Here is a 72,089-nt window from a genome sequence, read left to right as displayed (position 1 = left end):
TCATATATATATATATATATATATATATATATATATATATATATATATATACATGTATCTCCAAATTTCAGTAGTCCAAATGTGTTGCAAATTTCAAATTAATTTATTCCAAATAATTCCAAATTGAGGATGTTTTTTAAGAGGAGCATTATGTTTTATAGCGTTATATATGTCGTGTTTACTGCTTCCATATGCAACTTACCCCACTGTGGCTGTCATTTAGTAGCCACTGTTCCATTGTCCAGTGTCTAGGCAACCAAGCAAGGATTCCTGAAGCAACAATTTCTCCCTAGCTTTCCTCGTAATATTTCGTGCAAATAATTATAAACACATTATATGTTAATTTTATTTATATTGTACTTCATATCATTATATTAATGGATTCCTTTGGTTGCATATGTACAGTTTCTTCATAACACTACATGTGTCAATTATAGATATATCTAGTATTATCACCGTGTCATTATCTATTTACGCAGAATTGTCTGTTCCTGTCCATCCTCTGCTTCATACAGCTGAATTTCTGTTCTTGCATTGTGCTATAGCCTCACGACAATAAACTATTTTATCCAGTCTTCTTCCTGAATTTTGTGCCTGGCATTCTACACATCGTGGCGGCAGTCTTATATAGGTTATGCCAGTCACGTGAAATGAAGGAGAAAAGTGCAGTGTAAAAAACATAGACAGCACGTACTCATCGTGCGATTGTGCCAACACAATTATTTTTGTATTCGGTTGTACGGCCTCGTTAGAATGGTCACTTATACGCATATCGGAATCTCTTAAGACAGCGTGTAGGAAATAAATAAGAGCCGTCGACTGAAGAAATATATTGAACTAACCAGTAGATCCAGCAGGTCCTGCAAACAGCATAACACAGGTGCCGATCTTCAAGACGCATCCGTCTTTCATGATCGAGAGTACGCTAGAAAGCACAGCACACAAAATACTAAGAAAAATCAACGTTTGAGAATGCGAGATTAGTTCGCTACAGCTCAGGCATCTTTTAGTAGCTGCTTTCGCCACACACAACCAAAGATGAAAATTTTTAAGTACGGAATTTGCAAAAATCAAATCACTCTCCTCGATTACTCATTTTCAATTTTTTTTATATTGCTGACGTTGTATTGGAAAAAAAGTTTCCACTGGACGTTGCAGTTTATGGGCACATGCAGTGACAACAACAATGTATGAGTGCCCTCATGGCGAAACAGTCACAAAGACTTAGTCACCTTCATCTGCCGATGTGCCGATAGGCATAGAAATATTTGAGGACGGAGCTGAGGGAGAGTGAATGGGGCGTAATGACATAACACGAAGAATTAGAAATTTACATCGCAGAAGTTGCGAAGATGATGTGTTACCCGGTAGTCGCTTTACCCTGATCGTACGCATCATGACACCGAGTGCACTGTCAGCTTCTCGTCCTGCTCTATTAAAGAAAATTTAGCCTTAACACCTGCGCCTGAGCATAAATACTACCGGCAAGCATTCCATGTATTGAACAACCAGCATATGTGAAGTTTTCTTTTGTGCTCCCAGAATCATTACATGTTTGTCGTACTATTGGCACGGGAATTAGAGAAGCGCATACTGACACGTGTACTTCTCTTCATCGGGCGACACGTTTCACCGCCTAACAAATGTTATCGCATAGCCCAGGACGCGCTTGCATGTGTCGGAAGTTTCTCGAATGTTATCGATGGTTCCGTCCACTGTCTGTGACCGAACCTTGTGTAATCTGATTGCATGTGTGCGCGACGCGAATAATGTAGAACTTTGTGGAAGGCACGCGGGTCCCAGCGATTAGTCTGGGACATTCGACGATTGATGTATTAAAGTCGACGCGCTTGACCCGTTGATCAGATTTTCGACAATCACCGATCAATCTCTGCCGTCACTACCACGTGGCAATATTCAGTAAGTCAGGGTTCAGAATGTATTCAAATTTATGGGTATTTCAAACAACAAATTGTCATAAGGGTAATTATGCGATATTCAAGATAATTTACACAAATATGACCTGTCACCAAACAACAATCGCCGCTTTCGTGAATATATAGCGATTATATTTACGATAATACCAAGGGAACTAGTTGCGCAATGGAAGCGTTTCGTTGCGATTATAATTTACGTATATTGATGTGGCAAACGGTCACAGCGCATTTGAACAAATACTAACATGAGAACTTTATTTGTAAAACTTTCTCTCACGTGGGTCAAGAAACAACAAAAGAAGGGGTAATGGGAAACAAGGAAGTAATCGGATATATTGAAATATTTCTCCGCAGTTAAAAAGCAAAAGAAATATTCTTGTTTTGTGAAGCCCAGCGCGGACATTATGTGTTCCGTCTACATGACTGAAATCTTCACGTTTACCAGGAGATCCACGGCGTTTAGCTAACAAATAGTTGTTTATGCATGACTACTCAAAGCAGTATACTATTATTTCATGCGCACGTTTCCACTCCCTACGTAATTTAACGTCGCAGTGGTGAATTCTAAAACATATATGCAGTCCAACGCAGATATAACGATGTGCGTGAGGCCTAGAAATATTTCCTTATGCAGATCATTGTCTTGTAATCATTGTCTGGTCACGTCCAGCGCCGCTCACAATAAATCCAGTGCATAATTATTTCTTCGTTACAGAGGTCATTTCACTGTAGAGGCGTTCGACTGTATGTGGATTGAGTGCGACAAATACGCTTCATGAGGCATTCAGCGTTAAAGGACAAGGAAACGACAAGCTATCGTGCCAACGACTTACCCATAATATGTGGGATTTTCATAAAAAATTTAGCATATTAGGCGTAATAATGTTGCACATTATTGCCTAGTTAAAATTAAAGGACTTCGTATTTCTCGGGTGTATTTTACAATGCAAGGAGTCTTTACATTTACTAGATATACGTGCAACATATGGCAATATGGAGCCGCATGCAATGCGAGGTACTAATCTAAAGTAGCGCTGTTTACCAGTTCGCTTACGAATAGGCCTGTCGTGCCGCCAAGAGGGGCGACTACCTCTCAACATGTTTACTCGGTACCTGCTGCTCTCGTGTGGGCTTTTAAGTGCACCTCTCCAAGGGCGCATGTTATACCTATATTCAAAAGTGCGAAAACAATGAGAAATTCACTTATATACAAAGTTGCCAAACAAATGCCACTGGCACTTGTTGACACGTGACAAGACATAAGCACGCGTATGCCGGAAAGCAACAAAAGGAGGCAGGAAACACACTCCTGGTATGCGTATTTTGTATGTTAGAAAGCCACTTTGTTGTTGTAGAACTAAAAAAATAATGTGTGCTTTATCGTACTAGGTTCTTTTTTTCCACAGCATCCACCGTATAAAAACGGAGCGAAGGTGTCATGAATAGTTTAAGATAAAGCAGAAACAAGTGCGCATTTTAAAAGATTGCAGCAGCGTTGTTGTTAGTAGCCTATGATGACATTTTTGTGATAAAGACAACTGGTATTCATAAAACCTGACAGGAAAATAAACCCGACAGGTAACTACGTCTTACGCTTTTTGACCTTCTATAAAAAATAAACGTTTTGCCTATTTGTGAAAGTTTGTTGATGTCCTTGTTAACCATGGGCTCGCAACGATGGAACACCGCTGGTACAATTCGCCAGAGCTCCTCACTTGAACGGCTTCTGTTCTGCACTTTTTAGATATCCAAAAACGTCAACTTCTCCAAAAATTCCATATACGCAGCTTTCTGAGGGCAGCGCAGAATAATTCCGGCAGTATTTTGGAGAGCCACGCACTTTTCTTGCGGACAGATCCAACAGTGCCATTTCACCGCTGCACTGCCGAACCTGGTATATCTCGTCAGCAATTCAACAGTCGTTTTCTACTTGAACCATGAGGACAGGTTCGCCACAATGGATGTTTTTCGAAAGCGTATCTCGCGGTCACTGTCGGCGTTCAGGCGATTAGCATTCAAGTAACGTAGCGACGCACCCTATTGCGACCACCAAAAGGGGGTTGTATTAGTCGTGTGCTGCAGCCGAACTGTTCTGTCGCGCTCCCCTCTTAGCAAGCTGTGCCATGTAGCGAAGAACGTGCGAAGCGAAATTCGTGTGAAGCCACCCTCGTTTTAGTGGCCCCGAGATTACGGTGGTGGCGCGCCTATGCGTATGAGCGGTATATTGCAACCGGTTTCCTATCTCGCGCTTCCTAGCGAACACGCTACTTCATCGCCTGGGACACCCACCTTCGTTGCCCGCGCCTCTTGGTGGCGCAGCGCTAAAGCTGGGATGCTAACACTTGAGGAACCTGTACTACATGTGTTCGATAAAACTTAGCGCCAGCAGTCGCGTAAATGTATATTTTAAAATTCAATACCGGCATCTGGATTCAGACTGGTATCTTATCTCTGGTATCAGGAATTCCAGATCAGAATCCATGATGTAGGACAACATTCGATTGAAAAGACCGTAGTGAACCCAAGCTTACAGGCCATCAAAGCGAGTTCGTTATTTGTAATTGAGTAGAAGGCGCGTTTTTCGAATGTATTCTGCGTCAGCGCACTTCCAAGGCAGATCTACCGCAATGACCGTTCCTTGACGGCTGTTGCACTTTAGGTAGCCTCTTATCCTTCAAATTCCTGAGAACGCTGAAGACAACATTGGTCAATGTTTGGTGCAAGTAGGACATTAATGGAGGGTTGCCGTAAGATCACCTCCTCCTTCCCATGATGCAGGGTCGTAAAATGAAGGGAGATGGTCGAAGTATTGCGCTCTTCGCGTCTTCCTCATCAAGGCGTAACTTGCAGATAAAAATGTGGGACCAGTTTAGTTCTTGCTTTCATCTTGTGGCAGTACTGCTCCCTTTCATGTCTGCGCAGTAGCAAGCGCATGTGCGCTTTGATTTGCAGTCATTCCTATCTGCGCTGTCACCCATTCTACGTTAAAGTACAGTCAGTGTTTTGCAACTTCTTCAAAGAGCCTGGCTAAGAATATTGCGTTACGCACAATTTTCTGTTATGTACCTTTTGGAGTACCTTTGAGGAGTCTGTGTAAATGCATACGTCGATTAGCTTGTCAGTTTGTATTTTCTTTAGCGCCTCGAGTGGCATCCAGGAATGATAGCATAAAGTTCTACTTTGGTCTCATTGTCATCTAAGCGTAGAGTATGGTTTCTTGTTGTATTTCTCTGTTCGCATGAATGGCACCAAGTGGTGGCGACGGTTTGCACTGTGCCTGTCGCATCTGTATAATGGCTCGGTAAGCGATCTGGGTGCACTGCATTTCTTATTGTGGTGTTGGACAAGTGTAACGTTAGTGTGATTCTGTTTGGTCTTTGCGGGACCATATTGCTTTGTCGTTCACTATGTCCACAAGAAGGCGGTCCCAAGGAGGGAGCTCATCGCAGGAGCTCGTCCCATGGAACAGTCTCATTGGGCGTAGGTTGCGTTCTGCTTATGGGATGCCTTAGTAGACGGCCTTGCCTGGTGGACGAGCTCGTGATACTGAAGAAATTTTAAAGGAATTTTAGTTTTCATACAAGATAGGCTTGAATATGTTGTATAGGTAGACTCAAAGTGGATGAATAAGGCTAAGATATTTATTCTTATTAATAAGTAGTTTGAAACTTAGTACTTCAAAAGGCAAACACTAAGCCTTACAAATTTCAGAGAGCCCATCCGCCATCGAGACTTCGCACCACATATATCGTGGGAGTTTTTGTGTTCTACTGTATTGTCAGCGCTGGAAAGCTTTAGTTAGAAATTCGGGCACGTGTTGTCACAGAGGTGTATAGTCATGACGTGTCTTCGGAAAGTCAAATTTTCGCGAAGTGAATTGCAACAATTTCACGATCGAAATGTTCTTCGGGTTTTCGACTTCTTTCAGCTGTGAGGCGCAACTGTCTACTATACTGCCGAACCGCAAAGTGTAGGTTGGGTTAGCGTTTTCTCAAACCCTTGAAACTATATGCATCAGGCACATTATGTTTATGGTTTTTGTTTCACACAGCCCTGTGTCGGTCTCCTCTTAGAGCGCTGGGTAAACTGATCGGCTGGACCATAAGATCTTTCAGATAGCGTTAACCTCGTCCACTTCAGACAAAGCATATTTTCGTCAGTTTACCGCACGTTGAAGCACGTTTTGGTCGCCGCCCTTCGCAGAGAACGCTATTGTTTGTGACAATTAAATCACTCACGAACAGTGAGCACGTTACGCTGGTGCATGGGCTTTCCTAAGATACCTCAGCATTCGAGAGACACTCTTTATCTGCCTGGAGAACTCGCTACATTATTAGCCTGCGAAAGCTGTACACAATAAACCAATAGCTGCATCCCCTCGTTTTATTTTCAGTAAAAAATGTTGTTATTAGGCAACTGCATCTCATCACTCAAGCGGGAGTGACTGAAAATTTGGTCATCAATTCTTTAGTAGCCACGGTCACACTCTTAAGAAATATAAAACGACACTAGAAGTATTTGCGTCGTCTGTAAATGACTGACCTGCAGAACATGCCAGACATGTTTACAAAACTCTAGAGTATACTACGACTATAAGATCAGTTATCTTACTTTTCTTGCGGGAACGTACGGCACGGCTGTTGACAGTTTGCATTGTATGTAGCAGACAAGAAGAAAATAGCTTTCAATTGCACTCGTACGCACCTTGAATTCAACATGATGCCATGGGGACTGAGAAATGCAACTCAAATTTCTGAAACATTCATGAAGGCCAATCTGCACGGCTTGAATTCACTGTGCTATCGCGGCGCCATAATTATATCTCTAGATATCTAAAGTGAGTAGGACTCACGCCTAGATGCAGTCCTTGATCTTAATAGATCACCAGCTTAGCTTTAAATGCACTAGCATTCCTGTGGCTACCCAACGAGCAAAGCCGTCCGCCCGTGCATCAGGTAAAACGAGCGCCTTTAACACAGGGCCCGCAGCAGCGGGCCAATTGACCTTCTTTCTGCCTCTCGCTCGAACGCAAACTGCGTGGCGATAACACTGCGCACATGAAGCTATCAGCTCTCGGGGCACTCTGTCCCCATTGCAGATCGCTTACGAGATAGCGCCTGAGCGGCCTTGGCATACGCAGCCGCCGCCAGAATGCGGTTTATGCAATGCTTAGACAGGGATGGATAAGGCCTAAACAGTCATAATGGCTTATAACGATTACAAAGTCATCAGCACGCCCTTGGCGTCGCCACTTGCAGTTATTTGGGTGTGTCACTGATTCATCTTGTGCCGCCATCAGCAGCAGTTTGTGTCACGACAACGTTGTCATTTTTTCTGGTTAGATCAATTTTCATAACATTCATAATAACACTGCGGCGCGTCGAGATAAAGGAAGTGACACAACGCTTGCGCAAAGTCCTATAGGAGTTTCTGTGTTAATATTGTCACGTGGTAGTGACGGTGAAGAAAGAAGCAATACGGTGGAATACAAAACTAGCTTTTATTGGGCGAACCTGTGCCCACAAAAACAGGCTACACTTATAGCACAACGATAGCGGCGAACACGGTCGGCGATCGTCGGAAAACTGATTAGCGGGTCAAGCGCGTCGGCTTTTATAGATCAGTCGTCGAATACTCCAGATTAACTGATGGGACCCGCGTGTCTTCCACAAAGTTCTACACCATTCGTGTCACGCGATGAAATCTGATAACACAAGGTTCGGCGACAACAGACACGCGGATAGAAGCGTCGATAACTTTCTAGAAACGTCGGATACATGCAGGCGCGTCCCTCGCTGTGCGATTACAGTTAAGCGGCGAAACGTGGTTGCCCGATAAAGATAAGTACACGTGTCATTACCCCCCTCTTAAAAAGCATCGACCCGATGCTGCTAACAAACGAAAGTAACAAAGAAAAGCACTCGTAGCAAAGAAAACAACAAACTAAGGAAGTTCATTAGCGTCCGTAAAATGGTTTAAGGCGCACCACGTGGACCACTTCAGATCGTGCGCGGCGCCGCTGTGAGTGCGAAATGCCGTCTGGCACGACCTCATAGTCTAGTGCGCCAATACGTCGGATGACCTTGTAGGGTCCGAAATAGCGTCGCAGCAGCTTCTCACTGAGTCCTCGCCGGCGTATCGGGGTCCATACCCAAACACGGTCGCCGGGCTGGTACTCGACGAAGCGTCGTCGGAGGTTGTAGTGTCGGCTGTCGGTACGCTGCTGGGTCTTGATCCGTAGGCGGGCGAGCTGTCGGGCTTCTTCGGCGCGCTGGAGATAGGTAGCGACGTCAAGATTCTCCTCGTCAGTGACGTGCGGCAGCATGGCGTCGAGCGTCGTCGTCGGGTTCCTGCCGTAAACCAACTTGAATGGCGTGATCTGTGTTGTTTCTTGCACCGCCGTGTTGTAGGCGAAGGTGACATACGGCAGGACCGCGTCCCACGTCTTGTGCTCGACGTCGACGTACATTGCTAGCATGTCGGCGAGGGTCTTGTTCAGGCGCTCCGTGAGACCATTCGTCTGCGGATGGTAGGCAGTTGTCCTCCTGTGGCTCGTCTGGCTGTACTGCAGAATGGCTTCGGTGAGCTCTGCTGTAAAAGCCGTTCCTCTGTCGGTGATGAGGACTTCTGGGGCACCATGTCGCAGCAGGATGTTCTCGACGAAAAATTTCGCCACTTCGGCTGCGCTGCCTTTTGGTAGAGCTTTGGTTTCAGCAAAGCGGGTGAGATAGTCCGTCGCCACGATGATCCACTTATTCCTGGATGTTGACATCGGAAACGGCCCCAACAAATCCATCCTAATCTGCTGGAATGGTCGACGAGGAGGTTCGATCGGCTGTAGTAATCCTGCTGGCCTTGTCGGTGGTGTCTTGCGTCGTTGACAGTCTCTGCATGTCTTGACGTAACGGGCGACGTCGGCGGTCAGACGCGGCCAGTAATACTTTTCCTGTATCCTCGACAGCGTCCGGGAGAATCCGAGGTGCCCAGCGGTTGGATCGTCGTGTAGGGCGTGCAGTATTTCTGGACGGAGCGCTGACGGCACCACAAGAAGGTAGCTGGCGTGGACTGGTGAGAAGTTCTTCTTCACGAGCAGGTTGTTTCGTAGCGTGAACGAAGACAACACGCGCTTAAATGCCCTAGGGACAACGTCGGTGTTCCCTTTCAAATACTCGACGAGGTCTTTTAGCTCCGGGTCTGCTCGTTGCTGTTTAGTGAAGTCTTCCGCGCTTATTATCCCAAGGAAGGAGTCGTCGTCCACGTCGTCTTGCGGCGGGGGATCGATTGGGGCGCGTGATAAGCAGTCGGCGTCGGAGTGTTTTCTTCCGGACTTGTATATTACAGTGATGTCGTATTCTTGTAGTCTGAGGCTCCACCGCGCCAGCCGTCCTGAAGGGTCCTTTAAGTTAGCTAGCCAACACAACGCGTGGTGGTCGCTGACGACTTTGAATGGCCTGCCATAAAGGTAAGGGCGGAATTTAGCTGTAGCCCAAATGATGGCGAGGCATTCCTTTTCAGTCGTAGAATAATTGCTTTCCGCTTTTGACAGCGACCGGCTAGCATACGATATCACCCGTTCAAGTCCTTCTTTCCTCTGGACTAGGACGGCACCGAGGCCTAGGCTACTGGCATCAGTGTGGATTTCAGTATCGGCGTCCTCGTCGAAGTGTGCAAGTACCGGCGGCGACTGCATGCGTCGTTTGAGTTCTTGAAATGCGCCTGCGGCGTTTCCCAATCGAACTCGACATCAGATTTCGTTAGATGTGTTAGCGGCTCCGCAATGCGCGAAAAGTCCTTGACAAAGCGCCTATAGTAGGCACACATGCCAAGGAATCTGCGCACTGCCTTCTTGTCGATTGGCTGCGGGAACTTTGCGATGGCAGCTGTCTTCTGCGGGTCGGGGCGCACTCCAGATTTGCTGATGACATGGCCTAGGAATAGAAGCTCATCGTAAGCGAAGCGACACTTTTCCGGCTTCAGGGTGAGCCCTGATGACTTGATGGCCTCTAATACTGTCGCAAGCCGCTTAAGGTGATCGTCGAAATTTCCGGCGAAGACGACGACGTCATCCAAGTAAACAAGACAGGTCTGCCACTTCAATCCTGCTAAAACCGTGTCCATCACGCGCTGGAACGTTGCAGGCGCCGAGCACAGTCCAAATGGCATAACCTTGAATTCATAGAGGCCGTCTGGCGTGATGAAGGCGGTCTTTTCACGATCCCTTTCGTCGACTTCGATTTGCCAGTAGCCAGACTTGAGGTCCATCGATGAGAAGTATTTAGCATTGCAGAGCCGATCTAATGCGTCGTCTATCCGTGGGAGGGGGTATACGTCTTTCTTCGTGATTTTGTTTAGTCGACGATAATCGACGCAGAAACGTAGGGTTCCGTCCTTTTTCTTCACTAAAACAACTGGAGACGCCCACGGGCTTTTCGACGGCTGGATGATGTCGTCGCGCAGCATTTCGTCGACTTGTTGTCTTATAGCTTCGCGTTCTCGCGTCGAAACTCGGTAAGGGCTCTGGCGTAGAGGTCGAGCGCTCTCTTCGGTGATTATGCGATGCTTTGCGACTGGTGTTTGTCGGATCCTCGATGACGTCGAAAAGCAGTCTTTGTATCGTCGAAGCAGACTTCTGAGCTGTTGCTGCTTAATCACGGGGAGACTTGGATTTATGTTGAAGTCTGGCTCGGGAACTGCAGTCGTCGGGGTAGATGCAACAGAATCCGAGAGGACAAAGGCATCGCTGGTTTCCTGTATTTCCTCGATGAATGCGATCGTCGTGCCCTTGTTGATGTGCTTGAACTCCTGGCTGAAGTTTGTCAGCAACACTGTCGTGTTTCCCCCATGCAGTCGAGCGATCCCTCTTGCGACGCAAATTTCACGGTCGAGTAGTAGACGTTGGTCGCCTTCGATGACGCCTTCTACGTCAGCGGGTGCTTCGGTGCCGACCGAAATAACGATGCTGGAGCGAGGCGGGATGCTCACTTGATCTTCGAGCACACTCATGGCGTAGTGACTACGAGGGCTCTCCGACGGTATCGCTTGATCTTCCGACAGTGTTACTGACTGCGACTTCAGGTCGATGATTGCGCCGTGTTGGTTCAGGAAGTCCATGCCGAGAATGACGTCTCGTGAACACTGTTGCAGGATAACGAAGGTGGCAGGGTAAGTCCGGTCATGAATGGTAATTCTTGCCGTGCAGATTCCAGTCGGCGTAATGAGGTGTCCTCCAGCGGTCCGAATTTGGGGGCCCTCCCATGCAGTCTTAACCTTCCTCAACTGGGCGGCGATGTGTCCACTCATTACGGAGTAATCGGCCCCTGTGTCGACTAAGGCAGTGACTGCGTGGCCGTCGAGAAGCACGTCGAGGTCGGTGGTTCTTTGTCTGGCGTTGCAGTTAGGTCGTGGCGTCGGATCACGGCTGCGTCGTGTTGAACTGAAGCTGGAACGTCGCTTCGTCAAGTCGTCTTTCGTCGGTGTAGTCTTGGCTTCCTGATTTCGTCGGGACGGCGGCGTGTCGTCATTAGGTCGTCGCGATGGTTTCTTCGTCGTCTTCGTCGGCGGCGGAGGATCTTCGTCAGTTCGACGAACAGCAACCGCACCTCCATCGGTTGCTGCTTTTAGTTTTCCGGATATGGGCTCGCAGAGCGGCCCCGGGCTGGGCCGGTGTATGGTCGGTGCTGCGGCGACAGGTAGCGGCCTGGTGACGGCGAACGGGACGGTCGTCGAGGGCTCCACTGAGTAGCGGCGAGGTAGTCGGCGATGTCACGAGGGCGTTCACCTTCCCTCGGGCGCTGTGCGTTCACGGCGAAGCCTCGCAATCCCAGGTCGCGGTATGGGCATCGGCGGTACACGTGGCCGGCTTCGCCGCAGTGGTAGCAGAGCGGGCGGTGGTCGGGGGCGCGCTAAATGTCCGTCTTCCTCGCGTAAGTGCGTTGGGCGACGGGTGGGCGCGCTGGCGGCGGCGGCGGTGGACGACGGAATTGTGGCGTTACAGGGCCCTGGCGCGGTCGTGGAGGGGGACCTTGGCGGCGTGCGACGGCGGCGTAGGTCATCGCTTGCGGCTCAGGCTGGGGCGATTCAGGGGCTACTCCAAGTTGTTGTTGGAGTTCCTCACGCACGGCGTCGGCAATCGTAGCCACTTGAGGCTGTGATGATGGGAACAGCTTTTGTAGCTCCTCCCTCACGACAGCTCGGATAGTCTCGCGTAGGTCGTCGGTGGCCAGTGACTGAACTCCGGCGTAGTTTGTCGAGTTCGTGCGGCGGTCGAATTGCCGGTTTCGTATCTCGAGTGTCTTCTCGATGCTGGTGGCCTCGCGAAGAAACTCGTCGACAGACTTCGGTGGGCTTCGTACCATCCCGGCAAAAAGTTCCTCCTTTACACCACGCATGAGTAGGCGGACTTTCTTTTCCTCGGACATTTCCGGGTCGGCGTGGCGGAATAGGCGGCTCATTTCTTCTGTAAAAATCGCGGTGGTCTCATTTGGTAGTTGCGCCCGGGTTTCTAATAGCGCTTGGGCTCGTTCTCGGCGTACAACGCTTGCGAATGTCTGCAGGAAGCCGCTTCGGAATAGCTCCCAGGTCGTCAAGGTGGCTTCTCGGTTCTCGAACCACGTCCTGGCAGCGTCTTCCAATGCGAAGAAGACATGTCGCAGTTTGTCGTCGCTGTTCCACTTGTTAAAAGCAGCGACCCTCTCGTATGTCTCAAGCCAGCTTTCCGGGTCCTCGAACGTTGAACCGCGGAACGTTGGTGGTTCCCTGGGCTGCTGCAGCACGATGGGGGACGCTGGGGCTGCCATTGCGGTTGCCTTGGCCACAATCTTCTTGGTCTTCTCAGGTAGAAGTCCGTGCTCCGGGGGCAGCTGTTCAAGACGGCGGCTTGCTCGGTGGTCCGGGACTACGTTGGTGTTCTGTTTGTGGTCTGGGCTGGGATCACGGCTTGTCGGGGGCGTCCTGTACATGGACGAAAAGCACCTCCACCAGATGTCACGTGGTAGTGACGGTGAAGAAAGAAGCAATACGGTGGAATACAAAACTAGCTTTTATTGGGCGAACCTGTGCCCACAAAAACAGGCTACACTTATAGCACAACGATAGCGGCGAACACGGTCGGCGATCGTCGGAAAACTGATTAGCGGGTCAAGCGCGTCGGCTTTTATAGATCAGTCGTCGAATACTCCAGATTAACTGATGGGACCCGCGTGTCTTCCACAAAGTTCTACACCATTCGTGTCACGCGATGAAATCTGATAACACAAGGTTCGGCGACAACAGACACGCGGATAGAAGCGTCGATAACTTTCTAGAAACGTCGGATACATGCAGGCGCGTCCCTCGCTGTGCGATTACAGTTAAGCGGCGAAACGTGGTTGCCCGATAAAGATAAGTACACGTGTCAATATTTAATTTCATTGGAGTCCGTTGGGTGGTTATTCTGGACAGTCTTATAATAATGATGTTATTTGCGAGGACGAATGGGAGTCTTAGCGCCTGTTTTTTATTAGCGAAAATAGGGTAGGCACAGGTAATTACAGTTATACATAGTATTCTACGTACCTAGCGCAATTGTGCCACATAATCCCCACACCAGTTCAGACATTTGTACCATCGTGAAACTAAATTTGAGTCTTCAGTAAGCGACGCATGTGCCTTCGCCGAACAGACATTGTCGTGCAGGCGTTCACGGCCTTTCGCGAACTCACAACACCATCACCTAACACTTCTCAAACCTAGACACCTTTCGCCTTGAGTGGGCTGCATTTCCATGTGGATCTCGATTGGCGTGCACCTCTTACTCCATAGAAAATGAAGTACACTTCATTGCCTGTACACTGTGGGCGTGCAAAGCACAACCGCCATCTTCAGCAACTGACAGTAGCGCCGTGCCAGTCCAAGAAAGGTTCACCGCTGGAAATGGATATGATGACTCCGCAATTAGAGCACTAATTTGGCTATAACAAATAGACGCAAAGACTTTATCATTCACCCTCGTATTTTGTTTTCATACGAGGTAGGTAAAAACTATGGACTTTTCTTTTTTTAGAGGAACATTAAAAAAAAAAAACAGCAGGACATAATGTTGAAACTGTTATGCTGCTGACAAAAATTGCATTCATCGTTGTTCCAAGAAAAAGCGCAGCCACTACAGCTGTTTTAGAACACGTCAACAATTGAAAGAACTTAATTTTGAGCATTTGTTCACATTGTAACGTTTTGTTTATGTGTCCGCTAAGAGGAAGTAACTCACGCAACGCTTTCTAAGCCCCAACGTTCCTTTTTGGTAGCCTCCATTGTGCGACTCTATACGTAAAATGAACTTCTGGCCGACGTCATACTTTATGTACACAGCATCATCCAGAAGCTGCAATACGGAACTTCATATTGTATTGGTTCACTGCTTGATTACTCCGAATGCCTGAAGGCGTATGCGAGACGTTGGTTAAGTACGCCATATGGTAAATGCATGGTGTCGGTTATGACTACTGCAGTGGTTCAAACTATCTGCGCAACAATACGGGGCTAAGAAAGAACAAACGACCAAATCGCAAGCTCTCAAATTGTTTATTTCAGGAAAAATTTGACGCTTAAGTACTCCATGGTCGGACGACAACCCTCCTTTTACAACTGAAAACTACAAAAAAAAAACTTTACCGATTATAATCGCTATCAACGATTGGATAGGCCGAAGTTACACCAAAGTAAACAAACTTCAATGTAAATCCCGACACGTGCTGTGCGAGGAGGGAAATTCTTGATCCGACAATGTGATGGACGGCTGACTCACACATGCGGCATAAGACATATGAAACGCCTCTATGACTTTCCTGTTAGATTTCTGTTGGTCAATAGAAAGTATGAGCGTGTTCGTTAGCGAAAAATTACAGTCGCAACAACTACTACGATCAGCTAAATAAGTGCGGGATAATTTTAGGGAGTGAACGCATGCTCCGTAAATCTGGTGTGAATGCAGCGACAACTCTTGCTGATGTGTGACTGGCGCAACTTGAAGGCGTTTCGTAGACCACACAAGTCTTGCACGAACCTGTACCAATCTTTATCTTTGATCTGGCAACCGTTATCAATATGCATACTGAGAGCGCCTACTTTTTTCGAACCCGCCGGTACAACTACGACAACTTGTTGGGTGTTGTGTAAACTGTCGTAACACCGTACCTTTGCCGCCCATGGAAAATTTTGTGAATATACGTGCAAACTGAAAGTTTTCAAGGACCATCGTCAGACGTACCGCTGCTCTTGGGGGTGCCCATTATATCCGGCGTCAGATGGCTGCAGGCCATGCTTATAACTTGTCTGGGATAAATGGCTGCTTCTAGCCATGCTACTTGATCAGCAAAACTGACTTCCACTTCGTGTGAACAGGATTAGAGCAGCGATGAGCATAAACAGGAAAAATTGTTCCGTTTTTATAACTTTAGAATGACTGAAGAAGTAAATAAATCGGAGCTTTTTGGCTGATGGTTTGTAACGCCAACACATGTGGTCAGGAAGAAACCGCATACTAGCGTCCAAGAACTGGAGCACATGGTCCTGTGCCAACTCCAAAGTGTCCTTAAGGCCAAGTGCACTCTCTCTAAAGACCTTTACCATGTTAATGTGCCTCTCGTTGTAATTGTCTTTACACACGAAAGAAAGATAATCGTCAATGTGGCAGAAAATGAGTTCTACTACCCCTGCCATATGCTCTGAAATTATCCCTTCACGCGGCCACGAAAGAAAGATAATCGTCAATGTGGCAGAAAATGAGTTCTACTACCCCTGCCATATGCTCTGAAATTATCCCTTCACGCGGCTTATAAAAATTTCGCTAAGGACGCACGATACAGGGCATCCGAAGCACACACCATCCTTTTGCTCAATCGAAGTGTTGCCTACACCTACAACCACTGACTGCAGATAAACCGTCAGTAATTATAGAAAAATATAAAGTGCTAAACAACACCGCGATCGGAATTTGATTTTATGATTGTAGTAAAACATAGGCACTTTCAAACTTTCTACTAACTCATTATGAAACAGCGAGAAAGAAAGCTCTTCAACATCGAAGTTCTCTACAGCAAGGACACTTGGGATGTCGCCGCGAAGATGGTGCGCCAACAATTGGAAGTTTGATATTCGAAACGCGTCTTAGACTTTTATGCTGGAAAGCTGGCGCTGAAGAAACCAGGAGGTTTCTTGTCCTGACTGTCCTGACTGTAAACGTGTCCTGACTAGGGAAGCATTAATATGCCGAACAAAAGTATTACAGCGCAGCTGTATATGGCCAAGGTTCTGTGCATTTCTTTCTGCGTTGAAAAAACTATCCTCAATGGCTCATAGTCCCGTAAGCAAGCACAATTGCAATGGCTTATAACCCCGTAAAGCAGAGGCTACAAGCACTCAGCAAAGGGAACCGAGAAGTGTTTATATTCTTTCTAATCATGCATACAACTTACAGAACAGCATGTCGAAAGCTGTAATCATCAATTGCTCATAACCCCGCGAGGAATGGCTTATACCCCGTAAGCCCCCGTAAGCCATGACTCAGTCCCGTAAGGTTCATGGCTACTCACTTTGCGTAAATTAGCTGCCATAAGGCTATCCGTGTTGTCGTTGTCGGTGATTTCAATGTGGATGTCGAACCGCCGTAAACTATCTGTTAAGAAAGGAATAAAATATGGCGGCCCGCCGATTGCTCTAGCAGTGACTTCTCGAAACTGCCACGGAGAATGAAGTTGTGCGCCTATAAAAGATATTTTGCATGGCAGTAGAACTTTGGCGAGCTATTTAGGAAGGTATGCGACATCGCTAACTCAACTTTTCTTCGCGGAGCTGGAGTGCTAGCGGAATGTTTACCCTCGTTTTGCACATCGCCGCGATTTCCCTCATCCGTCACAGGCTGAAGCAAGGGCAAAAGACGCTGCTGACCCTGGCGCCGCGCTGTTCATTCGTTTATATACTTTGGCTGCACTAAGTTGGACCTACTAAAACCCTTTCACTTATACGCGATCCTCTTCTCTTCTGTGTCACGTAGAGAAGAAAGGCCTGCGAAGTCAGGAATGATAGTTCCTATCAAAGAAAGCAACATTTACCCCCTATAGACCTTCTTGGCGGCGTAGTTTGCTTTAGAGGTACTAGATGGTTCTGGCGGCTGTGCACTGTACGTTGCCTTCAAGCGAATGTGAAACCATTACCGCTTCGACACTGCTACTGAGTGATCAGAAATGCAACCGAGTGATCGCTTCTGCAATGCGTTCCACACATGCCATAAAATGTGGAACGGTAGAGGAAAAAATTTACCGCCCCTTCACTACTGTGAAAAGGGGTGCAGGCGAAGCTCGCGATCCGTGGCTCTTCGTTGCCGTAACGCCTTGGCTTCGCGTTTCTTCACGGTGAGGTGGGCACGTCAACGGCGCGCCCTTTCTCGGGCGCCATCCTGTGGTCACTGCAGCGCACCTTGCCGAGCACGTCCACATCTTGTATGATGCCAGGGTTAGCGCAGAGTATGAGGTCTAGTTCATTTCTAGTGTCCCCATTCGGGCTCCTCCACGTCCACTTTCGGCTATCCCGCTTGCGGATGAAGGTATTCATTATCCGCATATTATTCTGTTCTGCAAGCTCTACTAATAACTCTCCCCTGCTTTTCGTAGAGCCTATGCCATATTTCCCCATTGACTTCTCTCCAGCCTATTTCTTGCCTACCCTGGCATTGAAGTCGCCCATCAATATAGTGCATTTTGTTTTGACTTTACCCATCGTCGATTCCACGTCTTCATACAAGCTTTAGACTTCCTGGTCATCATGACTGAATGTAGGGGCGTAGACCTGTACGACCTTCAATTTGTACCTCTTATTAAGTTTTACAACAAGACCTGCCACCCTCTCGTTATTTATATAGAATTCTTGTATGTTACAAGCTATACCCTTATTAATCAGGAATCCGACTCCTAGTTCTCGTCTCTCCGCTAAGCCCCGGTAGCACAGGACGTGCCCGCTTTTTAGCTGTCATTGTCTTTCTTGTGTCTGTTGTTTTGCGCTAAACAAAGTATTCATGGAACCGCACATAATATCCGTCGAAACAAAGGTCGAAACAAACAACTATTACTAACATTTTTCAATTGTTTTCCAAGAAAGATGACACACGTAGATGTCACATACACAGCAATATTTTGAGAATTAATGTACGACGCACTTTTTTTTCCAAAGAAACTACGTTTATTTCCCAAATCACATTGTTTCCACACGATTTCAACTTTATTGAACTAGGCATAGATATGAGGTCCGGTATTTTATCGTACACCAATCCGCTGCTATGGCTTGTACATTTCGAAGTTGCGAATGGCCTTGTAATATGGAGACAAACGTGGTAGCCAAGAAGCTCATCTTGCGCACCAACGAAACGCTGCTATTCCAGAAACTTAGAATTCTTCAGGTCGCAGTTAATTGAGCCAGCCAGTCCTGAAGTTCTGTAGGCAAGAATAAACAAATAAATGCATCGACGGAAAAAATTTTAAAAATGTTTTGAAATGTGCAATCTGTAGGTCAATCACTGCCCCGCATAAATGGTTAAATTTGGTAATCATTTGAAATAGTTTATGCATCTTAGTTTATGTCAAGCTCAAGGCACATAAAAAGAGTTATTGCACTTTTGGCTGGTATTTTCTTGTCCGGTACCACAATGTAAGCTTCCCATGCAACCTGAATAAGGAGCAGATTGGTAGATTGAAGTCTACACAAGTTACAGAAAGAAATAAATGGTAGTGCAGTTTCCTCCAGTGTGAAAATGTGATAGGCTAAAAGACATAGGTAACAGGCGCTGCTGCTGTCTCATTGAAAGTATTGCAGTCATCCATTTGTTTTGTGTTACAGTCGGATAAAGCCCATTATACAAAGCAGTATACGCTGAAGCGCTTCGCTTTATGTATTAGATCTTTTGCAATAACTCTTAAGTTTCAAGGCTGACACGCTCAAGTAAATTTTGACAATAGTGCTGCTATTAAAAAAGTATCAGATGCATCCAGACGCCCAGGCATATCCCAGATTCTGCTTTTGTAAAGAAGCACATGTTACTTATGGAACTACCATTCTTGAAATGTCTGCAGTACACTGGTGCAACAAATATTGATGAACATTAGCTAAATAAACGGAATCTTCTAGAGAGTTTGAATACTTAGATTGTTCACTCACACCCTACTCCAGATTCTGGCGCTAATATAAATTATAAGTAATAGTAATATACTGCTGGCCTTTCGGGTAGAATATAGTTATATCGTAACTACAAAAAAATGCTTTAGGACTGTAGTTACATTGTTGGAATCTATAAGCGGATTACAGAGGCCATATAAATAATTTGGTAGCTAAGAAGAAACTTCGCTACATATCAATGTTTCTTATTGGTATTGTCTTCCTGTAGGTGACGTAGTGGCATTATTCGCACCGATATTTTTGCCCGCAATGTTGCTTCGACAGCTTCATTGGAATGCAGTAATGCGTAGGAAACTCAGCTCAAACCACGTCTTGGAATTTACCCCCTATATACAGCACACCTTGTTCTTTAGGCTAGGACTACATGGCGCTGTAATCATGCACCAGATATATGTCTTAAGTCAAGCACAAAAAACACTGCATATAACCTATGCGTCAAGCCACTTAAAATAACTTCTTGTTTAACTAGTTTGTACTAAACATTCCAGCCCCCTCGAGGCAAATAGCGCAAATAATCCAAATAGAAAGAAGCGTTGACTGCGCTTTACGGGCGCTTCTACTCACAACAGTCTTATTGCAGTACCTCCTAGAAAGCCTGAAAATATATATAGAGAATAATGCGCATGCGTACAGATTCATCTTTGCCCGAAGTATCCAATATTCTGTTCTACATTTGTTTAATTTGCACAAGACAGGTTTCAAGAAGTTAAGTAACTTTTGACCATCTAGAAAATTCTTCGGAATAAGCATAAATAAGGATATAATAAAAAAGTTGTTTAATGGCACTTACGTCATGTAGCCTTGGCCGGGAAAACGATTGTCCTTGTTAGCGACTGCCGCCGAATCCAGCTGAAGCAGCTCTACGGCGCTGCCCAAATTGGCGCCCCTCATCTATGCCTGCATCACCGCCACTGTGGCTGGGGTACTGGCGACGTTCTCTCCGCCTAGGCCTTTCCTCCTCGCTGCTACTACTGTCTTCATCACTTCTAACCCGTGGCCGATAATGCCTCCCATATTCTGTACTTTCTTTGCTGCTACGACGTTCATCATCGCCTCTAACCCGTGGACGATACCGTCTTCCATATCCTGGTCCATCCTCTTCGCTGCTACGACTGTCTTCACCACGTGGAAAACGAGGGCGATAGCCACTTCGATAGCCACGCCTTAGATCTCCGAGGGGACCGTCGTCCCCAGAGAAAGCGCCTGGCTGTCCAACGTTAGGTGCAGGTTCCTCGCCTTTGTTATTGCTTCCATTTCCGAATGGAGGTGGCTGGCCTATGGTGCCACGTCTCCTGCTTTCAACGATGTCGTCATTGTTAGGATTACCAGTACCTCCGTAACCATGTCGACCCTCTCGGCCTTTCCGCACTGCCTGCGGTACTCCAAAACGGCGTCTTTCATCCTGGCTACCATTGTCATCATTCGGTAAACGCCTTGACGCTCTCTGGTCATCCCGTGATTCGATTACTCCGCTGTTCTGCTGCCCAGGCCGGGCTTCATTTTCAGGATTGCCTTGTACGTTTCTGCCATGAACAATATGGTGTTTACTCGGTGTACCTTTAAAGAAAAAAAATATATACATTACTGCATGCATCATCTCTGTAGTTTAACCTTGTGACTAAGAAACTTAGCCACTTTAGCATTCGTCAAACGGAGAAAGGCAAAAAGCCTTCGCGCTCATAAGAAATTCCTTCAAATATTTGTCTTCATTCGAATACGTTGTTACGTCTTATTACATCCTTCTGACCAAAGCTCGCGGGTTCGACTCCACCCGGATGTCATAGGTGTGACTCGTACTAAAGGTAGTGCGTTCGGGTGCCTTAAAGAACTTCATATTAATTAACTAGGTCTTACTTCCCCTTAACACTAAAAGTCGTGGGTTTGACATTCAGAGAAGGTTCAATTTTTTTTTCAATTCAAAAACAGTTTATTCAAACGACTAATAAGAAGTACATGTGAATCATCTGGGCCCTTAGCCTTCTCGGCTAGACTTGGGCCCATGCAGGAAGTGCGAAAAAATAATTATAGCGAGACAACTCAATATTTTACACAGGATTCATGTAACAGCAGTTATGCGACAGTTATACACAAAGGAAGGCGAAATGCTCAAGAAATTATACAATAGTTCGGAGGACAAAATGAAAGGAAGAATGCATCAAAGAAAAACACAGACTTATAGTGGAGTCGAATATTGCGGGCTCCGGAAAAAATTTTTTTTATATCGGCGATTGAGAATTGACCTACTTTTAAGTTAGCAGGCAGTTGGTTCCAAGAGAGAGAGAGAGCAAATGATAAATGAAAGGTAGGGAGGTTAACCAGGACTGAGCCCGGTTGGCTACCCTACACTGGGGAAAGGGAAACGGGGACGGAAAGATTAAAGAAAGAAGAGAAAGTCCACCGGGGATATCGTTCGATCACTCAGTCCGGATCACAGACGCTGACTCAATCCTGTATCTTTCAAATATCGCAGCAGCGCTTTTGTGGCCTTTTGTAGCTGCGATATGCGAGGCCATGGTCCCAAGATCTTGTTCAAGGTGAACGGTTTTCTATCTAACTGGTTGAGAGCTGTGCAAAGTTCTTGTCTTTCATTTTCAAATGATGGGCAGTAGCACAGTAGATGGTCTATAGTTTCTTCGACACCGCAGGCATTGCACTCGGCGCTATCAGCCATTCCAATTAAAAACGTATATGCATTCGTGAATGCGACGCCCAAGCGTAAGCGGCACAGCATTGTTTCCTCATTACGCGGAAGCCCTGGTAACAGCCGCAGTTGCATAGATGGATCGAGGGAATGCAATCGATGTTGAGTGAAATCAGGTGTGTGCCACTTCTCCAATGTCATACGGTGCGCTAGCTTGCCTAAGTGTTGGGCTGCGTCAGTCCGCGATAAAGGTATAGAAACAAGGGTTGCTCCTTCATGTGCTTTCTTAGCAGCTTCGTCAGCGACGTCGTTGCCGGAGATACCGCAATGGCCAGGCAGCCACTGAAACACGACGTCGTGCCCTTTCGCAATCATGTGATGGTGCATTTCTCATATCTCCGATACGAGTTGTTCACAGGACCCGCGACGAAGAGATGACAGAAGACATTGTAAGGCCGCCTTTGAATCACAGAATATTGCCCACCGATTAGCCGGTTGGTTGTTAATATAATCTACGGCACCTCGGAGGGCAACAAGCTCCGAACCGGTCGATGTTGTCAAGTGAGAAATCTTGTATCGGATGCTTAGTGATCGTGATGGTATAAGTTGGTTCCAAATTTTAGCAGTGGCATAGGCGATAACTCAAGAAATTTCTAGTTGGACGAGATGGATATACAAAAACAGATGATGATAGTGAGATGTTATGGTTTAGTATATGTATAACCACACAAGCTAGTTTGAAGTTCCGCATAGCAAAGAAAGGTGTAATGTCTAAGTGACGAAAGAGCGGTGCGGATCTACCTGTGTGTTTACTATGTGTTATTATTCGAAGTGCTCTTTTTTGTAAAATAGCTATTTCATTTAAGTACGTGTTATACGTAAGTCCCCAGGACTCCACACAGTAAGTCATATTGTTTTGAAAACTGCAATAATACAAAATTTTTAATGTGGGAAGCGAGAAGAACTTTCTAGCTTTTATTAGGACAAAGCAAGCCCGTCTCAATTTGCTGCTTGCTCTAATTATGTGAGGCATAAAATTGAAAGCTGAATCTAGAGTTATACCAAGATATACCTGTTGATCGACTCGTTCGAAAAGGTCTGCGCCTATTCGTAACTCATTTAAGCTATATGAATTTTTATATGGGCTAGAGAACACAATGTATTTAGTCTTTGAGGTATGTATTGTTAATTTGGTTGTGAGTTCGAGTGCCTGAAATAACACTGTATCTATAAACTATGCCTGGATTAACTTCGCCTTAACGCCAAAGGTCGCGTGTTCAACTCTTACACAAGTTCGAGGGTACCACTTCCACCAAAAGCCGTGGTTTTCAGTGCCTGTCTTAATTAACTAAGTCTTAATTAGGTTCTCCTTAAGGTCAAAAATCGTGGCTTCGACTCCCACCGCAGGTTGCCGACTCTAGTGCGTGAATTAACGCTACCTCAACACGATGACGACGGTGACCCGCACATCATAAGTATTGTTGCGTGAGTTAAATCTCGAAATCAATATTTGGATAGATCATTAAATCACAGATTGTGTCTTCGAAATGATTTTAATACAACCCAAGAAAGAGCACAAAATTTGCGGTTTACGCATAGTTACAAATATTTATGGCTCTATATCTGCCACGTAAATCTTTTTCATTATTAACATGAACGTTATACTTCAGCCTGATTTACTTTTACGTTTCGCTTTTTCTCTCTACCCTGCCTTTTAACCTTTAACAGCCGGCTTCTTGACTAGTACCCCGGTGCGAATAAGCGTCACAAGGGGTGAGCAACCCCTCAAGCAAGCAAGCGGTAAGGCACCATGCCGGGTTGGTGTAGTAAGTAAATTTCTACATGTAGTCGGCGTCGAGTACCATTTCGCGTCGACGACACGCTATTCCACCAAGGACGTTGAAGGTTGACTAAACGATGAGACATGTAAGGTTTTCAGTTTAATATTCAAGAATTTAATCTCAAATGCGATTAGGAAACTTAGGTTACTCGACACACTTTGCGGGCGCTGTCATCCATCTACCTATGCCCATAACCACATTCCCTCAAACTTGGCTGTCTAGGTGGTCCGTGGTCGAATTGGTAGCGTGCCGGGCCGCTGTGCTCAGTGAGCACTGTTCAAAATCAACCACCCGACCAACTTGGGTGACTAGCAACATCTTTCGAACATAGGTCATTTGCAAGGCTGAGCAACATTGCTAGGTGCCACAGTCATCAGCGACGTTTCATGGCGCTGCTATCGCAGCGCGCTCCAACCGCTTCCCTTCCTCGCTAGTCAGTTGGATAGAAATGTCGCCACGTACGGGTTCAGCAGTCTGTAAAAAGTTGCCGCGTTTACTGTACGCCAGCGTAGTAGAAGTAAACCTAGTGTGCTTGGCTACACGAATGGTCACAGGACGTGCAAAACCCTATCCTACTTCTTTTGGACTACATGCGACCCGGACCTTCATGGGCCTTGGGATTGTATGATTTCTCCAATCGACAAATAAGTGTGGGAGAAATCACGAGTTTGTGATGTGACGCCCACCTTCACAATGATGACAGTCTAAAGACATAGTTGTAAATAACGTAATAGGCTTTCATTCTGAACAATGCGTAGGACCCAAATAAGCTGCGACTTACGTACACCTCTAAGTACGTGAGAATAACTGTACCAGAGGGAAAAGTCACGTAACGTAACTACAATATCTATATATATATATATATCATAAGAAGCCAACAAACACTGACACCAAGGACAACACAGGGGAAATTACTTGTGCTTAATAAATGAAATATAGAAGCGATAAGTGAAAGATAATTAAAGTGGATGAAAAAACAACTTGCCGCAGATAGGAACCGAACCCACACCCTTCGCATGGTTTCTTTATTTCATTTATTAAGCACAAGTAATTGCCCCTATGTTGTCCTTGGTGTCAGTGTTTGTTGGCTTCTTATGATATGACTAATAAAAATCGAGCCCACGGTTAACCCCCTTTCTTCTCGTTTATATATATATATATATATATATATATATATACGTTGAAGTAAACATCTGTTGGAGTAAGGTTTCTTCCGTGCTTAAATTGTTTGTCTGTCAGCAGGTTTTGTGCGATGGCTGCCGATGCTGGATCAAAATTCGGCCAAGAAGTGTGCGCTCTATGATCTATTTAATTATCTGATCATTAAAAGTTCCGAGAGGTACGTTTTCCATTAGCATGGCTTCATGGTCAATGCAGGGTGAAATTTTAGAATATACGCCTGCTGTGAAGTTCGATAATATTGCTGCATCACGTTCGTCCTCTCCAAATCCTCCGTTGACGCCCCTCACCAACACGAACCTAATTGAAGTAGACGAAGATGGTGTTCCGTTGACGGCATTAATTTATACGGGAGCCCAAGTGCCCATAATGATTGCTAGCCTATGCCATCGCCTCAAAATTCTTACCCCTGCCATCACTCGAGCCGTACGCGTCGCCAATGGCGCCACTGTTGCCGTCAGGAGTATGTGCACTGCCCGCATAGGAATTGCTGGCCGCCAAGTCCCAGTCCTCTTCACCGTGTTGACCAGTTGCCCTCATGACCTAATCTTCGGGCTCGACTTTTTGACAACGCCTTCTGCCCTCATCGACTGTTTCACCGGTTCGCTGTGCCTCGAGCTTCCTCTTATTTCATACGTTCGCCCCGAAACACCGAAGATCCTCTGCACTACAGCGTTTGTTCGCTTGCCTCCAAAAGCCTTAACCTTCGTCGAATTGACGTCAACGGCAACCGTGCCTGATGGCGACTATGTCGTCGCACCTGTTCGTGACGTCCTCCCGGCGCGCGACATCTCTGTGCTATACTCCGTCGTAACCCTTGCGGCTAATCGGATATGTATCCCAGTTATCAATTTTGGCTTGACGAAGCGTAGCGGTGGCCATGGTCCGGTCAGTGAAACATGACCACGTCACTGCTTTTTCAGACGACGCGTCTCCAGAACCTCCTGATTTCGCGCAGAATGCATTGAACCTCGATGGGCCATTACGCCCCATAGTCGCCCCGGACTTCGCACCTGACCAAGCAGCCGCTCTATATCGCTTTTTGCTTTCCTACCTCGACATATTTGACACTGACAATCGACCACTGGTCATACGTTCCTCGTTAAGCATCGGATAAACACTGGTGATGCTGTTCGCAATAACCGCCGACCGTATCGCGTGTCCACGGCAGAACGGCAAGTTATTCAGCAAGAAGAAAACAAGATGCTCGCCAGAGGCATTGTTGAGCCCTCGTCGAGTTCTTTAGCGTCGCCGGTCGTGCTCGCCAAAAGAGATAGACGGCACGTGGCGTTTCTGCGTTGATTACCACCACTTAAACCAAATTACTAAAAAGGACGTTTACCTTTTACCACGAATTGACGACGCTCTTGACTGTTTTCATGGTGTCCAATACTTTTCGTCCCTCGACCTTGGATCTGGTTATTTGCAGATTTTCGTCGATGAGCAGAGCCAAGAAAAGACCACTCTCGTCACTCAAGATGGCCTCTGGCTTCTGGTTTATGACGTCCTTGTGTTTTCTCCTAGATTTGAGACGCACCTTGAGCGCGTCGCAGCTATCCTTGACGTCTTTCGCTAGGCTCGGCTACAATTAAGCTCATCGAAGTGCCACTTCGCGCACCGACAGATTACATTGCTAGGCCGTCTCGTCGATGCTTCCGGAGTGCAACCCGCCCCGGAGAAGGTTCGAGCAGTAACGGCTTTTCCGGTACCTGTATCTGTCAAAGACGTCCGGAGAATTGTGGGGCTTTGTTCTTATTTCCGACGGTTCGTGAAAGATTTCGCAGCAATCGCTCGACCTCTCACGGATCTTCTCAAGAAAGACGTGCCTTTTACGTGGGGTTCCCCTCTGGCTGCCGCATTTTGACGCATTATCATGATTCTCACCAATCCACCGGTCTTGGCCCACTTTGGTCCGTCCGCACCTACAGAGGTCCGAACTGATGCCAGTGGTTATCGGATCAGCGCCGTCTTATGGCAATCTCAACACGGACACGACCGGGTTATAGCCTACGCTAGCCGGCTCCTGACAACTGCAGAGCGCAACTATTCGATTACGAAGCGCGAATGTCTTGCTCTCGTCTGGGCTGTTTCAACGTTCCGCCCATATTTATATGACAAGCCCTTCTCGGTGATCACAGACCACCATGCGCTCTGTTGGCTTTCGTCGCCCAAGGATCCTACTGGCCGGCTCGGTCTTGGGCCCTTCGACTACAAGAATATCCCTGCACAGTGACTTACAAGTCAAGACGCGAACACCAGGATGCAGCTTGCCTCTCTCGCTACCCAGTTGAAGACGCGACCTCTGCGTCATATACTGACACCGACGCCTTTGTTCTCACTGTTTTTCTACTGCTCCATGTCGCCGACGAGCAGCGCCATGACCCGTCCTTGCATATCATCATAGACCGCCTGGAATCGTCGCTTGCCGACAGTTCCCTTCGCATATTCACACTTCAAGATGGATTAATCTACCGCCACACCGTTCACCCCGACCGCCCTGCATTACTCCTTGTGATCCCTAAACACCTTCACTCGGCTGTTCTCCACGAACTTCACAACCTCGCCACTGCCGGTCACCTGTTTGCGTCACGTACCTACGACCGGATCCGCCGAGGCTCCTTTTGACCAGGGCTTGCTCGCTCCGTTCGAAGATACGTAGCTGCGTGTGAGAAATGCCAGCGACGCAAGACACCATCGCTCCCTGCTAGGTACCTTCAACCACTCGACATTCCCGCGGAACAATTCTTTCGGATTGGTTAGGAATTACTTGGCCGTTTTCCTCTTGCTACCTCTGGGAACAGGTGGATTGCTGTGGCCACGGATTACACCACACGCTTCGTCATCACCAGAGCGCTTCTTACAAGCTGCGCCACAGATGTCGGCGATTTTCTTCTACGCGACGTAATTTTATTACATGGAGCTCCACGATAACTTCTCACAGACCATGGCCCGACATTCCTATCAAAAGTTATAGTGGAGATCCTGCAGTCCTGTGCCTCGACGCACAAGTTATCCTACTTCATACCATCCGAAAAATGGCCTCACGGAGCGTCTCAATCGCACTCTTACAGACATGCTCACGAAATATATCTCTTCAGACCACACTGACTGGAACCTTGCTCTGCCGTTTGTCACATTTGCTTATAATTCTTCGCGCCACGTCACAGCCGGTTTTTCCCCATTTTCGCTTCTGTTCGGCCGAAAACCAGCACTGTCCCTCGACACAACCCTCCCTGTTCACATGGCGCCGACCAGTGAATACGCACTTGACGCGATCGCCCGCTGTGCCCACGCAAGGGAAACTGCTGGTGACCGCCGTCTGAAATCCCATGAGAGTCGAAAGCGTTTTTTGGTCTGGCCGCACCGAGACGTGCACTTCCAACCTGGTTCTTTGGTGCTTCTGGGGTCTCCGTCGCGTCAGGTCGGCCTGTCAGAAAAACTTCAATCTTGTTACACAGGCCCATATCGAGTGCTTCGTGCCGTTACTCCCTTCACCTACCGGATCGCCCCTCACGGCCCATCTGCTTCCCAGTCCGGTGATATTGTGTACGTTATACGACTGAAGCAGTGTTACCCTCCCAGGGATTACATTTAGACGCTCCTGGACGTCACTTCCGCCGCCGAGGGATTATGATACACGCGTGTGGTGTTTGATTGCTTGAACGAGACGCGTGGGTGCCATCACTCGAGAAAAGAGAAGGAAGAACGAACTGGGGCTCAGGCTGGTAATCTAACCGGTGAGCGCTACAACCGCTGTTGTAGATATAACCTGTAAATAGTTGCTTGTCTTACTGACTCGTCATTCGTGTAACAATATTTCCGTGTAATATAGGCAATTTCTACTAAGCGTTTCGGCATATTAAATTGTTGAGAACTGCTGCAATGAAACGAATGCCGTAAAGCTCACAACCCCGTTTTGTTACAGCGTAAGGACGTTTCCAGTGGTGCCGTATATAAGTGCCGGGAGTATTTGCATTGTGACAACAGCATAACCTTCCGAACATCTCCGGGCTTGTGTGCAAGTCGCGCCCGCTGCGCCAGTAACATGCACCATGTCGTGATATCCGCTTGGCACATCCTACAGGCTGTCTCTCTAAAGAATTTGGCCCCTTGATGTCTCCTTTAGAGCTAGTCGTCGTGCTTCTGGTGCGTTTAACTTTGCTTGACATAATACTGACTAAAGTGCTAGATGCCATGCTGGAAGTTTCGCGTGATCAGAGACGGCGTAATGCCGTAGTCAAATCGTACTTGACGTATTTGTTTTCAATTCAGCCGCTTGTTTGTAAAGCTTAGGCTTGAAAATTGACCATCATGAAGAGCACCTCAGCATCAATAATAGAACCTAATCAGTGCAGTCTTTCAAATTGAATGATTTTTGAACTTCTTCGCTGCAACATAAGGTATCTACAGCTGTGCACAGATGGTGTAAACATATCCCTCTTTTTAAGTCCGCCGTCATATAGCTGTAAACTGCAAGTCTTCTGGAATCGTGCAAAAATGTTTTGTGCAAAGTCCTATCATAGCGAGAAGGCTATTTTGGTATTCAATGAAGACATATATCCGTGAGTTCTTACAAAGCATAATAGGAACGTCTTTTAAGACAAAAATAGAAAGAGTTGAAGGCATGTGTTCATTTTCATTATTTTACATTCACCACTCACTAATGGGTTAATCATTACATCAAGTAAATGCTTGTTTATGGCAGCAGTATTTTGAGGTGCTACAGTTTCTTTAGGTGCGATCCTTTCGAACACATAACGTAGGTCTACAACGCTGCAGGTTACAACGCGCAGTTTGCGCCAGACACACCGAAAATTTGCATTCTACTGACTCTACGACATTCGGGCCTTACAAGTACAAGAACATCGAATCACACATGCGCTATTTTGATGACCGAGTACGAAAGCGAAAATTTCGCAGTCTCACCTGAAACGGCTACAGCAACCCAGATTAGCAGAAGACCAGCGCTGATCTTCATCTTTTGCGGAACTTGTAGCTGCCAGGCTGCACTGGACGACAGGATGGGGTGCTTAGACATTTTTTTGGAGCAGTGTTGTTCTCGTAGCACATTGAAATCTTAAAACGAGGGTATATTGCAAACTGCTATGATGTAGGTTCAGGAAAGCTAACTTAAAACGCACAATACGCCAGAAACGTTTACTCAAATTTATTCGTACTACATGGGAGTTCAGAGAACAAACATTTTAGGTTACTTTCTCGGAGCCTTTCTTTTTTCAAGTGTCCTTATATAGGACAGTATGTTCACGTTGTATTTGCAATTGACTCTTTTCATCTTGTAAGTGCGCGCATTCTTATGAACTCTCCTGTTTTCGCCACATCAATGAAGGGAACAATTTTTACGGGGCCTTGCTAGACAAACCTGATCCGCTTTCACGCTAGACTCGTTCACTTGTGTGTCATAACACACTTTCTGCTTCCTGTTGCGAATGCGTTATTGTTGTACAATATGGCGTTTCGCTTTCTATAATGGCACAATGGGTTATAAGGGACACGGCAGTGTCGGTCTCCCCATTAATGTTGTTCTTCAGGGTTTCTTTAACGTGTACCCAATTTACAGCTTATGAGCCTTTTTTTTCTTGGTGTCATTCCAAAGCAATTGGAAAGTGGCCGCAGTAGACTGAATTGAACCTACGACCACCTCGCGCTCAGCAGCCTCACGCGGTATCGATTGTTCTACCACGGGAGATAATGATTATCAAGTTTGCTCATCGTATTCGATTACGGGCTGTTTGCCACTAACCTTCAGCTACGGCAGACTCCTCGTAAAAATCTGTTAAATTATACAGCCGATTTTCACACTATGCGTAACAGTTCCAGTATGTGCTGGAAATATTGCTGCATTTTCTACTGAATGAAAGTGCTAGGCTCACTACTTTTGCTAGCGCAACTTCCATTACATTTAGTTGACGCTGCAATGTAAAGCGAGCTTGTTCATGCCAAAGGAAAAAGAGAAATCAAATATACTAACCTGACACGCTCGCCACTTCTCTTTCACGTATGGAGGGCTGACTGCTGAAGGTATTTGCTCAAAGAACACCATACAACGACGTACTAACCTTCGTTTAGTGTTGTGGGTGTTGCATCGGTATTTATATGCGCGAGTCCAAGGCTGCTCATGATGCGTACATTTCCATGCTCCAAGAACAACAGGAAATGCACGTCTCCGTGACAATCGGACAAAACACGCGAGCTTATTGACACTTGACGAGAAGGAAACAGCTTCCGGCTCCCTTATTTTTGTCCATGGAAAATAACTCGACTGGTGCTGAGTTACCGAACAACATGACCTTATGTCTTTGTACAGTTGGTACCTTCTGATATGCGAACTCGTAGAGGCATTATTTTAGGCTTTCGTCAATTTCTGATAAAACAATTGTCACATTGCGGTCGTGGTGTGTTGTAGTATATCTCCTAATTTGGGCCATGAGTTCTCTACAACACAACTGTATCACAATACAGGCGAAAAAATAAAGAAGACACATGACCTTGTCGCACAGGCGTATTGAATTTTGCTTACCATGTCCATCGCTAGCAAATGCCCCCCCCCCGCCCCCCCGCCCTCACGCAGGCAAAGCACCAGACACAGAAAGTCATGAAGATGTATGAAGTAACAGTTCCTTGCGGGGCAACCTTTTCTACCAAATATCTAACTTAGCAAAAAAAAAAGGAAGTCATGCCGTGTGAATAAAGAGTGACGTCTGCCACGCTGTGATGTTCCATCCATCTAGCGATTTGCGACCGGTGGCAGGGGAACGGCGTTCAGGCCTGGATTACGCACTTAGATGCCCAATCCAAGTAGCAATAGGACTAAACCAGCAAATTACCTGTTGCCACTAAGTGCTTAGGAAGTGATGAACACTTTGCCAACAGAATTCTGGGCGTGCTCGAAAAAGACTCTATACCAATCGAAATACCTCGAGTACTCTCGACGATGCACAAATGCAACACAGGATTATTTCCGTCCGAGTGCATCACATTACACCACCGATTCTATATTATATATAATATATTTATTTTTATTCAGCTAATCGCAAACTAGTTACAAATAATGACAAAATTCGAAGATCACTATTCAATTGTTACCGCGAGAGATTCTATTGCCCCACCTACGTTTAACCCCATTCTTTATGCCAATGCACATTTGTAGCGGGTATCTTTTGCTGCTATCATTGATATGTGAAATTTGGCGCATGGTTTTCCAACTAGAAATAACATTCATTTGCTTCAAACGTCATCGGGGATTCGATCAGTGTTGGCTCAAAAAAAATGCCTTCACCCTTCTCCCCTAGGCGCCATGCACGTACTATTTTTTGAGCCTTGGTATGAGGGAATTACTAAATTATATGAATATGTGCACCGTTTTGCGGATTGTCCCAAGGCAGTATTAAACAGATATGGGGCGCTCTCCTTAACATTGTGCCCTCGAATAGCGCGGCGTCCAACAAAATCACAGGTGTAAACAATCAGTAACTGTTAGTACTACACATTTCGATGTGCTATTACACGAAGTAGGAAAAGAAATTCTAGAAGAGTTGACTGTTGGGCTAGTTGGTCATCTATATTTGAAGTAGTAACTTAGCTCGAATAAAACCACGGAAACAAGACAGACAAGGACAAGCGCTTGTCCTTGTCCGTCTTTCTTGTTCCCGTGGTTTTATTCGTGCGAAGTTACTACTTCAAATACGAAAAGAAAGACGAGGGAAATGACGCCATACCGTGTTGAACAAGTCAAAGTCTTTCTATTTTTTTGAATATGTCATTCTGTTGAACTTAGACAATCTCGATTACATCAGCTGGACAGTCATGAATTTATGTGGCATCTGCAGGCATATTCGAAGCAAATTACAATCCAGCAAGAAAGGAAGCTTGCGTTCGTGCTTCCCTGAAACACTGTTTGGGCCGTCCACCAGTCTTGCCTACGTAGTTAAATTCGCGGGAGAGCGGAATGTCACCGTGAACCAACAAACCACCTAGCTAAGGAACTGTTGCATGTCCTTTATTATTGCAGACTTCAATTCTAAATCTGGTTAACAGCTTTGTCCATAGAGCCCAGTACCTTGAAGCACGGAGAGTAAACGGGATGTCTCCTCTCCCCCAGCAATGTTCTTGAAGGTGTGGCCAAAAATGGGAGCGTAACAAATAGAGAAAACTCTCTGCTTTCGTGAACCTCATTGCCCAGAGACAATTTGCGCATGTGCAACTAATGAGAATCATCTCTGCGGTGCATTCAAAAGCTGGCGCAGGCACCCCGCTAAACATGAACGTTCTACTTTGCACTAAAAGTTGTTATCATATGGTGTTAGCTCGACTTGTTGGAGCCGCCTTTCAGCGCACCTGTTAGAGCGCCACGCTTAATATCCTTCGAATTCCGTGCATAAGGAGGCTACAGCGCGAATTCTCTGAGCGCCAAGAGCAAATCCAGGAAACGTTACTCTCTCAGAAAGTAATGCCTCCTGAAAAATAAAAGCCTCACTTTTTTACACAATTCCAGCCGCAATTAGTAGATTAAGGCGGCCTTGTTTAGTACCTAATTAAACATTTTAGTTCCGTACGCTTTGTCATTTCATAAGATAAAGAAAGAGAACTCAAGTTTCCCGTGACTGAAGGTTACGCAGGTAAATTTACATGTTAACTTATGAGTGAGAAAAATATCGCTGTGAGTAATTCATTGCCAGAAACGCCTTCGCACCGAGATATTGATCTGTGTTTTGCATCACAAATGAGACGTTACATACAAGCCAAGACCAGTCACAGTAAACGAGACAATGCAACATATTTGTATTAGCATAGAAGTCATTATAGATGAACTGCTTTCACTTTTGACGCTTTCTTGCCATTTGTTGTGTTAGGGCACATTTGTCAGTAGTATAGTGGGTTAACAGCGTTTAAGTGGCGATAGGTCATACGGACTTCACTTGTACCATATGTGGTACAGTCATCGGCAAATGGTTGCATGGACGAGGTAAATAGGGCATCCCTTTGAGATGAATAGAGTATAATGGCTTAATTAGGCCGCTTTGGGGGACGCGAGATGCCAGGGTGGAAATAAAAATTGATAAATGTTGACTGCTGTAAATTGTGTCAGAAAAGTAAAAGTTGTAACGGCCGAACAATGTTAAGGAGCCTTTAGTGTAAGACTTGATTTATAGGACCGGTATTCAGCGTCATGGTTTCGTTAATTGCGCTTATTCCGAACCAATCCGAACGCCGAAATAATTCAGTCTGCATCTGCTTTGTTGTGAGACATTTCCGCAACCTCAGTGCAATATAAAAACATTGTTGTGGTACTAAGTGGAACAATTTATTGGCTCCCCACAGCACAGCAGCATGGCAGAAGCGTTTAACAATCTTTTAGGAATCTTCAGACGCTTTGCATAACAGTTAGGTTTTGCTGTCATTTCACGTATTACGCATGGGAAATATTTCATAGCCGGAACGACAAAGCAACCAATAAAGGCGACAACGTGACTATGTTCATGTACCAATCCTGCTGTACATGTTATCGTTTTATTTGTTTCCAAGACGTACGGTTCAACCATTCAATCTGCTTCCTACTAGAAAGTTTCAAGGACCTTACATGCAGGCGTTCACAACTTTCTCTTCTACGCTCGTAGCTAGGCTGGCGGCACGAAATTGCCTATACCTTTGAAACAAAAGGATAAACTTACTTCTTTACGAACCCTATTTATGAACCTGTATGACACGTAATGTGTTCAAAATCATTCTGGGTATTTTCGTTTCGTGAAATGTACGATTCGAAATCTGCACCACAGATATTAGCACTTTTTCACAAGCACATTTTTCCTTCATTGAGACAGATGCTGACAATCAGAAAGTCTAAATTCCGAGACTTGTACTTTTCTGTTCTGCATATTGAAAGCGTGAGTGTGGAAAAACTGGATTTATATGCTCGAGTGCACTACACCCGACTTACTAAAGGAGGTTTAACAAGCTTAGTTTTGTCTTTGCGTGTATACGTTCACAACGACTACGAACTGAAATGTAAAAGAAAGGATCCTACACTGTTGGCCATACATCAAGCATGCGGTGGCACGCTTTTTTTTTTGTCAAGGGATGTCATTTATATACTAAACGCGCAGCAATTTAGTGTTATGACAGTCAACCGAAATCGCCAAATTATTAATGAAACGAACCATACTGAAGAAATTGACAACAGTATTTCGATACAGAGCTCATGAGCTATTTTTTGAACATATTCTAATAGTCCGCCTCTAAATTGTAGCCGCATGATGTGAAGGATCTACGAGTAGTATCCTGCAGTCGGCTCACGGTTGCCAACACAGCGTTCGGCGAGGAAATTTTCATAGGAAATCCGGGAGTAGTATTGTTGCTAACTGGTTTGGATCACTTTGAAGCCTAAAACTTTCCGTTATTTCTGCTTTATGCCAAGCTAAGTTTAGTTGAAAATGTAGTCGTTTATGAAGCGCATTCGAAAACGAAACTTTTTCGGCATTTTACGTGCTAAAACCACGATATTATTATGAGGCACGCCGTCGCAGGGGACTATGGCTTAATTTTGACCATCTGGAGTTATTTTGCGTGGACCGAATCCACGGCACGCGAGCGCTGTTGCATTTCGCTCCCAGCGAAATGCGGCCACCGCGGCTGGGATTGCATCCCACGCTCGCGGGCTTAGTGGCCCAAGGCCGAAGTCACTATAGTGCCACACCGGGCAAGTTAACCGAAGAAGGGGATCCACCTCATTGTGTCTTCGTTTTACTTTCGAATACTTCCGTTTTAGATTAGTGGTAGTGAATGTTTATCTGCGCCGAGTGTACGCGGAGCAATCGCAGAGCAGCGACGACCGTTTTAGAAGAGTCGATGTCCACGTGTATTTATGCATGAATCGTGTAGCGCTGCAGCTCTGTAACTGACACATGGGTCGGTTACCTTCTTTTTATTGCGATAGCAATTATATGGATACTCCAGGCGCATTTCTGCCGTCGGCGACGTGATGTTTCGTATAACGTCGAAGGGCGCTAAAACCGTCCCTGCGCGCCGTATGCTGTATGTGCTAGTGAAAGTGTGCGAGGGTGAGTCAGTGATCGCGCCTCCCTCTCTCGCACAAAAGCGAGGTAAGTAGGGGGGAAGCGCGCCGTCTTCCGTCGCGCACAACGATCTGGGCGAGGGTAGCGAGAAGGGCGTGTTCTACTCAGGGCGTCCAGCGCGGGCACGCGCACTCACCTGGGCCACTGCGTCCTGAAAGCCATCTGCGACGGGGACAGAGTCCGGCGTTGATGCGAGACTCAGCACGAAGGTCAATTCGCTCGCTACTGTTGCCGCACTTCTTCGCTGCAGCGTTTTGACAGCAAGTTTGCGCAGTAATCGAGTGAGATGTGTTCATGTATGCTTGTGGGCGCGTGACACCAATCCTGCTAATGTAGTTGTGTATGCCTATGTTTATAAGTTCATACAGTCGATAAAACTACTATCCTTACTTCCCAAAGCTAGCTGTGTACTAGTTTGCTATCGCAATCGATGATATTTCGCCTTTCGTGCGAACTTTCAACTCTTTTTATTTTTTTGTTCGGAGCCCCCCCCCCCCCTCCCCCAAGCGTTCCATAACACTTCTTTTCAAAACCCATGAAAGACTGCCACGTTAAAAAAAAATAAATAAATGATTTGGTTTTGCGGGCCGAAGCCCCGATCTGATTATGAGGCAGGCAGTAGTGAGGGGCTGCGGAAATTTGGACCACCCGGAGTTCTTTAACATGCACCTGAATATAAGTACACGGGCGTGTACGCATTTCGCCCCCATCGAAATGCGACTGCCATGGCTGGGATGCCATACCGCGAACGCGTGCTTAGCAACCGAATTCCATAGCCGCTAAGCAACTACGGCAGGTGACGGCTACGTTAAAAGCCGTAGCAAAGCCTATCCTACTACAAAAATAAAAATCGGATGGGCGTACTCTTTTTTTCTGCTTAGCTACATTTTTTCTAAGACTTCATGGTGGCGCGCTAGCTTACTATACGTGGAATACCACTTTGGCCAAGTTAATATAAAAGGAAATGCTTTGCGCCCACGTGGTGAGCGGTTGCTGGCGCTGGAGAGATATTCTGCTCCTCATTTTTCTCGGCGCAATGAAATGTTCCAGCTTGTGTTCTTGATCACACAGTCTTTTTACGACTGCATGACCCTTACCTTTTGCTCTAGTGTTGCTTCATTTAGAGGGGGGGGGCGGGGAATTAATAATCAAGGAGATCTTTTGTTCCTGTATAATAACTTTAAAGAAATTTTTCTACGTTTCTTTTATTGAAAAAGAAGTGAACAAGTAAGACATCTTATTGTGAGCATGTGAATTTAGCACTTTGGTAAAGTTGCGGTGAAGGATAACGCTGCAGGTGTTAACACAGTTGCTTCATACTGTTCGCATTCTCCCTCACAACACCGGTAATCCCGTTAGAGAACTGGAAGTGTGAAGGGACTAGAAACGCAGCGCTTACCAAAAAAGTAAATAGAAAAAGCTGCAGCATAGAAAAAAAAACTTACATTTGCAGAAAGCTTACTTAGAATAAGCACAGCGAATTTCGAAGCGCTCGGGCGCGTAACAAGTTTCGACATACAACAACGTCGGACACCACAAAGCATTGATCACCTTTGACCCCTAAGTTTTTACTATGGTCTGAAGATCTGTTTGAACTAAAGTATACTACATGAACACAGAGTGCGGCAGCTTGAATTGGCTGTTATAGTGTAACTAATATAAACATTAAGGAGTGAGTTGCCTCCCTTCCTCAGAGATAAACTTCTCTGACGCAAAAAAAAAATGTGAGAGACATGAAACATGAAAAGCTTACGGTAAACGTTTCTGTTGCTAAATACGTGCTACATAAAAATGTTTTTTCGAGCGTGAAAGAAGCCCAATTATACACGCAAAATTATCGACAGATTGGCAGCTCGGGGCACTTTGCGTGTACTTGCGGGCTTCTTTCACACTGGGAAACACTTTTATGTTGTACTTATTGAGCAACAGAAAGCTATATCGGGAGTTCTTTATCTTTCTCTACAATTTTCTTATTTACACTTTTCATCTAATTATATTATTTCGGAAGTTAATTGAATAATTAATACTACGTAATTCGCCGGAATGAAAAAAATAATCTGAGTACCTCCAAGCGACGGCAAAGAACATTACATCAGTTGTGCTCAGCTAGGTGCATCTGAATATTTTTACAGTTTGGCTAAAGTTAGGTGGGACACCATGTGTAACACTTTTGCCAACAGCTATGAATTTTGATGGAAATGTGTAAGTTTCAATACTTCAGTGCTGCCCTATTTCGCCCATGGTAGATGTGCACTGGATACGTTGTTTTCTCCACGGCGCAGTTTTGCGCGCATTGTCAAACCTCGTAACTACACAGGTTGCACGCTACGCTTCGTCAGCGACGCAAATAGAAAGGTACGACTGCGTGCTCACAGGAGCATGCAGTAGGCCACAACAGGTGTTGACATACGCTGACTGGTGAGTCAGCGCGCGCATGTGCGTGAACGTTCCACCTGCGATAATCCTAGAAGGTAGAGCGTGTGATGTTTACTAGCCGGATGCAGTCTACCTACTGCTGAAGCCGGAACAAAATCACTGTTGTATGTAACTAAAGTAAGTGCATCAGAGTGCTATAACTATTCCTATATTTTGAAGTGTGCCCATATCAGCGTGCATTACTGCTTCCGCTAGACGACCATTAGAATGGCACATTACTGACATGGCATGGTATAAAGCATTGTGTTTGTTCCTGCTGGTAGGAGGGCATCCGGCTCGCTCATGGCGCATATCTTACCTCCATTAGCAACATAGAAGCAAGTCATGAAAAGATTACGCCCTCAGCGCGTGCTTAATACCACAGGAAGAAGCGGATGAGCAGATTCTTATATAAGGAGCGTCTACGTTTTGTAAACGCACTTTTTTGCCATGCAAGAAAACTTGTGCAGCGCCATGAAAACGCTGGGTGTGTTAGTATTCTTGATGATGGCAGCATATGCAGGTAAACTCATTTCGCTCGTTCTATTTGCGCGGGAACCTAATTCCCTACTATTCAGTGAAAAACTGCTTCTATACGATCTAGATAATACGTAGTAAATTATTTGCGCATATTGAAGAGGTAAAAACAAACTCAATAGAATGTCACGCATTTATAGGGTGGTATCTTCGAAAAAGAGGGAGAGCTAGGAGTGTCGAAAATTAAGTGTTTCCTCTAGTTAATGCGCAAAGGGCGACATGCGTAGTTGTGGTGTCTATGTTTGTTAGCGCGCCTTAGTAATGTAAATTCACCAACTAGCCCAGCTGTCTACCCTGTTACAGCCGTTCAATTTGCGAGCACCAAAAGAAAAGGTAGCAGCTCAAATAGGACAATAAATGCTTGCACTGTGGACGTCATCTAGACTAGCATTAGAAGACATTTACGTTATTCAACTTACTTTATTCATGCTTCGAAGACGGTACTTGCCTTTGCACGTAATGAACAGGAATAGCAACATACGGCTACTTTCTAAATGCGCTACCGCGTCGTGCGCTAAATTCTCGAGGTTTTTCAGCAGATTTACGTGCGCACGATTTTCCTGCGTTTGCTTAATAAAGCTTCTTTTTTATATATCACGGCACGACAATACTGTCCTGTTTATGCTGCGGGACGTTACACGTCACTCAGCTATTTCTGCTCGCTCTGAATTGGAACAATAAACGCGTTCTAGTTTGATCAGTGGACTATTGAAGGGTTTCAGTGTTACTCGGTTACGAAATGTTCCACTTGATGTGGCAGTATTTATCTATGAATACAAATGAAATGAAATGAGAGATGCGAATTAATACAATAAAACATGTTAAAACATAGGTAATACTGCAGATATGTAAGAGACGTCATTCTTAGAAGCTAGAACCTCGACGAAAAACCAGAAAAAAATCTGCTTCTAAAGATATAAGATAGTTCATATTTTGTCTTGTCAAATGCAGCTTTCTTCTTTAGTAGCAATATTGCAGAACAATAAAAAAGTTATGTTTCATTCGAAGCATCATACCGGCTTAAACAGCAAAGTATACGACTCATTGTTCTATGCAGTAACCGCATCGCCTCACGATCGTGAGCGCGGGGAGCGCGGCCAATCAGAGTTCGGAAGGCACCATGGCCGCCATCGCGGACACCACCATTTTGTAAGCAGCCGAAACATTGCACGCCAGTTTTTATGAGTTCGTAAATTTTGTAATCTGCTGAATGCTTCTCTAACACTGTCAAACTTTCCGCAAGAAAACTAGTAAATGTGAATAGGTATTTTTTCGGCACCTTTAAGTTAACTTTAAATAGCAATTGTACCTGCCTTGCCTGCTGATATCGTGTGTATTTTGTCCCTATGATGATCCTGCAATGTATCATACCTACCAGTAGGTAGAAATTCTTGAACATGATAATGTTGACTCATGAATCCTGATTAGAGGTGACAAACATGCAACTTGAAGTTCAAAAAGAATGTTCTGCTATACCAAAAAAAAAGACTTGTCATCCGTGCCCTGTGAAAGTGGATGTCCAGCGAAGCTGTTGATTACCACCACTACAACTGTTGAGGGAGGGTATTGATTGCTTTATTGCTTTATAGTAAAGGCGTACTATGTTAAATTAGAGTAATGGCAGTAATTGGAGTAATAGTAATTTTGACAGCACGTCGCCGCCCATATCGGTGTTGCAACAACATTGAAACCACTTGCTAGGCTCGTCCTTTTATATTTGTAAGGCTAGTTACGTCACTCCTCACGTCGCAAACTACCATCGATGCGGCAGCTTACGCAAAAGTAATCTTCACCGGGAAAAGTATGCGTGTAGCGCCACGTGCTTCGAATTGTTACCACGAGCGCTTTTACCACGAGTCTTTACCACGAATTGTTACCACGAGTCTTCAATTATGTGGTCCGGATGATTGCTTTGTGCTTGTTATTTATCGAAACGTACGCCGTTATCTATTGCAAAGAAATGCGCGATTACATAAACTATATGCACTGTTCGCTTCAGTTCCCTGAATTCTTGAAGCCTCCGCCTCACGGGGGTACGAGTCACTGTTTCTGGACTTGCACTGCCACCGCGATAGACCAACTTTTTTTTTGCTGACGCACTCAGACACGAAAAAATTGCCGACCAACTAATGGCTAAGAACTTCGCTGTAAAAACTTTCTAAAATTGGTGCGTAGAACTTCAGTGTTGTAGAATATTAGTGCACGCCTGAGCTTGGCGCTGGCATACGTGCCAAGGCACGGACAAGGGCACATACGAGATAAGCCGTGTCAGCTTCTTTTCATCGTTAACATATGTTACACTCTGCTGCCCACAGAATCACACCTGCAATGGGACTGAAACTAACTCTACGGCACAGACTCAAGTGACGACTGTGAGCGCCGGAGCAATCATGAATTCAACAGCTGAGGCCAATACGAGTGGAGCACTCTCAACGACCACCGCCACGGTGTCCACTACATGATGTACACGACTGGATGCTATGGCGAGCTGTGTGAAGCCCTGTGTTTCGCAGTCGGTTAGCCAAAAATTATGTTTTTAGAAGGATTGTATTCTGTCCCGTCTAAGATGGAGAATAAATAGCCTGAAAATTCTGGCACTGTTTCCTCTATTAGGCGGTGCAAAACACCGTCTTGAAGAAGACCTCGCAAAAGTTCGGTATAATGGTTGATGCATCTGACACCAAATTATACATTCCTCAAGCCTGATTCTGAGAAGCCTCTCTCAAAATAAAAAATGGATGCGTTTTCCTGAAGTTAAATCTAGAAAGGTGTGTTTTAAATGAATAATAGGATTAAGAACACGCAAGGAAGCTAGCCGTAAATCTAAACATAGGAGTACTGTATTCGTTGACGATCACTGTCATATGATAGTCCCCAAATAGAGCTTACTTCAAAAGTGCGAAATCAAACAACGAAGCACAGCGAAGGTTCATCTTGCTCTTCGCGCTCGTTTTCACATGAGTGTTTAGTTACCCTAGAGAACGGTAAACCTTTATACATTTCCGTCATGATCTTGTAACAAAGTTCGCCTCTGCGGAGCGTGTTATCAGCCAACGAAACTGGAGCAGCAAATACATTTGGGAAATTCGGATCGACATTTTAGCAGGAGATATAAAACGATTTGAGGAAGAAGAGAAAAGACGGTAAAAAGCTTATAAGTACTGTTCTACGCATACTTCTATAGGTAATGATATTCTGTTCAGCGTACCCGCTCGCCTTTATACTTTGAAACGTGAGTCGATAGTTTTTAACTTTGTAATCTCCATGCGGTCATATTGTTAAGACTGCATAGACACAGATAAAACAGACAAATTAAAGTGTATTTATAAGAGCAGGGCAGTGAAATATACTCTCCGTCAGAAACAGGCACCGAAGACGACAGTTTCACATGTGATAGTGATCTGGGCGGCCGTCGAGGGAAGCTAGTGGGGTCGAGCGCTTCGGGGTTAATTTCAAATTTCTGAAAGCACGGGCATTGCTAGGAGAAGGGTGCTGACAGAACAGTCCATAAGAGCCGAATTCGCCGCGACAAAATTAAAGCCGAGAATTAGGTCATTGGGGCAATGAGCAACCCCAGTAAAATGGTCAGTAGACCATAAATATTATCGCTTAGCGCAAACAAGGAAGGACAGAAGGGAACAAGGGGAACACCAACTTTCGAATTTTTATTCTATTTTGTATAACATACAATATATATACATCATCATCATCGTCGTCGTCGTCGTCGTCTTCATCCGCCTATATTATGTCCACTGCACGGCGAAAGCCTCATCCCTGCTATCTCCAATTAGCCCTGTCTTGTGCCAACCGTTTCCTACAAGCAGCCGCAAATTTCCTAATTTCATGGCACCACCTAGTCTTCTGCCGTCCTCGACTGCGTTTCCCTTCTCTTGGTGTCTATTCTGTAACCCTAATAGTCCAACTGTTGTCTAACCAGCACATTATACGACCTGCCCAGCTCCATTTTTGTTCTTAATATCAATTACACCCGCCGTGGTTGCTCAGTGGCTATGGTGTTCGGGTGCTGAGCACGAGGTCGCGGTATCGAATCCCGGCCACGGCGGCCGCAATTCGATGGGGACGAAATGCGAAAACAGCCGTGTGCCTAGAATTAGGGGCAAGTTAAAGAAGCCCAGGTAGTCGAAATTTCCGGAGTCCTCCACTACGGCGTGCCTCATAATCAGAAAGTGGTCCTGGCACGTAAAACATCATAATTTATGTTAATATCAATTAGAATATTGGCTATACCCGTTTGCTCTCTGATCGTAACCACTCTCTTTCTGTCAACACTATGCCTGGCATTCTCCGTTCTATCGCTCTTTGCACGGTCCTTAACTTGTTCTCAAGCTTCTTTGTCAGTCCAAGTCTCTGCACCATATTTCAGCACCGGTAAAATGCACTGATTGTACACCTTCCTTTAATGGCAAGCTTTCAGTCAGCAGCTGGTATGTATGCCGTATGATATTCAACACATTTTTATTCTTCAATGAGATTCATTCTCATGATGTGGGTTTCCTGTGATTATTGACCTAGGTAAACGTACTCTTTCACCAACTGTAGAGGGTGACGGTGATCCTGCATTCTTGTTCTCTTGCCCGGCTAATCATCATTATCTTTGTCTTCTGCATAATAATCTTCAACCCCACTCTTACGCTCTCTTTGTTAAGGACCTGTATAATTTGTTGCAAGTCATCTACAGTGTTGCCGAATAGAACAATGTCATCAGCAAATCCAAGGTTGCTGAGATATTCGTCGTCGATCCTTACTCCTGAGCCTTCCCACTTTATTGGCTTGAATACTTCTTCCAAGCACGCAGTGAACAGCATTGGAGAAGTTGTGTCTCCTTGTATGATCCCTTTCTCTGTAGGTATCTCCCTACTTTTCTTGTGTAGAATTAAGGTGGCTGTGGAATCTCTGTAGATATTTTCCAAGGTATTTATGTAAGCGGTCTATACACATTGTTTACGTAAAGCCTCTATGACTGCTGGTATCTCTACTGAATCAAAGGCCTTTTCGTAATCTATGTATACACGCAAGCGAATTCGCTACACACATAACAACTTCAATCGCGCAACAACCTAATCACAGCCGGCTATCAGAAAACCTTCTTTATGATTGATGATTGATTTCTGAATGGGTAGATATATATATATATATATATATATATATATATATATATATATATATATATATATATATATATATATATATATATATATAATGCCACATCCGATATGGTCTCCGCGGGTATGTGCCAGGCGATAAGAACAACGCTGAAGTAGCGCACGAGTAGCAAAACAGAGACGACAACGACGTCGCGTTGACTGCTCTCATGAAGTGCTTTTTCACGTCCTCGACACCGGCTTTCCTGTCTCTTACTAGGCTGTGACACTGGTGGAGGGGCTGGGTAGGATTGCCTCATGATCGGCACCCCTTCGCGGAGCCATACACCGAACGCGGAATCACCTGCGTTCGTCGAAACTCCTGTTCACCGATACTGTCGCCACCTGCTAGGCCTGACGCCCGAGTTCAACCCTTTGCAGGACCCTGCAAGAACGCGTCTACCGATTTCCGCCATGGCCACTGCAACTCCATCGCAGGTGACGCTGCAGAATCCCAAGATCCCAGAAAGTTTCCATGGTGATGCTTTTGAAGATGTCCAAGATTCGCTGGACCAATTTGAGCGTGTCGCCAGTTATGACTGGGGCTCCCAGCAAAAGTTGTCTAATGTCTATTTTGCGCTTCAAGACAGTGCGCGTACGTGGTTTGTGAACCGGGACAGAAATTTGTCCACGTGGGATGTCTTCCGCACCCAGCTGCTAGACAGATTCACTAGTAGCGACAGAAGAGACAACGCGCAGCGCCTTGTCGAATCCCGTATTCAAAAACCAAACGAGAACGTTACCATGTTTGCAGAAGATATGGCCCACCTTTTCCGCAGAGCAGACCCTGAGATGGCCGAAGGAAAGAAGTTGCGCTATCTCTTGCGCGGACTGAAGGAAGAACTGTTTGCCGGGCCCGTGATGAACCCACCGATGACAGTGGCCGAATTTACCAAGGAGGCTACCGCTATAGAACGGGCGCTACAGCAACGGTACCGCCAATATGACCGCAAGAGCTCGCCGGTGAATGCTTCAGTTCTACCTGAGAGCTGCAGCACGTCTCTGCGTGAAGGCATGCGAGAGATTGTGCGAGAGGAGATACGGCAGCTCGGGATCTCTCCCATGGCACTAGCTGGGGCTTCTGTCGCTTATATCGTTCGGGAGGAAGTTCTAGAGGCCTTTTCGTCGCCCGACTGGCAGGCGGTGCCGCGACGATTAACCTACGCGGAAGCAGTCTGTCGTCCACTTCCCGCCACTTCGATGCTGCTGACACCGTCGACAACTACGACGCAGCCATCACCACCACCCCAGACGCCCTATTTTCGACAGTCACAGCCACCGCCAACTATGCCGTATTGCCGCCAGTCGATTGCTGCGCCTCGTGTCTACGGTGAATCCCCTGCCGGCCACCCCCTTCGAAAGACCGATTTGTGGCGGTCTGACCGGCACCCGCTATGCTTTCATTGCGGCGAAGCAGGACATGTTTACCGTTCGTGGCACTACCGCGCGGCTCGGTATCCAAGATTTCCCAACTGCAATTACCCTGTGTATGATGCTGCACGTAGCTGCGACGGAAATTCTACAAACTTTCGGCCAAAAGGCTCAACGACGCCTCGATCGCGTTGCCCTTCTCCAGCTCGTTACACCCCACCGACCCGTCGCGATTTTTTTCACGCCTCTAGGGGCAGGTCCCCTAGCCCGCGCCGAGGAAACTAGATGGAGCGACGTCCGAGGGTGAGGTTGCAAACCTGCTATATATCCAAGAGCCCCCATCTGCGACGATCGACGACGCTACAACTCCGACGACTCAAACCACACCCCCTGTAACCGACGCCGTCAGCGCCGATCTTGTCGCTTGCGTCGACGGCCACCAAGTGGCCGCTCTCGTCGATACTGGTTCGCATTTTTCGATAATAAGTGAAAAGCTGGCCGATAGACTGAAAAAAGTGAAGACACCGTGGACCGGGCCCAACATCAGAACTGCCGGCGGCCAGTTGATGGCGCCGATTGGAATATGTACAGCCAGGATAGTAATCGTCGGTGCAACCTTTGTCGCCACCCTCGTCATTCTCTTTGAGTGTTGTAAGGAACTAATGTTGGGAATGGATTTCTTGAGAGAGTACGGTGCAGCGATTAATGTCTGTGACCTCGTCGTCACATTTTCTACGAGCTCAGAGGACGTCAACCCCACGAAACATCAGCGACCCCGCTTACGTATCGCCGACGACGACGTCACGCTCCCGCCGGGAAGCTGCTCCCTCGTACCTGTAATCTGCTACAACTTGAACACCGGGACTGTCGTCGCTGAACACATCGACACACTGGTACTAAGTCAAGGAGTTTCCATCGCCAGGGCCGTAATTAACGTGCACGACGGACATGCTGAACTCCTGCTGACGAATTTTACCAGGGAACGTCGACACATTGTTAAAGGCACGGCTGTTGCTTACTTCGACGAATTTACCTCAATACAGCACTGCCTCTCAGTGGAGCACGTGACGCCCACCGTGGGTATGCCTGCGCCTGTGGTTGACATTAGTCCCACCTTATCGCCCGTGGAACACAACAGACTTCTTGAGCTCATCGATGAGAGGGAAGAACAAGCAGCGTGCCGAGGTTATTCGCCAGAGGGCTCTCTTCATTCTGCTTACGCCACGACGTTCTCTATAAAAAGAACTTTTCACCTAGTGGCAGTAGCTACCTACTCGTCATCCCCGCATCTCTTCGCAACGAAGTCCTACATGCCTGTCACAACGAGCCGACCGCTGGTCACTTAGGCTACACTCGGACACTGGCAAGAATTAGGCTAAAGTACTATTGGCCGAGATTTGCGTCGATCGTGAAACGTTACATACAGATATGCCTGGATTGCCAGCGCCGCAAAGCCCTACCCGGCAAGCCAGCTGGACTGCTGCATCCTGTTAAGATACCGCAAGCACCGTTCGAGCAAATTGGCACGGACCTTTTAGGTCCGTTTACACTGTCTACTGCCGGAAATAGATGGATAATCGTTGTCACAGATTACCTTACTCGATACGCCGAAACAGGTGCTATCCAACGTGGAATAGCAGACGAAGCAGCGCGATTTTTCATCGAAGCCGTCGTCCTAAGGCATGGCGCTCCCTCAGTGGTCATAACAGACAGAGGAGCTGCGTTCACGGCTGCGCTTCTGGATACCGTTTTGCGACTAAGTGGTACCACTCACCGAAAGACCACGGCTTATCATCCCCAAACCAATGGGCTGACCGAACGCTTTAATAAGACTCTGGCAGACATGATGAGTATGTACATCGACGTCGACCACAGGAACTGGGACGAGATTTTACCTTTCAACCTCGTTTACGGCCGGGAAGTGACAACAATGTTGGACGCAATGCTGCCACACGAGTGGGGTGACGACGAGACTGGTGCCGAGGAATTTACGCAACGCGCAGAGGAAGCCAGACACCTTGCGCGTTTCCGAATCCAAGAACAACAGGAATACGATGCCTGACACTACAATCTTCTACACAGAGCCGTCGCATAAAACGTCGGTGACGAGGTGTGGGTGAGGACTCCTATTCATCGGCGGGGGCTGTCTGAGAAGCCCCTGCGAATATACTTCGGCCCGTACACAGTCCTGCGCCGCATTAGCGATGTGAATTATGAAGTTGACCCCGACAGTCATAACTGCTCCAAACGCCGGCGGGATCTGCCCGAGGTTGTGCACGTGCTTCGTATGAGGCCATACTTTTCTTCATGACCTCAACTCTGTACCTTCTGGGCACAGCCTTCGGAGATTGGTGCATCGGGACCATGCCTTTTCTATTGCGAAGCAATACTACTTAGGTCGCACTTCAGCCCGTTCCGTGGCGAGGCGGTGGTAGGCACCATTGACCTTTAGCGTGACCTCGCTGCGTGACGTCACACCACGTGACCTAGAGTGACGTCACATAAATAACGTCATTTCATAAATAAAAAACATCTTATAAGCTGGGCTGGTGGGAATCGAACCTGGGTCTGCGGAGTGTGAAACGGAGACGCTACCACTCAGCCACGAGTTTTTTTTTCTCTTTATTACATGGAAAAGAAAACTGAAGGTGTATAACAAAGTGGACACAACTACACACTTAAAACTCAGGCAAACACACACATGCAACCAACAAGTGCATCCAGTCTGGCGGAGGTTCCTGCACAGCGTACACACTTCTTACATACGCAGCACTTTCGCGAAAGAAGGATTTTGTAGTTCGCGGGCTTTCGGCATGGCGATCACAGAGTCTACTTCTCCCCAGGCAATATAAACCAAGTACAATGAACATGTCATAGGGAGGACCACCTGTAACCTTAAACGGTAGAAACCTAATTGAGTATGGAGTCATGTCAATGTCCTTTTTAAGCGTCCGTTGGAGAATGTCCCAAAAGAATACAGCGTCCCTACAGTCTATGAAAGAGTGATCTATGGTTTCGGCACGTGGACAGAGCCGACAGTTTGTTGACCACGGCACAAAGCAACCCCTCGAATTCAACCAAGTTTTAACAGGGAGTGTTTCTGAATGTAATTTAAAGAAAAATGTTTTTACTCCAGGAGGCACACACATTTTTCGGACGCGTTTAAGTACGTCCTGATAAGGTCGGTTTAAATAAGGTGCACGATACAAAGGATCTGGGAAAATAGAGTCAACCAGTGCCGCAGAAATTGCTTTTCGATTCGCTGTGAACACGTACTCCAGGCTGAATCTAACTTTCAAGAAAAGAAATGTGTCAACAACCTCCTTGAGAAAGCCCCAAGGAGCCTGTGGGACATCTTTGACATTTGATGACACTACTATGTTAGGAACATAATGAACTAAACGCAGTTGCAACATTTCACGCAAGAACGGATGGTCACTGTCTCGAAAGAAAAACAGGCGAGAAACAATTTGCCTGACGAAGAGGTGTACTAATCCTAGACCACCACGTTCAAGGGGGAGAAACAGATTGTCGCGCCGCATCCATTCGCAGCTCGAACTCCAAATGAATGTTGCAAATACGCAATGCAGTGCCTGAAGGCGAAGTCTTGAGCACTGCAGTACTTGGAGCACATACATAAGACGGGAAGCTAAGAAAACGTTACACACTTCAGCACGAAAGAACACTGACAAATTCCGCCCTCGCCATGAATTCACTTTACGTTGAATTTTGCCAACTTCTCCCGACCAATGAGCGTTGCTATTTCTATACTCAGCCACGAGTTCGCTACTTCAAAACGGGACAAAATCGCCTCTAGTGAATGCGGTGTTGCCTTAGAAACGTGCCGTAGAAAGTTATACTGCGGTATATATCGGTAATTATGACCACGTAACTTACAGAAGTCGCAGTTTCACGAGTAGCGAAGTACCTTTCCACTACATTTCTTGTGCGCTCTGCGCACACGCAGAGCCATCTTGGGGCAAACACAGAAGACAACCTCCTCGCAATGTACGGAGCTGCCCCGACACGTGGCGCACCACTCGCCCCATGATCGCGTCCGCCTTCATGGCGCGTCGGAGACGGAAGAAGAACGAGAAGAACGACTTTCTAAGCGGCGTGCCCAGTATGCAGCTCGGCGACACACTAATGCTTCGCAATCACCTGGCTTAACCAAGCTAAGCCACGGCCGTTTTTGTTTTCCAAAGGAGGGGCAAATGCCACATCCTATATGGTCGCCGCGGGTACGTGCCAGGCGATGAGAACGACGCTGAAGTAGCGCGTGAGTAGAAAAACAGAGAAGACAACGACGTCGCGTTGACTGCTCTCATAAAGTGCTTTTTCACGTCCTCGACACCGGCTTTCCCGTCGCCTACTAGGCTGTGACAATGCATATATATATATATATATATATATATATATATATATATATATATATATATATATATATATATATATATATAATCAAGAATCAATCTTACAATATGTCAGCTACTGGTTCTTTCTCATACGTCCGGTAGCATGAGCGCTTGACTGTACAATAGAGATGAGGAGGCAGTATGTTGACTTATTTTCGATTTGCGACACATGATTTCTGACCAAGAAAATCGGTATACCGGAGCAAGCAGTTCCGTTCCGACAGAATGTTCTGCAACTGAAGTGCCATAGAGATCCCGTTTCTCTGCAATGCCGACAATATGTTGTTCTTGCCTTTGCTAACAGGGCGCAGTGAAAACAATTCTGATTCAGCCAAAGTGTGGCGTCTTTCGTAGCCATGGTAAGTAAGAGCGGATACGGAAAACACCAAATTACAAGCTCTCGAAATCTTGATTAGCGAAGGACAAACTGGTAAATAATTCGTAACTTTATCAATGAAAACTCATTTTAGGCTTTATTATTTATTAAAGGGCGTACATCATCCTGTGAAAACTAGGCGTCGTGAGTTTAATGGACACACGAACCCCATCAAGCAGTTGTCGCTTCTTGCGTAGTCTCGCCACCGGCAGCACTACCCGCTGTACTCGTAGGTTCCGGGTTTGCGCCACTACCTTGCTTCTTGATAATTCCTGGTGGCTACATGGGAAAAGATACAGACAATCAGCTTCATCTAACTACTCTTTAATTTATTCTTGACATTTGGATGACGTGAAGTTTATTCTAACGGACGTTCTCGAAATTTGATAGCGAAATTTGATCCACGTCGGACTCTGTCCAATTCTATGAGAGAGGTCATGCAGACCTGAGGCATGAAAGTGTGTCAGAAAAAAAAAAAATATGTCTATCTATTTGCGTGCTTTTGTTTAAATGACATCTTAGCACGTAAGCGCGATTGCTGTAAAGGTCAGAAGATGGCGAAACTATCAACGGTGACCTCGTGCATAGCAAGACCACAGTAGCATGTATAGTTGTGGTTATTTATGGCAGAGAACCACAATCATACTTGACACAGAATTGCGAATGTATATTTCCTACTGTTACCGAATCTCAAACTCCTAACTAGGATTGGGGGGGGGGGGGGGGGAGGTCGTGTCCGAGATAGAAACGTATTAAACAAATATTCCAAGCCTTTTTGTGTAAAGGGTTCCTTTCTAAGCTATTCACTCAATTTGCACCTGCGTTTAGACATTTTTTCTCGTACGGTGACCTGCAACATGACTTGCAACACCTGAGCCTGTGGTTGAACGGGCTCCAAGACTGTACCCCTGCGCAGACACAGGGTAAGCTCCAGACGTAAATACACTTTCAATTAGCGATATTTATTAAACCGCTATTTCACGTCAGAGCCGCTGCGCAGCCCTGGAGCCTCTTCGACCACGAACAAGGAAGTTTCAAGACATATCGCGCGTGACTGCACTTTCAATGTATACCACATAGGCGACAAGTAAGGCAGCAGGAAGATGGCGGAGCTAATGTACTTGGGCGTAGCTATCGTTAGCCAACGCACTCAGGAGTCCCATGTAGATGGATGGATAAAACGTACGATACGTAAGTAGTCACGTGGTCTAGGAGGTCCTTCTTTCGTTCCTCTTTTCTTAATTTCTTCATTCCTTCTATGTATCTGTCTCCCAGCCTTCGAAGAATTGACAGGCGTTGTGCCCTTCCGGTGACAGTTGCCATCCTGCTTTTCGCTTTCCCTTTCTCTGAAGCGTAGATGTGTTTTCAACGGAACTAATAAAAGCAACAACGATTCGGGAAGCACGCCATTCGCTTGCACTGGATTGATTGATCATAATTGCTGTTTCGCCAGCAAAGCGCCATTCTCACCAATTATGCGAGGGCCACCAAACGGTCCGCTTTCCGAGCGGTTATAAGATTGCAGGTGAACTAGCTCACTACCAGCAGTGTATCCTTTTGCTGCCTATCTTTCTATGATTTTCAAGGTAGTACCACCACACCTGAGAACGTTAACAGGCGATTCTGCACCACAGGGCAGGCAATTAGGGAGAACTCAGGTCTTCGGAGAGGCCAAATTGAGAGAGACACCGTCGCGAACGCAAGTAGTTTGACAGCGGTACCACGGCGGTAAATGCGGGTCGTGTCCTGCCAAAATTTAGACTTCTCTTCACCTTTAGTATTACTGAACACATCAATGGTCTTTTTATTGAATTAAATGTTTATCTCACACGCCTTACAGAAGTGTTGCAGTGTTTAACAATATTCGCAAATCCTTTTATTTTAAATTAAATTAAATTATGGGGCATTACGTGCCAAAACCACTTTCTGATTATGAGGCACGCCGTAGTGGAGGACTCCGGAAATTTCGACCACCCGGGGTTCTTTAACGTGCACCTAAATCTAAGTACACGGGTGTTTTCGCATTTCACCCCCATCGAAATGCGGCCGCCGTGGCCGGGATTCAATCCCGCGACCTCGTGCTCAGCAGCCTAACACCATAGCCACTGAGCAACCACGGCGGGTAATCCTTTTATTTGGCAAAGCATATCTGTTCAACAAAAATACGACATAGTCAATTGGGTTGACGCGTAGCTCTTACGCATACGATCGATCATAGCTAATAAGCATTCTTTCTTCGGCCGTATAAACTAGAATGTCTCACGTTAGCAGAACTGCCAAGTCCCTCAAGCGAGTTTTTCTCCTCACCTAGACGCGCGGAGAAAAGCCAAACTAGCACATCCAAAAGTAGTTGTATTTCAGCCACCTAATCATAACAGTCGTCCTAATCCGAAATTCAGGATATCTGTAACTGCTTATGCAGTACAGCGAAGGACACCGCAGCATAGCGCAGTTCATGCATCACCACGCTGAGTGGAGAAACGTAGGTACATGACAGTAAAATAATAATTCCTGCGTCTACAAGCTCTTTTGTTTACACATTGCACGATTCAGAGTGAATAGGGTATTCGTTGAAACTGCAAGAATTACTATCACTGCCAACAACGTTAAGCCCAACGAGGCAATTTGTATACAGGGGCAGTTTGAACTAGAGTAATACGAGTGAGGGTTTACATTCACTTTGTATTAAAAAAAATAAAGCACCACGTAATAGTGCGTATGCAATGTATTCTAGGCGAATCCGAAAGCAGCTGTAGGTGGTAATATGAAACCAGATGATTTTATCGGTTTCGTTACACAAAGTGTTTCAAATGTGTCCAATCCTAAAAAAAAATCTGTTGCACGTGGCGCGAATAAACATGTCAGGGTCGTTTAAGTCAAATCCGCAATAAACACGTTTAGACGCATGGAAGTAGCCTAATTTTTTTAAAAATACCCCGTGACAAAAGATGCGCTTGTCCTAGATAAATCGCTGTACAGGGATGCCAACAGCATAGAAATATTTGTGCCTGTGTTCCACAACTCTGAATGGACAGCCTGTTGTCATCATCATTGCAGCTAAAGTGCTGGCCTTCTTTAAACTCTTTCAGTTCTTCAAACAATTGATTGTGACTTCGAGCAAGATAAGGACTGCATTGCACATGAGGGAGTGCATCCCAGCCGAAACCTTGCTAAGTGCTCAGTTTGCGGCGCACTGTATTATGTGGTGCATTGCAATGGTTAAAGAGAAGCTACAGGCATGCGCCACACAAGCTGGACAGTAACAGCGTAAGCTGAAGGAGAAGCTCCACAGGAGATTCATTTTCAACAGCAAGCACTAAAGTGGCTCCGCGACGAATTCTCTTTGCGTTGTTTGCACGAGAGCGAAGGGAACTGTCCAGCAGCTGTCGACGGCAAGGTGTGGCTGGTGCTGCTCTCTGCACACCGGTCGGCTGAGCCCGACATTGCCTGCTTGCCGCCGCGCGCGTAGCTCTACGATCCGCTTCTTCAGCAGTGGTTCGTACCTTGCGAGGAGGCGCCATAACGTGTACCGAAGAATAAACACAGCTATCGACACACGCGGCGCACATGTCACATGCCTTGACACGGGGCACGATACGATACAACTCTTTGATGTCGTGCCATCTCGTGGAATAAAATGCTACTCCACTGCAAAGTTGGCACGTACGAGCATCTCACATCGCGTGACAGGTGGCATGATATGTTGCTGCTTCTGATGATCGTGACGACGAAAAAGTGCTGGCATCCCCTTTCAAACGGACTGGTGACTAATAGTCACCTAGTCTGCGTACTTTATTCAGTTATGCTATACATGTTTTTCATTCTAGCATTTTTGTGTCTATCACTTTATTCTTCTACATCCTCCTCAAAACTTCTCTATCTGCCATATACCGCTACCTAAGCAACTGATGCATGGCGTGTCGCCTGGTAAAATAATATGCAACTGCAATGCAACATTTGGCCACCTAGACCATACGCGGCGCGCATGTCACATCGCGAGACTGTTCACGCGCTAGGACAGGTGTATGGAGCTTCATTCCAGAAGAGCTAGCAAGCGCGTGTGTGGCGCCGCGGTAGAATAGCTGACTCGATCCCGGCGGGAAGTGTGTATTTATTTTAATGCGCAAGTATTTATATGCTTACCCAACGAGAAAAACCATATCGTCTGTCCGCCCATCCCCTAAGACGATCACTTTCAAGATAGCGCCTTCAGCAGCGAGCGAATTCACCATCGTGCTGCCCCTAACTTCTACACGAGCTACGCGGCAAGAACACAGAGTACACGAACCTGTCAGCACTTGGCTGCACTGAGCCCACATCGCAGATCAATTTCAAGATTGGGGCCGACCCGTCTCTCATCGAAGCGAACTCAGCGGCGAGAACACAGATCATACGACGCTGCCAGCAGTCCGCACTCTCTGTCGTCATCGCAGATCGCTTTCGAGAAAAGGCCCTCGCGGCCACGTCAGACCGTCGTGATCAACCGCGGGAGTGTGGTCGATCACGGTTCATAATGATTAGACAAGGCTACAAGGAGCGCTAAGGGCTTATGATGATCGGAATGTCATCGGCGCACCCTGCGCCGCCACCTGCGGTAGTATTCTTGCGTCATCAATTCACCTCGCGCTGCACCCATCAGCGGCACTTCATCTCGCCGCAGCGCTGTCGTTTGTAATGGTCGGATCAAGTTTCATAACATTGATACTGACACCGGGCTGCGTGGAGATGAGCAAGTGGCACAATGCTCCGCACACTAAGACACCTACTAGAGGAGTTCCTGCGTAAATTAGTTTCTCATTCCTGGCAGTAGCTGTGACGGACACCGGTTGCGGCGGCGGCAGTGGCGGACAAGATCGCCCACAGAAACGGCTACTCGAATGACACCGTAACAGCTTAGGCTCTAAAATAACGTCCCTGGTAATCAAAACAGACCATGTCTTCAATCCAATCCATCTAATCCAATCGTAAGTGCGCTGCGCATCCATTGAAGATCTTTGAGTCATACTCGATGTTAATGGATTCAGCATTGATCCAGAAAGCAATAAACGGGGCTACATTCATCCAATAAATTGTCGCCGAAGTTCCACTGCCGAAGCGCCACCTCCTCCGAGACTGTGTTGAAGTTATATGCGGTAGTGTACAGACTATTTGTAAAACTAAAATACTGTGCCACAGCTTTAAATCTTTTGATCGTTCTTATCTATAAGTCTCGCGTGCAATTCAATTTGTTACAAGAGCTCCTACGCGATAAACGTCTTTAGAATGCTTTTTTTCCAGAAATGCGTTCACAGGCGCTGCCACCATCTGGATTAACAGGTCATTTCTGGTGTGGAAACACATCGGCACACCATGGGTTCGTAGGAGACACGTGTATGGACAAGGCGCACGAATAAGACACCGCTAATGCGTATTTGTTGGTGCAAAATAATAAAATAAATAACTGTTGCGGTTTTATTGCGAGAACTGCGGGTTTGGCATGAATTACCCTCGTAGTATTGTTAGTTGTGTTCCAGAGCAACGCAGTATGCTTTAAGTGTAAGTTAAATCTGCAAAAGTTGTCTAATCTATTGAAAAATATCCAAATTTTGTCCTTCTACGACCGCGAAGATGCGCGCCTCCGCCACCGGTGACGCAAAAATAGGCTGCAGCTTCTGTTCCAGGCAGAATAATTTCTGTTATATAAAGTGATGCCCGAATTGTATGTACATTTGATGAAAAACGACATCCACTGTCAAAGGTTAAACACAAACGAGAGCTCCGATACTAGTCGAGCTGAGCCGCAGTGAACGGCTGCCGATGGCAGACGATGTGCTCGCATCGCAGTGATGGCGCCACTAATATTGGCGTATTTTCTTCTTTTTGTATAAGTATTGGAAAGACCGCCAACAACGGTAAGGAAATATTGCGGCTTGTAAGAGTCGATGATTCATTAAAAAGAGCCGTCAGCTTTAGATTTATACTGGAGAAGGCCTAGCGACAATATCGGCGCCGCCAAACGATCAGCAGCGGCGAGGCTGCCGTCGGTGCCAGAGTGACCCCTCCTCGGTAGCTGATTGGCCACATCGCTGTACGACTGCGGTACCAAATAGGTCCCGGTTCCATTCTCTCTACGGCAAGCAAATCTCGCCGTTCACGAACAAACCACCGTCGAACGGCAGTCCGCGAACGGCAAACGACGTGCGGCGAGTTGCCGCGCCAGTAACGTGGACGGGCTTTCATTATTCAGAAAGAAAGCGTGGACACGGAAAAGCGTGGCTCGCGCGAAGCGCATACTCCACGGCGGCGTCTTCTCCTCGCATCTCCTGTGCCATAAATTCTGGTCAAAACTCTCGCGACTACACACAAAAAGAGAAAGTTTGGGCCACTCCAACGGCGACAATTTCCCATGTGGCGCCCTGAATGACCCTATCGAAGAGGGGACGCCTTCGCGTTGGGAACGAACACCCCTTTCCGAACGCTGAGGTCCCATAATGCTCGATCAGCAGGTCAAAGCCTACGTGTACATCTTTTACCGGTAGGTTCCTGGCAGCGGCACTTGCCTCACACAGCCGCGGCTTAAAATTTCTGACAAGGCCATCTGAGGCTGGGCAACAGACGCCCAGAAACCGTGCCTCTCAGAAGAAATCTCTATTGCGGCCCCTTTCGAGAAGTGTACCCCAGAACAAGCCAAGCATCACGCCATGGCTTCTTTTACTCATTAGAAGAAACCGGTGGGTCTGGGGTGGTACAGGGATTTGAACTCAGGACCTCCCACATACGAGGCGGATGCTCTACCGCTAGGCTACCGCAGCAGTTCACCTTAGGTGCCTAAGGTGTTACGTGTGAATTCCGCGAAACGAGCATATGGCACACAACACAAATGACCGCCTCTATGCTTTTACACATCTTACAATGAATGGAAAACCCTGGCCCGGAGGTCCACCTGCTCCAGATGGGCCGCGAGCATTGGATCCTTCTGTGCAGAAAAGAGAACGCCAAAGCAATATATTACCCCTCTGAGAGAAGTACCCATGTTGGGCTTAATGGAAAGTTTAAACTGGTAAAAGTAGCCTATCACAGCAAATTTCAGCACATCAACACAATTAACTAGGTGAGTTGACATCGATTTATCATTAGTGAAGTCATTGTTATCTCATCCCATTTATATAATAATTGCTGGCATATTGCTGCCGTAGGTTTTAATTCTGTGGAGTTAGGTGCCAAAGCAATGATATAGTTATGAGGCATGCCGTGATGGCAAACTTCAAATTAATTTAGGCCACCTGGGGTGCTTTAACGTGCTCTCGATGTAGCACACGGGTGTATTTCCATTTCGACCCCATCGAAATGCGGTCGCCACGGCCAAGATTTGAGCTCGCCCTCTCGCTGTTAGCCAATACGCCACCAACGGCGGGTATAACGCGGAGACAGCCGTGAATCCAATTATCTGACATTGGTTACTCTACCTTCCTTAGCTTTCATAAATCTTTAGGCCTAGATAAGGAATGATAAGTAAAATTACCTGGTCTAACATAAAGCTAGATGCAGGCAACCTCAAATTCCAAGCGTGTGTTAGATTGATTGGCGCTGGTTTTAGAGAAAATGTTTGCTTGGTGTGAATGTGTAGTTCCTTTAGAATTACAGAAAATGACGTGGTCATCTAAAACAAAAACTGTAACACGAAACCACTACGTGATCGTAAAGCTGTGTCAGTGTGCTTACCAAAAAAAAAAAAGGATGCTTTTATTTCAACATACAGAAGAAGGTACTATCTATCGACTTATATAGACGTCCTGATAGCATGTACCCGTGAGATGAGATCAAGGACGTAATTTTTTTTCTTAATCGTATCAGCCTTGTTCACATTAACACCTGACTTTACAAGGTGTCTCCCTCGTGTTTGTTGGTTCTGAAGAGGATATTTATTTCGCAGCTGGCAAAACACAGCCAATCACTACGAGATTGTTGTCAGCAACAACCTCATCTGGAATATTTGCTCTTCAAGCATGCTCTCTGGAAAGCGGAGGAGAGCTAAAAAAGCACATCGTAGGTCCTGACACTTCATCCATACATATGGAAATCCTAAACTCCTCTTGCCATAGCTACCCACAGACCTCCGACCACACGCTACATGTCTTCGGATGTATAATCAGCGGAAAGCTTTACTGCCATTGTACAGGAAGAATCAGGACTCCAGGCGCTCTGCGCGAGCAGTTGCGCATAGGCGCGTTGTTTATTTACGAATTTATCTGGAAGTCGTAGTCATTAATCAACACTAATGCCTACAATTACTGAAAACATCACGCACATGTAGACACTGTGATTTCATTGTTTCAATAGTTGCAAGCTCCTGGTTGGTGATTATATCCATCATTATTCCGGCTCCATTGCATCACCTGATGGGCCGTAAAAAGTTTTCGCTGCTCATTGGAGTACGGTTGCCAATGCTTTCAAATTACGTTGCGCAAGAAGAAAAAAATTATATTCCGATACAATAATGTTTTATGTGCCAAAATCAAAACGTCCTTATCAAGCACGCCATAGTGAGCAATTTAATATAAATTTTTACCTCCTGGGACTGCTTAGCGTACTCCTAAACCTGATAACACTAGGGTTTCGGCCTTTCGCCCGCAATCAAAGTTCGCCTGCAGTGGCCCACAACGAACCCGCGAGATCGTGTTCAGAAGGCCAAAATCAACGCTTATGACCTACTGCGGCGAGTCGTTTGCAGAGTGAACCGCAAACCCTGGCTTGCCTTTGAGGAAAACTCCGCATTGAACTCGACGAGCTAGTACGACGAAGTGTAGCCCACAACACCCATACATAAACAAAAATTTTGCGTATTCTTGCTGTGGCCGTAATGCGCGCATATATATTCGGTACAATGGCAAGAGAATTAAAATATTTTCCCTACGGAGTGAAATTTTTCTGTGATACAAAGGGCGCAATGCCCAAGATATTTTATTCTATCGTTGTTAAAGTAGGAAAACTGCGCTAGGAAAAAGTGGCATGCAGTTCAATTTTTCCCTAATACGCACGTGCAGGAGCCAGCAGTGTCTCGCAAACTGTTAATACATTTGCTGTTGGGGGTCCGCTTATAATTTGACTAACCAATGTATATCAGAGTAAAAAATGATGCCGCGTGAAAGAACCATATTGATTGACAGAATAAATGAAGTTATCAATTGGCGACTTTATCTAGGCTGCCTTCGCATGGCATCCCAGCAAGGCGTTAACGAGAGTAAACAACCTGACGAAAGCATCGCCACCACGGCATATGCAGCCAAGTCATTATTCAATCACTTCGGAATCATTAATATTTTGAGAAATATGTCCCTCACATTCCTCTTACTTTGATACCTTACTTTCAATATGAAAGCTGAATATTGTCATTCACCGGCATGTTACAAGAAACCACAAAGGAAATCCATACAGATTTTAAAAAAAATGTATGGTTTTTTTTCTACTCCCTTACAGTCAAGATAGGAGCAACTGTAGTATAAATAACAAATTAGCAACCACTCACCGCACAAGACTACGGCAGTGAAAAGCAAAATTGCAAGCGCTACGGCCTTCATGGTTGTAAGCTGCTGTCTTGAGCAAGAAACGTCCCTTCCACAGCAAATGTGAGAAACCTGTCCCGAAAAAGTTGGCCGGACTTTTATAGCAATGCTAATCGACTTGCGTTATGCGTTCTCTCTCAGACGTCAAGGAATTACACGTGGAAACGAAACTTCTCTTTAACCTATGTGAGTGGTCGGGTGCGGCACTAATTAAAGCAAGCCTGCCATTTTTCTCTCCCGGGCTCGGTCGATGAGTGACGCTACGTAACATTACTGCAATAAGATAATTTATAAAAAGAAACAATAATAAAAGAAAGGGCCCGCTTCCGTCTCTACTATTACCGTCTACCGGTGAGCGTTCATACATTTTGAAGTGGTCGCCTTTGTGCGTCGTCATCGGCAACAGGAACCTATGTGTGCAGAAATAACGGTCTGCAAAAAAAACAGGTGCGCCAGAACTTCTGAAGCCACACCGGTTACACGGATGTTGGATTTCATAAACATCCCTCTGTATACGCAGTGGCCGTCTGTCACATGCAGAGCAAAGAAAAGTAAATGCAAACAAAAAATATGTTGGTAAAAAAAAATAAGCGTGCATATTTCATAGATACATAAAATAGAAGGCAAGGCTGACGGGTATACGAGATGCAGGCCCGGTTTTCTGAATAACTTACGATTGTGGCCATGCGCGGGCTTCTGAAAAGAATCTGAAACAAATTGTGGACTTCATAGTGGGGTATAAAAACTAGGAACGTGGAACCACTCTGTCTGTTATTAATCTACGCTGCAATTTCTGCACTTCTCTACCACAAATCTTCTCCGTTATTACTGTAACGCGAATAGCAGTCAGCTCAGCACTATAAAATAAATCGCGCTCGTAAACTAGCCGTTGATCTAGCTCCATGTAGTAGGTCTACAAGCAGGTAATTGGCCTGACGCAGCTGCATATAAACCTACTACGTATACAAGAGCGTGTCACCAGCTCACTGTTATCCTTTTTTTGGCTGTTTGTGAGCAAAGATTTATGCAGACTTAATTTCTTGCTTGTGTGCCAAAGCCCCAAAGTAAACGTGAGCACACCAGTGGCATACATATAGGTGCACACAATACATGGGCTATTGTGGTCATTCCTCGCAATCGGCAATTACGCCTTGTGCGTCTAAAAATTATGTAGTATTGATTTTTCCGTGAGTAAATTCCACTTCCCTTCACGTACACAGAGAACACTAAGAAAGCGATCGAACTTTATAATGAGGCTATATTTCCTAGCTCTATACCATAAACTTATTCAACAATCATGGTTCAACATTACCATGCAGCTCCTTTGAAGCCCTTGCTTGTGTAGCATTGGTGTCTGCCTGCACGCCAGAGAAATTTATGAAATGGAGCAGGAGATAAATAGAAAAGTCAATACCATAACGAGGAGACGACTTTAGAATGAAGTGAACCGTCCAGTCTCACCGGCTCGTAAAATAACCATATATCTATAGCCCGCAAATTTCCCAAGTATTCTGCATTTACAAAACATGACGATAATTTGTAACGACATTCCACTTCTACATAACCACGTGAATGTAGCGGGAGTATGCCTGCAGAAGGCTGCTGAAGTCACAGGCCTGTGCAGCACACGCAGCACAGTCACAGCGTACTGTAGGAGCAGCTCCATATAGGAGCTCCATTTTCGATAGCACGCACTACGGGGTCTTCGCGGCGACTACTGTTCGCGTCATTTTCGCGAGAACGATTTGAACTGTCCGCCCGCCGTCGACCGTGAGCTGCTGCTTGTGCTGCTGCTTGTCCTGCTCTCGGCACAGCGGTTTTCCGAGTCCTACGTTGCCTGGTTGCAGCCGCGCGCGTAGTTCTACGACTCGTTTCTTCAGTAGTGGATCGTACCATGCAAGGAGGCGCAATGTCTATCAATACAGTTTCTCCCTATAACACCATGAGGAAAAGCTGGCACCACCTTCTATGGGATATCCTTCAGGGGCGCTGTGCCGTCAGGGGAATGAGGGTATATGTGTCTGCGAGGCTTGTGTTGCCTGATGTTGTAAGAGGCTTCATCTAAAACGTGGATATGGCTACACAAATGACTCGTTCCTAAATAAAATCTTCATAAAAGGTTTTCATTCACCCATATCACATCTTCCAATGAAGTTTACTTACCTACAATGCATAACCAAGGGAAGGAAAACAAGAACAGACGACAAACTGCTCCAAAGCGAGCGAGAACCTTGTCGGTCCTTCAACTTTAGCGGCCCGCTGATACGTGCTACGTTCTATGTAATTTTACATGCAATAACAAGCTCTTATAACTAAACAAAACAAGTTTTGGTTTTATAATAAAGCTAAAACAGCTTCTTGCGTGCTGTTTTAGTTGAACATGAATCACTGTGACAGACGGAACGGTGGTTGCCAGGCGCGTCTTCTAGGTGTCCGGGCTGTCCAAGAATGATGCCAGTCGAAAGTCACAATATACCGGCATTCCCATGCATACCACAGCGCGGCAGCGCCAGATTTCCCTCTAGATAATGTAGTGAGAAACTCTATGTGTTTACCGAAGAGTAAACAGAGGTATCTAGACTACGTGGCGCACATGTCACATCTTTTCACCCATGGCACAATACATTGCTGTTGCTGATGATGATAATGATGGCTTATTTGCATCCTCTTCGAAACGTGGTGGTGACAAATAGTCACCTATCCCGCTTGAATTAACCAAGTCCAGCAGCATGCAGCGTGCAACTGCTATATGCAACTGCTACATGTCGGGACTCATGGTCGAATATAACGCAACTGCTATGCGATGTTTGCACGTATCGACGCTACGCAGTGTACATGCCACATCGCGTGCCAAATGGCGCGATGCAATGCTAACGTTCATCATGATGGATTAATGGCATTCCCTTTGAACCTTGACGGTGACAGTCACCTAGCCTTAGTCTGGTATGCCATACATCATTTTCATTGCATCAATATTTATACATCTTCATACTTTTCTTTTCCTTCCTCAAGACTTATTTACCTACCTTGTATCGCTACCAATGCAACTGATGCATGGCGCGCCGCCTGGTGTAAAAGTTGAGAGTCACTTTAGCATATGCTAAAGAAGGTGAAGGCGTAAGCATACCGGCTCACGAGACATTCATTAAATTACTTGAAATTTTCGTTGTAAAGCGTTTTTACTTACTATTACTTGTTTTCTCCTACCAAATGTCATGGGTTCGAGTGTCTTAACTATACCTTACTTATCTGTACCTTCATTAACACCAAAGATAGTGAGCTCTACTCGTGCTTCGTGATGTCAATTGGAATCCAACTGGGAGATATGGCCAGTTTGCACATGCATCATGTTGGGTCGTGGGTTAGAGTGCCTTAATCACCCGCCGTGGTTGCTCAGTGGCTATGGTGTTGGGCTGCTGAGCACGAGGTCGCGGGATCGAATCCCGGCCACGGCGGCCGTCTTTCGATGGGAGCGAAATGCGAAAACACCCGTGTGCTTAGATTTAGGTGCACGTTAAAGAACCTCAGGTCGCCAAAATTTCTGGAGTCCTCCACTATGGTGTGCCTCATAATCAGAAAGAGTTTGTGGCATGTAAAACCCCATAATATATAGAGTGCCTTAATCAACTGCGCCCTAATTAACACCAAAGGTCGCTTGTTCGACTACCACCAGGGGTCGTGTGTGCAAGTACCTTAATCTATCTTAATTATCTTCGCCCAAATTGACGCCAAAGCTCGCCATTCCTTTAGCAAAACAGAGCGCGCCTACACAGTCACAGAAAAAGAGTGGCTTGCAGTCGTTTTCGCCGTTCAGAAGTTTCGGCCATTCGTCACAAGTTTCTCCCATACAAGTTTCGCCTCTCTTTTCTCAGTCATTACCTACAATTATTCCATTTGTTGGTTGGTTGGCCTACGTGGCCCCCCTCCGGCCTACTTGCGCTATGGGCCGTGCGCTTACAAGAGTTTGACTTTGTAGTTCGCTACAAAACCGGTAATCGCGCGCAGACGCTGAGTACCTATCGCATCAACCTCTACCTATGACTGAGTGTGGCGCTGACGACTTTGAACAAAGTAAAGACGCTGTCGACACCCCATTCCCTGACCTTGTGACATTCCGGAAAGCACAGCATGGTCACCGTGGCTTAGATCCTGTCTTCGCCTCTGGGATTGAGTACGCCAACTGGAGCTCTTTTGTTGTCACCCCCCCCCCCCCCAAGACGATCTACAAGAAAAATAATTGAGGCCAATAAGCCCGCCTGCTCCTGATCGTTCCATGCACTCTACGTTCCCACGTTCTTCTCTTCACGCACGACGACGCAACCTGCGGCCACGTTTGTTCGCCCACATCGAGCAATGGTTCTACTGGCCCAAGGTGCGACACGACACGGAGAAATACGTGTCGGGCTGCGAACCATGCACATGTCACAAGCGTCCCACGCCTCCTAACTCTCCCTGAGAAGCTGTTCGTGTCGATCTCCTCGGGACATTTCGGCGATCAAACAGTGGCAGTCGTCTACCATCTGACGCGCTACGCCGAAACTTCGGCAATACCTGCAGCAACGGCCTTCCACGTATCGCAGTTTATGCTTCACTTTGCAATTCTACGCCAAAGTTCTCCAGGAGTCATCAGCATGCCCGCGGGCGTCAGTTCACCGCTGATGTCATTGAGACGATGCTGCATCTGTCTGCCTGCCAGTAGCGCCATACCATTCCGTGTCACCCGCAGTCCAACGGACTCGTAGAACGCATGAACAAGACTGCTACGAACATTTTTTTCCATTAGTTTCGATTCCAGGCACAAAAACTTCGATGAAGCACTGCCTTATATTGTCACAGCCTAGTAGGAGATGGGAAAGCCGGTGTCGAGGACGTGTAAAAGCACTTTATCAGCACAGTCAACACGACGTCGTTGTCGTCTCTGTTTTTCTACTCGCGCGCTACTTCAGCTTCGTTTTCATCGCCTGGCACATACCCGCGGCGACCATAGAGGATGTGGCATTTGCCCCTCCTTTGAAACGGAGGCATCGTCCCGATGCACCAACGTCGCAAGGCTGTGCACAGACGGTGCGAAGTTGAGGTCATGAGGACAAGTATGGCTTCATACGAAGCACGTGCACAACCTCGGGCAGATGCCGCCGGCGTTTGGAGCAGTTATGGCTGTGGGAGACTCGTCCCAGTTCTTGCGGTCGACTTCGATGTACATACTCATCATGTCTGCCAGAGTCTTATTCCAACGTTCTGTCAGCCCATTGGCTTGCGGATGATAAGCTGTGGCCTTTCGGTGAGTGGTACCACTTAATCGCAAAACGGTGTCCAGAAGCGCAGCCGTGAACGCATATCCTTTGTCTGTTATGACCACTGCGGGAGCGCCATGCCTTAGGGCAACGGCTTCGATGAAAAATCGCGCTGCTTCGGCTGCTGTTCCACGTCGGATAGCACCTGTTTCGGCGTATCGAGTAAGATAATCCGTGAAGACGACTATCCATCTATTTCCGGCAGTAGACAGTGGAAACGGATCTAATAGGTCCATGCCAATTTGTTCGAACGGCGCTTGCGGTATCTGGACAGGATGCAGCAGTCCAGCTGGCTTGCCGGGTAGGGCTCTGCGGCGCTGGCAATGCAGGCATGTCTGTATGTAACGTTTCACGATCGACGCAAGTATTGGCCGATAGTACTTTAGCCTAATTCTTGCCAACGTACGGGTGCAACCCAAGTGACCAGCGGTCGGCTCATTGTGACAGGCATGTAGGATTTCGTCGCGAAGAGATGCAGGAATGACGAGTAAGTGAAAAGTTCTTTTTCTAGAGAACGTCGTGGCGCAAGCAAAACGAAGACAGCCCTCTCGCGAATAACCTCGGCACGCTGCTTGTTTTTCCCTCCAAGTAATCGAAAAGAGGAACCAGTTCTGCGTCCTCGCGTTGGTGGCGTGAAGCGACGACAGTATCTACCACGCCTAGGAAAGCCGCGTCATCATCGTCGTGCACTGCAGTCTCAACAGGAGACCGAGAAAGGCAGTCGGCGTCGGTGTATCGTTTCCCTCATTCGTAGACAACCGCGAAGTCGAACTCTTGGAGCCGAAGACTACAGCGCGCAAGCCGACCAGCTGGATCTTTTAAATTAGTCAGCGAGCAAAGTGCATGATGATCCCTGACAACGGTGAAACTCCGACCATACAAATATGGCCGAAATTTCAGGACGGCCCACACCAATGCGAGGCATTCTTTTTCTGTAGTGGAATAGTTAGCCTCCGCCCTTGATAGCGTCCTGCTGGCGTAAGCAATCACTCTTTCGGTAACGTCCTCTAGCTGTACAAGCAATGCGCCAAGGCCGACATTACTAGCGTCGGTATGAAGAATCGTAGGAGCGTCGTCATCAAAGTGTGCGAACACGGGAGGCGTCTGCAGCCGTTGCCGTAGGTCGTGAAATGCCCGTTCCTGGTCTTCGCCCCACACGAAGGGGACATCTTCACTGGTGAGATGTGTTAATGGCCATGCGATGCGCGAAAATTCTGCAATAAAGCGTCGGTAGTAGGCGCAGAGGCCCAGAAAACGTCGCACGGCCTTTTTATCTGATGGCGCTGGGAAATTAGCAACAGCAGAGATTTTGTCAGGGTCAGGTCGGACACCTTCACGACTAACAACGTGACCGAGAAATTGAAGTTCTTCAAAGCCAAGATGGCACTTTTCAGGTTTTAAAGTTAGACCAGGTGAGCGTATTGCTTCACAGACCGTCTTTAGTCTCCGTAAGTGTTCCTCGAATGTGACGGAGAAAGCAATCACGTCGTCGAGGTACACCAGACAGGTTTGCCATTTGAGGCCTGAGAGTGCCGTGTCCATTAGTCGTTGAAACGTTACTGGCGCAGAACACAAACCGAAGGGGAGCACCTGAAATTCATAAAGTCCGTCGGGCGTCAAAAAAGCGGTCTTCTCACGGTCTCTCTCATCAACGTCTATTTGCCAGTAGCCGCTTTTCATCTACATCGACGAAAAGTAACGTGCGTTTCGTAGCCTGTCCAGTGAATCGTCGATACGCGGTAGCGGATAAACGTCTTTCTTTGTGATGTGGTTGAGTGTTCGATAGTCGACGCAGAAGCGCAGGCTACCGTCCTTCTTTTTCACCAATACGACAAGCGATACCCAAGGACTCTTAGATGGCCGAATAACCCCGTCCTCAAGCATCGTCTTCACTTGGGTTTGTATTGCCTCGCGCTCTTTCGGTGCTACACGATAAGGATTCTGCCGAATTGGTCTGGCGTCGGCTTCGGTGATAATACGGTGCTTAGTGAGCGGCGTCTGACTGACTCGTGACGTTGACGAGAAGCAGCTCTTAAACTCAGTGATGAGCTCAAGAAGGCTGTTGCATTCGATGGGCGAGAATGTGGGACTGATGTCAACCACAGGGGCAGGCATAGCGACGGTGGACGTCGCGTGCTCCCCTTAGCAGGCAGTCTTGTACTGAGGTAAATTCGTCGAAGTAAGCAATAGCCATGCCTTTAACAATGTTTCGACGTTCCCTGGTAAAATTCGTCAGCAGGAGTTCGGCACGTCTGTCGTGTACGTTAATTACGGCCCTGGCGATGGAAACGCCTTGACTCAATACCAGTGCGTCGATGTGTTCGGCGACGCCAGTCCCGGTGTTCAAGTTGTCGCAGATAACAGGTACGAGGGAACAGCTTCGCGGCGGAAGCGTGACGTCGTCGTCGGCGATACATAAGCGGGGTCGCTGGTGTTCCGCGGGGTCGACGTCATCCGAGCTTGTAGCAAATGTGACGACGAGGTCACGGACATTAATTACTGCACCATACTCTCTCAATAAATCCATCCCAAATATTAGTTCCTTGCAGCACTCAAAGAGAATGACGAGGGTGGCGACGAAGGTTGCACCGGCGATTACTATTCTGGTTGTGCATCTTCCAATAGGCGTCATCAACTGGCCGCCGGCAGTTCTGGCAGTTAAGCCTAGTAGGAGACGGGAAAGCCGGTGTCGAGGACGTGTAAAAGCACTTTATCAGCGCAGTCAACGCGACGTCGTTGTCGTCTGTGTTTTTCTACTCGCGCGCTGCTTCAGCGTCGTTTCCATCGCCTGGCACATACCCGCGGCGACCATAGAGGATGTGGCAATATCACGTGCACTTACAACACCTCGAAGCATGAGCCACAATGTACCCTCCATTTTATCTCCTCTACGATCTCTCTACTCGCCGCTACCTCGACAAGATTCGTTCCATTTATGCTAAACGTGGAAACTTAGGTTGCCGTTACATTGTGCCAAGCAGAATAAGCGTGCCGGGTCGCAGGCCTCCGAACTCTAGCATCCCAAAGGCGTTCAAAGATTCGTTACGACGCCCGCTATCGGTCCGTATCCTATACTAAAGGTGACCTTGTGTGGTTTGTGGACGCGGGTCCGCAAACGTAGTCTGAGTCGGAAGTTCTTGGCCCACTACTCCCGTTCATTCGCATTTGTCGACCGCCTAATTGACGTTACGTATGTAATCTTCGGCTTCACAGGCTGTGGTCGCTGTTCTAGAAGGACACTGCTAACGCACGTCACGCCCTAAGCCATTCTACAGTCGAGGCTCAGAATGACTCGCTCAGCAGGCATCGTTTGCAAACGACGAAGTGAAGTTTGCGAGCGGAGTTTGGATGAAGAGGAGAAAGAAGCTGGACAGGCTCGCGTGTGGCGCTGTGAGCTGCTTTCGCTGAACGATACCTTCGAATTCTTCACCTTCTAAGTAAACACGATCCGTCGTTGCAATAATATGGGAGGCAGCTTTCACATTCAACCTTTAGCCCTTATTGTTAAACTGTAATATTTTTGTCACTTATAGGGAACATAACTCTGTCTTTAATATCACCATTCATGCAGTTTTTGACGATGGCAGAGTATCCTGATACCAACCTGATCATTACAATAATATGTAGGAGGCAAAACCTAGCTGCTGCTTTGCGCAGTTAATATTTCTCAGAAATTGAATTTTCATACCCATTCAACAGAACTCTTGAACCCGTTCTGTGTTAACGCAGGAAACGTACTCGTTTGAAAGCACAATAGCATTACAGGACCCTCACTCTGCCTTGTAAGCCTCTTTGTATGTCTCCGTTATTCTCACCGTGCTTTCAAGCCAATGCCATTTGAAAGTTAACACAAGCATACTAACGGCCTCTATTGCTCGTTCAGTGCTTGCAGGCGTGTACTTTAATTTGCCAGCAGGTGGTAAACCCAGTACAAGCTTATGTGAAAATGAACTTCTTCGACGATCACCTGATGATTATAAGGAAACTAAAGAAGTTTTTAAGGCGATTAGCATTCCTGGGATAATCCACGCACTTTCCGGAGGCTTCAATGTCTCTAACCATTTTCCAACCAACTTTGGTCACTATATAGTTGATGGCGCAAAGAGTATTGTCGTGAGATGCTGTGCTAAGGAAAACGGGTTCGAAAACATGCTTCGGGCAAACCTTGGATCCTAGCTTCGCACACTGAGCATCTATGGCTCTTCAACGAGCCTTTTAAGCGTCCACATGGATCACTGGGTGTGTGCCACTGGTTATGTCTCGATATTCAATGACCAAAACTAAATCATTGTGAATTTCTAAGGTGCTGGACGGGTACGAGCCATCGTTATATATATTCCAAATACCTTATACAATCATATATTCGCACACGTGCCAGGAAGGAATTTTGCGTCCGCGGTGCTAGATAGCGCAGAGTATCCCGAAGCTACCTATAGTGGGGAGCCCTGCTGCATACGTGCCTAATACACGACGCGCCTTTGCGGTGGAAATACGGCGTGTCTGCATATTGCTTGAATGGTAAACGAATAACCGTCGGCATCCACTATCAGATGGGTTTAGCCGAAATTTTCATTTCATCAACCGCGCAAGCTAAATAACCAAATGCCTGATGAGAACATATTTGGCTCTCTTGCTGCGGAGTTCGAGTGAATACAAATTAAGCGTAAGGGCAACACATTATATATATATATATATATATATATATATATATATATATATATATATATATATATATATATATATATATATATATATATATATATATATGTATATATATATTTTGTTACGGAAGGATAAAAGAAGAGAGAGGATGAAGAAGATCGCTAGACGCTGGCTGCTGCGTGTTGTTACTAGTCCGCCATCTTAACCCCATTGACTCTGCTTGTATTTTCATTGTAAATACAGTCTGTCTGTACTCCCAACATCCCCCTAACATATTGGTGGGAGGTGCGCGGTACCGCGGCTGGAAACTGAACTCCGCAGTGGACGTGTCCATCACCATCCTTACCATGAATGACGGTGAGCACTCAGGGTCAAAGTCGTTGCCGCCTTCAACGTCACCATCGCCCAATACCTCGCTGTCCCCTTCGGTTGTGGTTTTGCAACGCAAGGATCCCGGAACTTTCTGCGGGAGTGATGACGCCGACGTTGAAGAGTGGGTCGCTATGTACGAACGTGTGAGTAGAATCAACAGATGGGACTCTACACTTATGCTAGCTAACCAGGTTTTCTACCTAAGCAGCACGGCAAAGGTGTGGTTCTAAAACCATGAAGAGGAGGTGACCAGCTGGGACCAATACAAAGAGAAGTTTACAGAGTTGGTTGGCCAACCAGCCGGCCGTAAAATTGTCGCGAAGCAGGGACTGGTCTCCCGTGCCCAATCCCCCAGGGAGTTCTATGTTTAGTATATCCAGGACGTGCTGGCGCTTTGTCGTAAAGCCGATCACGGCATGACAGAAGTTGAGAAGGTAGGGCATGTGCTCAAGGGAATTGCTGGCGACGCCTTTATTCTCATCATGTACAAAAGCTGCACTACAGTTGATGCTATCATCAAAGAGTGCTGACAATTCGGGCAGGCCGAAAGGCGACGCCTCCTGCACCCATTCACCAGACTTCCCAATACTGCCGCAACGTCGACGAGTGAAGATCAGCCCGCAAAGCAGCCTGCGTCACCATCAGAGGGCGTGGTGAAAATCGGTCGACGTGAACTGCACGCAATGGCGCCCACAGCATTCTTTCTGTTCGCGTAGGCTTGATGCTACCCCTTTTTCAGTTCCCCGCGTGCAAGCCATCGTTCGACAGGAACGTGAAGACTTTGGCATACATTCTGTCTGTGCTGTCGCCAACCCCATAGCCAACGAGCACCCTTTTACTATTTTCGCTCCACCCCGACGCTTCTGTCCACGTTATCGCAACCCGACTGAGTGGAGAACTGCGGACGACCAGCCGATATGTTTCACCTATCGCCGCATTGCTCATGTCGCCAGGTCTCATGGCCCTCAACACTTCGCAGGCTGACCAAGTTGAGCCGTTTTAATGGAAATGCCCGCAATGTTTTGCCCACCACCTAGTCTAACAGCGCCGACAACTCTGCTAGGAACACGTGGTACAGTCGCTCATCATTGCCGCGCGGACACCAGTCTCGTTCACCGCAAACAAGTCGCCCATCTTCCTGTTTACCGCAGCCACGTCGCCTTTGGCCCCTGTTGCTTTCGGCCCCTGTGGCATTCGGCCGCACTATTTCGGCAAACTAAGAAATACAGCCCTCGGAGGTGGTGCTGCATTGCCTACTACTGCAGATAACCTCTGTCTGTGCCCAAATAGAGAACTGCAATTGACGCTAAGATTGACGGCTTACCTCTCCAAACACTCTATACACTGGAGCCCACGTATCTGTGATGAGTGCAAGCCTACGTCGACGTTTAAAGAAGGTCCAACTCCAGCAGCTGCCCGTCTGCTTCGTGTGGCTGACGACGGCGTGCTGGTTGTTCTTGGAATGTGTACTGCGCGTATAAGTATACCCCGCCACCCTACTTCTCTTCTCTTTGCAGGTGTTCCACAGCTGCTCTCACGACGTTATTCTTGGATTGGATTTTTTATCCCATCATTCCGCCCTCATCGACTGCGCAACCAGGGTTCTTCAGTTAGAATAGCCTCAAGTCACAGATGCTCCGAGCCCCGCTCAATCACACTTTCGCCGGTTTCTCCAATTACGTCGCTTTGACCGCACAGCACAGATTCCTGACGGTGAATATATCCTTCGCCTAATCATCGACGTGCTTTTGAGCCGGAGCGTTGTCCTCCCGGATACGCTGGTGACGATAACTAATAACGGCGTCGTTCTTCCGCTTCTGAATTTCAGACTGTGCCCTCAAGTGCTTCCAGCCGGCATGTTCTTGACCAGCGTTTCTAATACTTCCGAATTTGACATTGAAAGTCTGAATGCCGAGAACGGTTTCTCAGCACCAATTGCAGCTCACAGCTCTGGTTTCCTAACGAATGACTTCGCGAAGCTGATTGTATCGGACCTCACCTCTGCACCGGCCACAGACATGCATCTCCTACTCTAATCGCACCTTGACATTTTTTA

At 46.6% G+C, this 72,089-nt stretch overlaps 3 long non-coding RNA genes across 5 annotated transcripts; 1 reads left to right on the top strand and 2 right to left on the bottom strand.

The window, feature by feature from the left end:
* Window positions 1-18,123: 18,123 nt before the first annotated feature.
* LOC126525122 (uncharacterized) lies at window positions 18,124-30,885 on the bottom strand. Of its 2 annotated transcripts, none has more exons than XR_007598129.3 (4): window positions 30,787-30,885; window positions 29,724-29,806; window positions 19,927-20,693; window positions 18,124-18,397 (listed from the first exon to the last, which is right to left on the bottom strand). It is a non-coding gene; the product is annotated as an uncharacterized lncRNA (long non-coding RNA). The 2 variants fall into 2 exon arrangements; XR_008611053.2 differs by having other exon boundaries at window positions 29,724-29,801; window positions 30,787-30,884.
* Window positions 30,886-38,351: 7,466 nt separating this feature from the next.
* LOC126525310 (uncharacterized) lies at window positions 38,352-41,433 on the top strand. 2 transcript variants are annotated; one of them, XR_011893109.1, is made up of 3 exons: window positions 38,352-38,440; window positions 39,897-39,988; window positions 41,155-41,433. It is a non-coding gene; the product is annotated as an uncharacterized lncRNA (long non-coding RNA). The 2 variants fall into 2 exon arrangements; XR_007598192.3 differs by lacking the exon at window positions 38,352-38,440 and adding an exon at window positions 38,622-38,825.
* Window positions 41,434-50,233: 8,800 nt separating this feature from the next.
* Window positions 50,234-59,849, bottom strand: LOC140216439 (uncharacterized). The gene is made up of 3 exons (XR_011893108.1): window positions 59,669-59,849; window positions 57,054-57,118; window positions 50,234-50,442 (listed from the first exon to the last, which is right to left on the bottom strand). It is a non-coding gene; the product is annotated as an uncharacterized lncRNA (long non-coding RNA).
* Between the last annotated feature and the right edge of the window lie 12,240 nt (window positions 59,850-72,089).

Source organism: Dermacentor andersoni, chromosome 3, assembly GCF_023375885.2.
Source record: "Dermacentor andersoni chromosome 3, qqDerAnde1_hic_scaffold, whole genome shotgun sequence".
Lineage (NCBI taxonomy): Eukaryota > Metazoa > Arthropoda > Arachnida > Ixodida > Ixodidae > Dermacentor > Dermacentor andersoni.
Note: the sequence above shows the minus strand (reverse complement) of the source record. Positions and strands in the feature narration are given on the sequence as shown.